The 72089-nt window shown below is 33.5% G+C and overlaps 2 long non-coding RNA genes across 2 annotated transcripts; both read left to right on the top strand.

The window, feature by feature from the left end:
* The first annotated feature begins 3472 nt into the window (after positions 1–3472).
* LOC145683261 (uncharacterized) lies at positions 3473–10867 on the top strand. The gene is made up of 3 exons (XR_014130987.1): positions 3473–3590; positions 5966–5981; positions 10624–10867. It is a non-coding gene; the product is annotated as an uncharacterized LOC145683261 (long non-coding RNA).
* A 3951-nt stretch (positions 10868–14818) lies between these two features.
* Positions 14819–44690, top strand: LOC145683260 (uncharacterized). Its single transcript, XR_014130986.1, has 5 exons — positions 14819–14889; positions 16933–16945; positions 20647–20694; positions 30126–30141; positions 44536–44690. It is a non-coding gene; the product is annotated as an uncharacterized LOC145683260 (long non-coding RNA).
* The last annotated feature ends 27399 nt before the right edge of the window (positions 44691–72089 follow it).

The raw sequence follows: 72089 nt of genomic DNA, 5'->3' as shown, positions 1-72089 counted from the left end.
ATTTGACGAAGAAACAATATCTAAAATCGCTTACATTCGGACACAGAATGAAACAAATTTATTCTAGGAATATGTCACATGTTGAACGTTTGCAGTCATGAGACCTTCAGACTGAAATTGTTTAACAGATAATCATTTGTTGACTTCTTTAGGCAGAACGTAGAAGAAAATAATTAGCTAAGTATAGGGCTATCTACTTTCATACAAATGTTTAAAAAAGTACTTAATTAATGTTATTATCTTTATTAGGCCGGTATGTCTGATACGATTGTGACATTGAAGTGCATACGTTCTTTACTTCACACAATAGCTGTTAACACGACGTCAGAACTTTTCACGTAAACCCTGACGTGGATTCCCACGGACTCCGAAGTATGATCTATATATTTGTGTACGTAAAAATTACTGTTTTTAAAATTTTACTTCCTTTGCTTATTTTGTAGTGCTTTATGTACATTATAATGTATTATTACATACTTGAGTTAAAAAACAAAGGGTACACACTACGTCAAATATTTCGTTGGTCGTATTTTTCATAGCTAAAAAAAATTGTTTAATGTTTTCAACAAAAAATTCTGTTTTTTGTTGTTAAAAAAGGATACCAAAATACACTGAAACCACCGCATCTTTAACAAACACAAGAGTTTATAAACCTCCACGGCACGAATATCACCAATGTTCCTGCACTCTACTCCTTGTCTGTTACCTCCGTAATAAAAATTCACCCGTAGCACATATAGCTTTATCAGATGAATTATCACTGTCATTTTGTGTTATCTCTGACTTGCTTTCATGGTCACTTTGACTGACAGCATTTTCATCATTCACATTCGAAAACAGTACATTAGGCAAATCGCTGCACACATTGTTCATTATTCTTTTGACGTTTCCTGCAAATTTTTGATCTAGAAGCCTTAAGTGCACGGCGGAGACATTTTCAAACTGGGTTGTGAACAAACAATTCAATTTCGACATATATCATAATGTAAATCCACATAATCCGCTGGAAACAGAAAATCAGTTATGAATCACGAATATTACATAAACCCCAACATGGATCCCATGGACTCCGCGCAAATGCTCGACCAGTACTGAAATAAATTTCCAGCAAGCCCGCAGCAGAACAGCGTTCAAACTCAACTGACTAGAAGGTACTGAGGAGGGCGTAGAGCTACACAAAAAACAAAAGGACATACATATTTTTTAGATTGCTCTCGGGGTTCATGGGACTTCACGTCGAGGGTTAAGGGTTATACGAAAGTGAGTGTGTTCAATTATTTTTTGGAATGAACAGCTAGGTTATTTATTTCAGTTTAATTTGTTAATTGAGTCAGTTTGTTAGCATCTTAACAAATCCGTCCACTTTTATATTCATCCGTTACTCCACACAATAAGGGTTGAAAGAAATCTCACCCAAAAAATCTGCTTTCTGGAATATATTGAAATTTCAATTATTTCTATAATGTTCATTAACGGAGTTACTCTTTTAATATCTGTATGAATAGCGGTGATTCTAATGTCCTGTTATTACTGCACGCTATACCTCTTGAGCGAAGTTAAGTTATTGAATAATTTTTACGCAAGAGATAGCTAAAACTAGTATCAGCACTGAGTTCTCTAATGGAGTCAATCTGTCAACATCTTACACACTGCCGTCCATACACTGAACGCCAGAAATCTTGAACTAAAGTAAATTGTAGAATTCTGTTTCCTAGAATAGGCTTCTAAAATGATTATCTGTTCAGAGTCCTTGAATGTATATATTTCGTTAACATCTTAACCAAAAACTCTAATTTCAACGTCCCGCAATTACTCCACAAGGTAAGTCTTGAACGACAGACTTCTTATATTTTATGTCTTCACAATAGATAGCTGGAACATGTATCTCTTCTGAATTTGTTTATGGATTCAGTCCGTTTTTAACTTGAAGGATAATTAGAACTTTAGCGATAGATACCTACATCCCATATTCTGTAGACGTAAATTTTACGCAATGCTTTTAATGTTCGTTCATTTCGCTATGAAATTTTGTTTAATATTTAACCGTCTTATTGATGCATATACTTTACTATTTCTATAACGGTAATAACATATAAGTATTTTCGAGTGAAAAGAAATTGTTTTGTTGAGAAAAAATATTTTTACTCATTAAATACTCAAGAAAATACTTTAATTCGAAAGCTTAGTTTTTGTGAAGAAACTCATCGTTCAAGTGAAAGTAACAAGTGTGTAGCAGTTCTCAATATTGATTGTGGTTAACGGGTGCCGATCGGAAAAGACATTACTACAGCAAAATTATATATAAGAAAATAAATAAAGTATATAAGTGGAGAGAAGGAATACCATATAAACAGGATCTAAGTGACCCTACGGCTCTACAGAATATTTGATAAGTGTTACGAGACGCACACAGGTAACACTGGATAGTATTTTATTGAGTACTCAGTTTTGCCTACTTTTTAACATTTGTTAATTTATACGAGCTTTCTCGTTTCTCTACTAATAGGTCAATGTCGGCGTGTATTAGTTAGTTACTATAGCCATAACGTATTAATCACTTGGCAATAGCACCATAAAACCTTGCCTTGATGATGCGGTTATGCATATTTTATATGCGTCATGAACACTGTTTCTCGAGTAATGAGTGGAATTTACTTTTTTCGTAAAACTATATTATTTTGATATAGTTTTCACGAGATAACGTTTAGCTCAATAGTCACAGTAATATATTTTTTCAAATCTTAGCTCCAAGCAATGCTAGGTTACTGCCATCTGAAAGTCAACTACATTTTAATTTCATTGATTCTAATTATTGTCCTGATCAATCAGCCTTAACTATTCCTGAATGAGACTTGATAATTAAAGTGTAAGCGAAAGCTTTTAATATTCTTCTAATGGTACACCTAAAGATTAACGGAGCTAAGATACGCGTATTGCATTTGGGAAGAGCGTACTTTGTTTCGCAACACTCTCATTAAATTTCATTCAGTTTCATATTTTGTTTATTAATTTTGATGAACAATTGTCTTTATCATTACCAATAACATTAAATATTATTTCACATAAAACATTAAATATGATATTATTCTTTCGTTCTATCAGCAACACATTTCTAAGTACAATGGCATTTAATATAATAGGAAATAAAATAGATTAGCTGTTTTTAAGGAATATGTTCACCATTATTTGAAACGCCTAGTAGTCACTACGCTCAAGCAGTTAAATAATATTCAAATATTTTAGTGATTAATAGCTTTGTTTGGTCTAATTACAAAACACAATATTCTGGCAATATATCATTAATATTCATGCCTATTAAAGTGATATTAATTACTATTTGATGTTCACTATAAAACGACAAAGGATTGTGCTGATATTATCAGATTTATCATGAAGATGATAATTACAAACGGGTAATTTCCAGAGGAAATATAAGTTTTTATGATCAATACTTTCTTATATAAAGGGAAAAGAAAAATCATGTCGTCTGCATTCGACTAAAGGAAATTTTCTTTCGTGTCTAGTACCAAATTCATCAAACAATCAACATGAAGTATTTCCTAATGTTCGTCCTTGTCGTTCTTAGCATGGTAAGATTTTGTCAATATTTCTCCTAAGATTACAGTTGATTGCTTAGAGTGTGAACTCAAAAGTTCATACTTATCAACACAGGCTTTTTCTTGTATATTTAGCCAGTCATTTCCTCCAAATTTGTGTTGCGTGTTACTGTTTGATGCATTTGTCGTGATAATTTCAAGTGATGATCGAGGGTGACTTCCCATCTGGTGCCGAACCATTTCTACCAAGCAAATATTTTGTAAAATGCTCAGTTTAGACTTTCACTGTGTTCGTAATAATATTTTTCATCCCCAGTGCAATAAAATTTCCTCCCGAAGAAAATATTGTGCGATTATCACTGACTACATTCGCCATAGTTAGGAAAATGTTAATCACACAAGATATAATTCCTTGCTAAAAAAATAGTTTGTTTTACATATATGTGATATAAATACTTATTGTATTCAAGTAGAATGAAAAATCAATTATTGTTGTGAACAAACGCCTTGCTATATGACGCCGTGAGAACTCAGTTTTCCTTCGATCTCTAGAAAATTATAGATGAGAGTTTACTCTCAGGGGTATAATTGAGTATCAGTCGTTCTACTAACTCACATATGTATAGTTTTTTTTAGAAGTGTATAGTTAAACAAAAATGAACGTTTTGCAGTTAGCAATTGATTTACAACATATGTATTGTTCTGATTATTGTCCACTTCTTAGTTACATGTTAGAAAGCTTGGTGAGAGATCTTCAGATTCTGTTTTATCTCAATAATGAGTGTTGTTGTCGTAACTGAACACTTTCAAATTTACAAAATTTTCATTTTCTTTCAACAAAATTACCAATTTAAAACTATAAATGACCATTTAAGTTCACCAACATAATTTTGACCAGCTCAATGAATTAGGCCTGCATCGGTGTATATCTTACATTTAGATAGTGTTCGTTAAGTTAAACAAGAAGTAGCGCGTTGTGCGTACAGAAAAATAAAGTATTCGTTCGGTCACATCTTCTGATTTTCGTTCGATTGGAAACATCTTTTGATGTTCGTCTGAAGCCTGTTTCAGATACTAGAAGATTTATATCTATGTACTGTAAACAAATCCGATAATGGAAAAAACATACACTTTACACGTACTTGAATCGTCCAACAAATTATAAGTACTTTTTCCCCACAACTTTAACAATGTATCATGACTCTTTGGACTCCTAAAGTTCCACGTTTAGGTTGATCATAGTCTTAGGCTAATTTATTGATTTCTATATGTATCTTGCGATGTGTATAGTCGTAAATTGTTATTGTCCTTCTCACTCTTGTACATTCTGTGCCACAACTTCTTATATGAAAAGTAAGAAACACTCTAGAGAAGTACTATAATGTACTGGTTTTCCATCTTTCAAATATGTAAAGTACTATTATATACAATACACAACATTGACACTATTATCTCATTCACTTTTCGTTTCTACTAAGTACTCAGATTCTTGGTAAACATATGAAATGTCTTCTTTGTGCCACTTTCTGTTTATTATATAAACTTTTCTACTATTCCATTTGTATCGCATATTTTTCTTTTCTCTTCTCTCTTTTTAATACACTTTCAATATATCTGAAAATATATCCTAAAACTTTTCAATATATCTGACCAATATATCCTAAAACTTTATTCTATAATGGTCACAAACAAGCTTACTTCGTACGATTTCGTTATGAAAATATTCTTACTGGCGAATTGTATAGTTATAGTTATAGTAAGTACCAAACAGCCCTAAAATGAATACATTTTTCCATGGATCGGTTTTAAAGTTGATCTTGTGGGCTATTGGTTCCCGTCCTGGAATAGGTCTGGAGTATAGTTCACAACAATAATAATATTCAGCCCGACAAATATAGTATTAGTTATTAACAAAATATTCTGAAACTCAATTGAACGCATCCTCCTTTTTATGTTATAAGAACTACTTGTCCGGAGATAGCTACCAAGGTATATCTACTTTCTTATAAATCTCAATTGTAAAAGTACCAAAGTACTTTTATTGTCTTTTAACATTGTTTAAAACTACCAAATAATTACTATGATACATTGCAAAAGAAAAATACAGGATTCAATGAGTAAGATTTCAAAGTGCTACTCAATAATGAGGATAGATAGATCGAATAGAACGAGATACAAAACTAGAATATAACGATTAAGAAATATTTCTTTATCGGTGCAAAATAATGAAACTCTTACCCATCAATAGGCACGCAAATTTGCTCTTTTGTTCAAACTACAATCCTTTAAAGATTTTACGCAAATTCATATTAGGTGCAAGCTTTTAACGTTTTGTTAAGATATTCATAATTGTAACCAAGCAAGTTGAAAATTTAACACTTGATCATTTGGTATATTTGTCTTTCCAGGTTGGTGCTCTAGTAGGTAAGTAAAAACAATATATTTAGTTAATTTCTTTTACTTGCTACAGTTAGTACTACCACTAATATTGTAAACAAATCTTCAGATACGTGTCATGTCTATGGGCTATAAAAAATTATTCAACATAAATTATTTATAGAAGTTGGATGAAAAGAGTAATTACTTATAAAATCATTAACACATAATTGTTTTGTTTTATAAAGAAAATTCTTAAATAAAATATTTTACTTTTACAATAAGCTAATATGGTATATTAGGTGTTACTAGATATAGTAACATATTTGAAACACAAAATGATATATGTACAATCTATAGAAGATTTCTTATAAAGAATTTAGAACAATAATGACGAAATAATTATACATCTAAGCAAACAACGTTTTTTTAAAAAAAAATACGCATATAGTAACTCAACTAATAGAATATATCCCAGTGAAAAGATTTAACATTTTGCTGCCTATGATAGAATATTCTTTGAAAGACACTGTTTGTTGTAATCCAATGTATGATATGAAAATTCCGCTTTAAAATATCCAGCATATATTACAAAAGTATATATTGTTTTAACGAAATCGTTTAGTTCTTGCGAACGTATATTAGATAAAATTACATTTAAACATTAATTTAAACACTGTTTAATCAACATAAAATTATTATATTAAAGTATACTAAGCATCTTTTTCTGTTGCTAAAGTAGGTGATAATCACCAAATTGATAGAGCAATAATAGCATCTTAAATTTGGAATTTAAAAATAAACGAACAAGGCAATTCTACGTTTTGTGTTGTGTATTCTAAAGAAGAATATGATGATCAGGAGATATGAAATAGCGAAATGAAGTAAGTTGAAAGTATGAGACAACCTCCCTAGAAATCATTTACACAGTGCTCGTTACCAGAAAAATTATTGTGCGCGAATTGGGATCATGCCATAACTTCAATCATATAACAGGTTCTGAGGCTAACTAATACATAAGTTGTGTTTGTCAAAGAGTATAGCAAATTGCCAAATAATAAAAGATGTTAATCGTCTTCGTCAAACCAATCCTTTACACTGACTGTTGAAGTAGTAGGAAATAACTATAAAATATGTATAAACATTAGTTCATTCAGTACGGAAGAGAAATGCATAAGAATGCATGAGATATGCAAATATTTGAATTTACGCATCAACAAAAATATTTCCTTACTATAAAGCTGGTCGAAAGAAATATTTAGAATACAAAACGTGTGGTTTCCTTGATCATTCATATTTCTTATGATTTCTATTTGCACATAGTCACAATATTATGTTAATGACTTTTGTGTCAGCAGTCTAAAAGGTATGCAGCGAATAGTGTATTACTCGTTCGAAATCCTATCTGGAAAGGTGCTCTAAGATTTTTGAAGTAAGCTAGGTTACCAGCTTTCCCCTACAAACTTCTAAAAAATGTAAAATTTCGAATCTGTCTCATTCCCTTTCTTACGGTGATTAACGATTGGAGATTTATATTATGTTCAAGAAATGACAAAATTCATATAAAATAATATTGGATATGCACAATTCTACTATTATTTATGTACAATCGTCTTTTATGAATAATTATCTCCGATTGGTCACAGGCTTCAGAATACATAAATTTTACTTTGTTCGTCCTATAAAATTTAAGATTAATTTGAACTATCGATCTAAAAAAAATTAATTGTTGGTTGTTAATCGTATATGCTCAGACGAAAGACAAGAGAAAGTAATAATTATCCCTGCAACACTATTAATGTATTCATACTAACTCGCACCTGATTTTAAATTACTTAAGTTTCTGTAGCTTAATGTTATCATTAAGCAAGAAAAAATGGACTAACATATTATGGAGATAGAATGTCTACTATCTTAGGTCTGTTTAACAAAAATATACTAGAAACGTTCAACGTAATGCAAAGGCATGTATGTATAGCTATATCAGAAATCAGAATAAGGTACCAATGACTTGGATTTAAAATTTTGTATACAGAAATTGCTTATGGAGACGGAAATGTAGTGTAAAATCCAGAGGAGCAGATGTTAGGAATACAGGGAAGTTCCAATGATACCAGTTATGAATGAGAGGAGAGAAATGATTGAAGAACCACGACCGCATGAGTAACAGAACCACAACCGTAGTATAATGTATACAACAACATAACATTTTGTATACAACCTATGAAGTACAAGAACGAAAATGTATTGAAACTGTACCAACTCATCATCATTAAGAAAAACGATAGAAAATGAAAGAATATTTTGTTTACAATAATAAGCAATATTAAGCTAAGTAAACACATATAATTTGTACATCTTAGAGTTTTTGGTCCCTGAATTTTTCTTTCAACACCAAAAATGTACTGCTGTTTTTGTTGTACATAATAACTCACTAAAACAAAATGTTCGTTACACTGTAGAAATTCACTCTCAATATAGTTTTACAAGTGTGTATTTATTCGAATATTTTGGCTATCAGTATCAGTTTACGATGTTTGAGTTACCGTGCAAGTTTTTGGGTAACGTTACCAATTTATTAAGTGTCAAAGTGAGAAAAATTAAACTATAGGTAGTAATAATTAAACTATTACTAGTAGCACAATTTATTAATATATTCTTTTTTCATTTCATTGCAAAATAATGTGTATTTTTTATGAAAATGATTTCTTTGCTTAAAACTCACCCAATAGGAATGAAGTATATATAAATTTGAATAAAATGTTCACGTTACATGTAACTTTTAGAACGAGTTACTGTTTTAGAGGGAAACAAAAAAGTCTCGTTTCTTGCATATTGCCCTTGATCTTTTTCATTAGCCTTTCAATGAGCATCTATATTTGTCTTCTCCGTTAAACATCGTTTTCGATTGTGACAAAGCAGATAGTCTAATCCCTTTTGTTACAACTGCAACCTCTATATAGTTATGGCCTAACAATCCATAGAGTTATGGAGTATCATAAATGAACATAAACTTATGTGCAACATGTCGTCTTAATCCAAACAATTACAATGTGTTTTTATTTTGTGTTTCCACAGATTTATATTTCATCTTTCCCTTCGACTGGTAAATCTTTAACAATAACATCTCAACACTTTAGAGTATAGATGTTCGGTTTTTCTTGAAGGTTCAAAAATTTAGCAACCGTCCATCAGCTGCTGCTAATGCAAGTTCTTTTTTCTCCACGATTAAGATTCGCCCCAAATTACTTCTTAAGACCTTCGCCAATGTCTTTCTGATGAACAGAAATACGTCCTCATCAACAGGAACATGTTTCCAACAAACCAACTGTTTACATTCACTGTTGGCTTTATCTAGAAGTTGTTTTACTTTCTGCGTCTCATGATTGAGATTCGTGTGTTTCCTTATCCACAAAGAGCAAATTATTTCTTAGTTGAAAAATGCAATTTCTTTGTATATTCATGAAAATTTGGTGAACGCCCAACATCTTGCATCAGTACATTCTACAGAGAAGATATTTAACACAACTTATTACTAGCAGTATCTCTATTTCTTCATATCATTTGTTGATGTTGTACATATTTTCCTTCCAAGTTGCACAGAGTACAAGTAAGTCTAAAAAGAAAGTTCATTTCAGAATTCATCAGTGGAATTCACATGTGAAGTAGAAGCAGAAATGAAGAAAAAATAGTTATTCGAAGTTTAAAAGCTCCAAAACACAGACGACAATGCATTATATGAATAAAAAATAATACGTTTACTTATTTAAATACACTTTTTTATAAGTGGATTTGAGCCCATACTATTTAATTGAGAATGTATGTTGATTCAATTGTTACTCACAAAGTGACAAATACTAAACTCGCATTACATTTTGCAGTAATTTCTAACATCAGTGTATTTCATCTAAATGTTTACGATAAAAATAAAATAAATACAATGATCCTAGTCTTTGTTTATGAGCTGTTTCACTCGTAGGCTGTAGGTGTTTGCTTCATTACGATTAGACACCATAAACACTTCGTGCTTTAGGGTACACATAAAATTTCTTCAGAATCGAATCACTCAAGATGTCGTTGATATGAAAAAAATACATGTTGATATTAAATATATTCTAGCATCGAAAATATCGGTTTAAAACACAAACTAATTCGAACACATTGGGACAGCATAACTTAATTGTTATTCTTTTGATATAATGTAGTCTAACTGCTTATATAGGAGACGTGAAAAACTTCAGAAAATATAAGATAGCAGCACTTCTTATCTCTTAGATAGCGAATAGGGAGGAAAAGTTTTGCGAATTGGGAGAGTGGATTACGTTGAAAAGCAAGAAAGCACCCCTATTGCCAGTACTGACCTAGTGACGATTTTCACGAGGGAGATATTTGGCGGGAGAATCTTAACGACTTTCGAAACTATAATTCTGTTAGCTTGCTAGTGTTACTTCGGTAAGTAAAAGTTGCTGTTTTCTTTTCGTGCATGGGTTTCCGTCCTACTTTCAGTGCGGGAAGGAGAATGTGACATTATATGTATCATCATTGGGCATTCTTGCCCCTACTGTCAATAAAAAGATGTATCACAGATGATTAGTTGATATTAAGGTTTACACATAACAAACTAAATGAACTAATTGTTAATGAGTCATATGGAAACTACTACTAATTAAATCTTTTACTACTATTACAGAAGGGCAGATAGCGGTTGGGTCGGCCGTCGCAGGAGTAGCTCCTCCTCCACCACCACCACCAGCAGCTGCTGCTGCTTCTGGAGCTGCTGCTGCTGGAAAGAAGTAAATGATTAAACTGAACTAAGAACAAGGACTGAATAACAGACAAAAATAAAGAATGCTCTTAATCTGGAACGTACATACTCGAAATTACTTTAAACTGTATAAATTTGTAAGATGTTTTACAAAATAAAATTGTAGCAAACATAATTAATAGTACTTTCTCATTCTTATATTCCATCGGGTCCGGGTAGGAAAATTTTTGTCCACGAGCTTCCACGTCGAAAATGGCCTGAAACAAGGAGATGCGTTGTCGCCATTATTATTTAACTTTGTGCTGGAATACGCCATAAGGAAAATCAAAGATAGCAACCAGGGCCTAGAGTTGAACGGCATTCACCAGGTTATGGCATATGCTGATGATGTAAATTTAATAGGGGATGATAGGAGAACAGTAGAAATAAATGCAGAGATCTTATTAAACGCTTGCAGGGACATGGGTTTAGAAGTAAATGCTGAGAAAACTAAATACATGGAAGTGCGTCGGGACCGTAATACGGCAAATTGTGGAGGCGTTAAAATATTAAATAATACTTTTGATAAAGTTGATACTTTCAAATATTTAGGATCAATATTAACAGACGAAAATCATATTCACGAAGAAATTAAATGTCGACTAAAAGCAGGGAATTCGTGTTACTATTCGGTTCAAAATCTCTTGTCGTCGCGAATTCTGTCGAGGAATTTGAAGCTTAAAATATATAAAACGATAATCATGCCTGTTGTTCTGTATGGTTGCGAAACATGGTCGCTTACTCTGAGGGAAGAACATAGACTGAAAGTATTTGAGAACAGGATCCTGAGAAGAATATTCGGACCCAAGAGGAACGAGAATGGGGAATGGCGGAAGCTTCATAACGAGGAACTACATAGTCTATACGGTTTACCCAACATTGTTAGGGTCGTCAAGTCTAGGAGGCTTAGGTGGGCAGGTCATGTAGCTAGAATGGAAGAAAGTAGAAACGCTTTCAAAGTCTTGACTGGTAGACCCATAGGAAAACGACCATTAGGAAGACCTAGGCGCAGATGGGAGGATAATATTAAGATGGATCTCGCAGAGATAGGAATACAAAGTAGAAACTGGATCCAATTAGCTAAGGATAGAAGTCAGTGGAGAGCTTTTGTGAACGCGGCACTGAACCTCCGGGTTCCATAGGCCATAGAGTTAGTTAGTTAGTTAGTTATATTCCATCGAATAATTTTATCAAGTTTAGATATGCGATATCCGATCATTATTCATTACAGGATGAGAAAACAATAATCGTTAATTACATAAGGAACATATTTTTTATGTCTAAAATTATAAGTACACTGAACGTAATTATCGCTTAAAGAAGATATTATTTAGGGATTCTTTTGTTACGTGTTGACAAACTAGTAATTTTACCAAAAGGAAACATCACCTAAATAATTTAATCTTGTGTATCATTATTCAACGACAGATTTGTTGTCACTGGTTGGTTGTCACTGAATGATGATATTTTATATTTAAAGAACATTAGCATTTTCAGAACATGAACTTTTAACAATTGACTCCAAGAGTAATTAGCCTTGTGTAAAAATAAGTTTCAAACCGTGTCTTCTATGTTGCAAAGTTTTCAGTACAATTCGTAAGTAACCCAAATTGTAGTATTTTCTATATTCCCTAAAATTTTAGCACTTAGGAATATTCCTGTTATACGTAATTCAAGTGAAACCACTTATCGTGTGCTGTATGATAGTAAATAAATTATTTACTTAAAACTCATATTCAAAATCCATTTCTCCTTTCTTTAAAGAGCCGTCCAAACATTTCTATCAATGATATTTACTCTATAAATTATCTAAGATGTTACAATAATATTAACAAAATGGTAATTGATGATATATAAACAGAATCATCAGGTATATTTTTCTATACCATAAATTCTGGTTTCCGCATTCATTTAAAATAACGTGGACATGTCATTAGAACAGACCGAGAAACAAAATGTTTGAAAGGTATGACCAAAGGGCGGGTATAAGGCTCTAAGTTCAACAGCTTGTCGTGATATGTTTTACTTTATTATTTCTGCACATATGCATTGTACCAGGACGAACAATTCAACATTTACGTAAATATAGGGAACACCTCTTTGGAATTCAGCTGACATTAAACGATAAACCTGTTATTTTTCAAATTTTACGGATAAAACGCATTTTTCTCTTTTTCTGTCGCCTAGATGAAGTTAGTGCTATACAAGCTCAATTACAACTATTACAATTCCAAAGACAAGAATATTCTTAAAATAGTGGAAAATGAAGAAAACAACTAAATTTCTTATTCGAATATTGGAATCCGTTCTCGCACGTGTTATCTAGCTATCCAGATATACGACACATAGAATACAACAGTCATACTACTTTAAACCGGCAGCTTCTTTCCTTTGCACTCGAATTACTAAACTTATTTATATTCAAAATGTATATACACGATATATAGACTTACTGAAATTAGGGAAAAGAAATAGACAATAGAATGAAATTAAATGTCTACGATTCTGATGTCCGTATACTTCATTTACCATTTTTATTCATGTATGCAGAATATTATCTTAACAGATTGATTGGCCATTTGAACAGTCAATAAGAGAAAAACGCTAGGATGCTAAGAGGAAATAGAGTGTATAATACTAAATGTAGAGACTTTTCTGAGAACTCCTTTATTTGAATTGCTATATTTCAAATGGAATATGAACGAAATTATTTCAGCTTTAAAACTAACACTAATCCACTGGTTCAAGTTGGTAATCATAATGCCACATTGGGAGTCTTCTTTCTAATGTAGGTACGTAGCGCGCGAAACGATATACTAACCGTAATGTACTGTGAGATTAATGCTAATTTCAGAATCCAATATGCTGATTAGATGTCTTGAGTATTCTTATACTTTTCAAATGGAAGTTGAAGAGAAAAAGTCACTTCATAAAAAAATAGAACGAAAACCAAAATGCGATGCCTCCAAACCGAAATGTAAACTTACCTTCATATTTATTTATTATCAGTTTTCTATATTTTTATAGTGGCAGATTTAAAATTTAGATTTATTCGGAGTTGTGCTAGCCTATGCTAACTACTGCTGAGATTCAACCTCTTTCTAATGGAACCAATGCAGATGTTGCTGCAGTTCGTGGGTTAAGCTTGATAGTTCAACTAACGAGTTAGTACAAATTTTGATTGTATTGACGAGTGTGAGTGGCTATAAACACAGGTTAGATACATAGTAAATTGTGACAGAAAAATAAGATTTTTTATCCTTTGAATCCTAACTTTGATAAACTTCTAAATATTTTCCAATTAAAATACTTTCTTCTTTTATATATGAGCTTCACACAGACGAAAATCACTCCACATTAATAAAATAATAATAAAAGATATTGAGTTTAGATCTGAAACTTTATTTTGGATAGCATTTGCAAAACGCCAAAGCAAATGGATAATCAAATTCAAATTCAGACGTTTTAGATTTTAAACGTCAAAAAATGCAATAAAAAGTTCCTATTGTATAACTTAACACAAACGTTTGAATTACCGAAAGAAAAGATGCAGATATAACAGAATTTGACAACTACATACATATGCAAGCTAACTACTTTGACTTATATTCAAGTACTTTAATCGAGCATAATTATATTTTTATGGACAATATCTGAGTGGCTACTAATTCGGTGCAGGAATTAAAAAATAATGTTGTATTGTAGAACAAAGAGAGTAAAATATTTCTTTCAGTGTGATATCGATATACCAGTTAGAAAATGACAGGAACAAAGGACAATATATGGATGTAACCAGCGTTATAGCCGATATTTTGCGATCGTTCTCTTCAAATGAAAGGATTCTGGCATTGCCTAGAATGCAATATCTACAAATCATAATGTAACTATATTATACTATTGTATTAGTATTTAATTAACACTAGTAATTACAATCATAAGTTAGAACATAATGTATCTCATAAAATAATTTTTGAATAGAAACTACCATATATAAAAATAAATTACATTTTCTTTAGACAATTATTGATTTATTGTAGCTAAAGGTAGAATAAATCCAATCCTAATTTATAGAACCCTCTTACTGAACCTTGAATACTACATGTAAGGAAAATGAATCTTGCTCTGGTGTGGACTGTAACTATAGTTGTAATGGTAAATATGAAAAACATTTTTACATGTTTATCCTTCAAAGTAAATTATTAAATTAAGACAATAAGACTCCTTTTTCAACAGTTTTATCTATCTTTTAATTAGAAAGTTCAAATACTATTTTACGCTTACTTAAATTTTGGTTACATATTATACTTTCTCCTGAAAGCACGAATATTCTTACAGAAGATAAGAGACACGCTAAATGAAATATATCATTATATTACACTGAAACATCTAGTTATTCTGCGAGGCAAATATGTTATTTCTCAGTTGTCTTTGTTAATCCTTCAACTTTTTTCATTTGTTTCCCTACTTCACGATATTCTTATTATATTGGGTGAATACCAGAAAGGTAGTCTCGTACGATATATTGTTCAATTCAGATTCTATATGTAAGAGTTTAATATTAAAATACATTTAATATTTTTTCTATTTTATGATCATTTCAATCAGTTATAACATATATCAATGCTTTTGTCGTATGCTATATTGGTTTATAGTTCGATTGTATTGAGACATTTATAAGATTACTGATATATGAATATATCAATATCTCAGGTACTGTAAAAATAGAGATACAAGATCATCTAAAGATGATATTAATGTTGCAAATATCAAAGTATATGTGTTGCAGCATTCACATCTAATTATTCTAATAGCTGATAGGTGAAGTTGGTAGGTATTCAAAAACGACTAAAATCTTAAATTCAGACTTAAGATATTTGGCCTTGAACGTGAATGAACTTTCCGAAAAACGGCACTACAATTTGCAATTTTATTCTACAAAATATACAACAGTTCCGCCGGTAGGTGAATAAATTTCAGCTTTCAATTTGCAATACACTTTGACATAATCAAGAGATGAAAACTGGTGCAGTAACATCCTTTCTGGAAACGTTGATTTCCAAGATATTTCCCGCAACATGCCACCGATCATGAAAAAATACGATTACATTGTGACAAATATCAAAAAAGAGATACATGTAAAGAGCAATGATATTACCAAGAACTATGGCACCTGTTGCCATGCACACACACACACACACACAAAGACAGGAAGACAAAGGAACAATGGAAAACTTATTTTAAGAAATATGACTACAAACGAAAGTTTGACATAAGGATGCCACAAAGACTGGATAATAATTTACTCGATCGAATTTCTTAGTGCAAAAATCGAAAGAAACGTAAGAGGTATAAGTAATTCTTTAAATCACTTATCACGAGGGATAAAGATAGATATGTTGTGTCAATAGTTTACAAAGAAATTGGTAGAGAAAGCAAGGAACGTTCCTTAGCCTCTGGCATATTCCACGCACATTCCCGGGAATATTACGTTGTGCGTTAAATGGAACTCGAAAGGGACATTGAGCATCAAGAGTTGATTGCAACTACAGAACGGTAGACTTCCACTTGTGCTGTCGACAATTAGTTTAAAAATACGGAACAATTTTAAAAATTGAAACAAGTAGTCAATAGAAAAGGTGCGCGTACTACGATATCAAGCCAGATCCAATACATATTTAATGATCCGTAATGATGTACTAGAGCTTGACTAAGGTTTTTAGTGCATTCATCGTAAACTTGGATCTGGGATCGTCCGACTATAATTTGTTCAATACTCTGTAGAAGTACTTGGTTGATCAAGTTAGTTTCAAATGAAGCCTATAAACACCATTACTTATTTTCTTTCCCTACTGGATACCACATATGTTTGGTACTAACGTCATCTCAATGCTGCAAGAAAAATGACAGTATATCAATTAAATTAATAGTTATGGAATTTCATAATGTTAGTTTCAAACAACAAAAATGAATTGCCATCCTATAATCCTATGGATCTATATTTACACAACCTGGTATGTGATACTTTAGATCCCAATCGTTATGTACAAGGGGTAGTAATAATATTAAGTTTAGACTTTAACCCGTACAAAAATAGTCTAACTAAATAAACATATTTAAAAATATGTCTTATTAATATATATGTTAGTACTTGAGTACAATACTTATTATTTATTTGTATTTTTATTTATTTTTCAGCTTATGATGCAACGTAAGTATAAAAATAAAATATCATCTCTTTATAAATATACTAGCTAAAACACTCACTCTTTATCCGAAAACGATGTGATTTAAGCAATATATTATAAGTGAAATAAGTAAGAAGTACAGTGCCAAAGGACATTTGCCTTTAGGATTGTCCGTGTCCATATGACTTAAATGAATAAAAAATGGAGAACAACTCCTTCGATGTTATACTTATCAATTATCGAATCAGCTAAATTTAATTTTCAATGTAATCAGAAGTATCACCAATCAGCTTTGGTACCCATAGACTACGAATTCGACAGTAACATCGGTCGGTTTGGAGATGCCATTTTACCACTAACCCCTGCTTCCAATAACAATTGAGCAATAGTTGGACACAAATGTCGTGGAAGCGCCACTATTCATGTCACCAAACCATTAAGCACTGATCAGTGACTGACAAGACAGAATCTTCACATCACTAAATACCTAATAGCTTTCGTATTAATGGTAACGTAAGTTACCAAAGAAGGAAACATTATTTTACAGTGACAAACCATCAGCAAGTGGAATTCACCATTGTTGCCGCCTGTTGATGACATTGCTTTATCATGACTGATTTTACTTCTTTATTAAAGGATTCATGCTAAAAACGAAAGTATCTACTATTACTAGCTTTCTTGTGGATATAGAATCATTTTTCTAATTATAGATTTTAGGACATTCCCATGGCGTTCAACGCTTCATGAGCGTATCATGACATTCAGGTTGTGAGTCTGTCGTAAACTATGAATTTGAGGATAATATCCGTTGTTATGGATGTTTCTCCTCTCCTTTTATGGATACATTTTGTTCCCTCATGCCGAAAATAAGATAAACGGGAAAACTAATTACTGAAATAAATAGCGACGAGCAGCGGCTTAGGCGTTCACACTGTGAATACGAACGAATGGAATAAAAACGAAAAATTTTGCATTTGCAGTTGTAATTGTCATTTCAGTAAAATAAATATTTAACAATGATAATCGCTTTGAGCATTGATTTGTCTCTTAATTCCTGAGCTAGCTGATTGGTTGACCAAACCTTGACTTGAATTTCATCAATTTCATCATTTTTTTCAGTTTAGGAGCCCCGGGAACTATGTTTTAACGTACATGTATCCATTTTCTGCACGTAGTACTCCTTTCCATCACTTGGGAAACCAAAACGTAAACTTTAAAACCATCTGCAGCTAAACTTAACCCTATCCGAATTTCCGCTACACCCTGACATTTATGTTTCTGTAATTTCTTAATTCCGATATTCTACACCTATTCGTTTAGCTTTGTTCTGTGTATACGATTCTGCTGAATATACAGTTCCGTTTGGTTGAATGTACGGTTCTGCTGTGTGTATTTTTCTTTCTTCGTGAACATTACATTCTGTTTGCGTGAAAGCAAATCGTCAAAGAAGTCCTTCTGCCTGTTTAAGATGTTATCTGTATCAGTGATAACTGTTCCTTCGGATTTCTTTAATATATAAGCACAAGATTGATAGCTTTTCTTAAATTCGTTGATGCCCTTATACATGTCCCGATTCTTTTGTTTACTATTATCTTTAATTTTCTTAATTATAGCTTTCAAAAAAGACGCGTTTCTTGGTTCTAAACGTTTTGGAAGTTTCTAACTTACAAAAGAGTGCGGCCAACAAAGCCTTAACCTATAACTCCTCATCTCATATATTTGCTCGAACCAGGGTGCAAGCGATAGAGCCGATGCATAGAACACGACTCTGAAGGAACCACAGTGGTCAGACGTACCGTTCCTGCGTTATCGCTTTCCAAGGTGTAGGATGCCACGAGATGCCGTCAGTATTGCTATCACGTTCGGCAAATTCATGGGGAGACGAATTTGGGACTAAACCTGGACGCATTATTTTTGCCTGTATTCTCTTCTCTGCTAATATGGTGCAATCGTAGTTGAAGCATGGTTTGTTCCTACGTATTTCCACATGTTCCAATTTTCTCTTCCTGAAATTGAATGTTTTCTCTGATTTGTCTCCAAATATCCTCAACACTAGATCACTCCAAACCTTGTTAAGCCGACAATCTATTCGACACTTAAATCTTGGATACCCCTCTCACCTGACGTTTTTTGGTAATTTCTTTAGATTAAATCCCCCAAATTCTACACATTAATGATTTCCTTTATTCAATGATAATCTCTCTCTTATTATCGGTGCTACGAGGAAGTCATTACTTTCCTTATACATACTTTAGTTCCTCATAATCGGTTAGAAATGATATTCTCGTCCTACTTTCTTACTGAAATACCGTCATAGAGTTTTCATATGGTATCGCGGGAGGAGATCAAGTACCCGTTCTACTTCTTCGTAAAACCTGCCCTTTATATATCGCCATTCTTATCATCTGTTGAGGTGTTTATATTTTAAACATTAATATTACACCATCGATCCTTAAGAGTAATAAAGCGAAGTCTATCATTAACAAATTCAGATCGCTTAATTGCTGATATTTGTTTGTGAACGGAAAAACATGTTTCTAATTGATTTTTATTTCCTTCGCCATAAGATAACGTAAAACTTTTGGATTTCATGGTTCATTTTTTCCCATGATCTGCAACTAGGTCTATCCTGTATTTTGTCTAACACACCCATTACAAATTTTAACGCTCCTGCTCTGTAAAGACTGTAATTATTCCATGTTCCAAGTTCCAGGTATATTTTGTTTTGCTAGGATCGTGCCAAGTTGCAGTTCTGGTCCGTGGTTTCTGTGAATGTTTATAAACAAGTGTCTTTTTTACAAGATGAGGTTTTCAGCTTCACGCCCAACTCCCAAGCTGGAGAAACACTCGCTCTCGTCTGTCCGCGACTGCTTATTCAGTATGTTTGCCGGTAACCTTTATATTTAATGTCCTTCTTCTCAATCCGCAATCTGAGGAATCATCATTCCTTCTTGTCAGGAACCCCCATAATTTTTAAGTGAACCACTATGTTATGTGATACATATATCTTTCATAATCGATGTTGTTCGCTGTGGAGATACTGTGCAAGAATAGAAGTAATAATACTAATACTTTTATACATCCTTCGAAGATAAAGTGGTGAAACCCCAGAATCAAACACTAGATCTTAAATAAGTTCTAAATTAATCCAGTATGAAATTTACTTTATTTTCATGCTATTTGGTATAAAGTGTATTTAATCAGAACTTAGTGATTCCAATCAGAACTATGAGACACCATTTTATACTTTATCCTGATGTTCTCCCAAATATCTGTTCGGTATTCATAAGAAGTACGAAATCGTAAATACTAAAATTTCAGTTAATTTCCGGGTAATCTTATCTACTTTAAATACAATTTCTGTTGCTAGTATTTTCATTCACTTATTACAATAATTATCTGTGGTCTCAATGTGTACAATTGGACACAGTACGGCTTCCAATGTAAACTCGTTTCTGCTCGCTTGGTTCCTTCTACGAACCCTGTGTGGCATAAACACATATTAATAACTAATTCATATAACTTACCGAAAACCTTAAAATCCTAATTTCTTAAGTGCCTAATGATTTATCTATACATAAAATTGTATTTACAGCTTCTCCTTTCTGAAAGCTTATGTTATAAGCAAGTATTTTGATTAATACTATGAATATGAACTATTATAATACTACCTACTAGGAACTAATGTACATAACTAAAATTACCTTTATGTATACTTCTCCAGGACCAGATAAACCACCAAAATGTGATCCAGCACCTTGTGATGATTAAGGTACGTTTACACCCTACATCTACTGCATGCGCTTACTTAAGAACGATTTAAATAACACACTGCGTAATTTGGTAAATGAAGAGACATATTTAGAAAAGGAAATGAAACTCACATTCTTACAAGCAAAACTATTTTAAACTTTTCACATTATTTCCTTGGAAATATGTATTCATCGTTATATAATTAATTGTAAAATACATTTATATTATCAATGTTATGTTCATTAAATTATTTTTAAGGTTTCTAAGTTAACGTTTACCGTCTTGTGTGCGATTGGCTTGAGTTTGTGTTTCAAATGTACTTTCTATACAAGTTGCAATATTAAACAAGTAACTGGATTGCTAATTCCGCACCGTTGAACGAAGGCTAACTGAATAATGATAGTGATATGTATTAATCAATTGATTCACATTGATAAATTTATTTTATAATTATACTCATACGTTACTGCAATCTTACCATTATAGAACTATAAAAATACACTGTATTCAAATTTGAAAATTAAACACGGCAGTTTAACCTGTCACGATTATGCTTGTTAGGCTAAGGAAGATGATAGTTAATTCAAGGAAATTATGATGGAAGATTTGGTGGAACGGACATGTGGGAGGAAACATTAATACCCCGATAATACAAACGGACACGATGTAATGCCACGAACGACAAAGATGGAAAACTAAATGATATGACACTCTATTCCAAGGCAAATGTTGTTCATTTGGTCAAATTATGAGGGAAGCAAGTGAGTTCTGAGGGAGTGAGGGAAGCATACTTTGCAAGAATATGTACCTCACCTTTGTGGTTTAAGTTCAGAATAGCTTCGCTCTAATCTAACACGCATTGACGAGTATTTAATATCCCAACGCTTCACGGATACGGTGGTTGACTTAGTTATGCAATATGTATTTAATATCTGAATAGTGCTATGTTTTATAGAATATGTTTTAGTAAGTAGATATATGAAGCAAACTATACACGATATTCTACTGATTCGCCCAATGATCTCATATTATGCTTGCTGTACAATTCTTTGCACGAGTGATTTTTTGAAGTACAGCAAATTGTTACAGATATTAAGTGACGTGGTGCGGAATGTGAGGAGTTCTCAAAACTTTCATGAAATAAAATTAACAAGCGAAACATTTCTACTAAATTTCCGAATTTCCGAGTTCGAATGTCAATAACTCAACAAATTTCAAGTTTTCCAACAGAATATACCATTTTAAATTAAAGCTTTGGAAATCTAAATGTTGTTTACATTCTCTCATGATTCGAGAGAAATATTTCTGAAATATGTATAGGAAACAAAGAGTTATTAATTTATGTTCAACAGAGGTCGAGGTTAGGTTTGTTGTTAACCCATGATTTGTTCATCAGATAAACCTTTTTAGTGGAAACAAGCATTGCAATTCACGAACGAATAGTAATTCAATTGCACGTTAATCACGACATTTCATTCTAACATTTGTATTTAGAAATACAGTAACCATAGTAATACATATGAAAATATCAATTGTTCCTGAAGTAACCTTGGTGCAATTGCTTCTATACAATACATAGTAACAATCCACACATTATGTTCAGAAAGTCGTAATGTTTAGTAAGTCATTTGTCAATGGTACAAAGAATTTTTAATGTGCATGTTACAATTTTAAGAGTTTGGTTTTCACATAACAGAAAGTAATATTTCTCTATACTTAATAATTATTACGAGATTAATAACTAAGATCCGAAAAACATGAATGTTGCCTATTCATCCTTGTTGCTGCCATCTCTATGGTGAGTTCGATATATAATCCTAATACATAGAATCTTAGCAAGAAAAATATTCTTATACTCTTTCTCTACTCTTTCAATACACGCTGGATTTAAAATAAAAGTCATAGAAATGTGTTTAGTAACTAGAATTAAATGATCTGGTCTGTAAAATATTGTATAAGTCAATATTTATTTTTAAAAATCTGTCTTGTAGGATTATTTTAACTCGCAGGAGAATGTTATCCTACACTCCACTAGTAACAACACCAGAGCCAGAGGTTGTGATACTATTTAAATGTCGTAGCTGGTTAACGTTGCACCTTTTACATTCTAGCAATAGTGATTGTAGATTTAATCAAAATTCTTCCCATAACATAGTTTAGAGCTACAGTGTGAAACATAAGTAGTGAATTACTTTAAATCAAAATCAGTTAAATAAATGTAATTGGCAATAATATATATCGTTGTTTAAAATATGCCATACGCTAAAAATATTGAGAAACAATATATTTCTAGTGTGCATGCTTTCATTTGCTACATTTGTAGTATTACTGCTTTAAAGGGTTTCAAAATATCGACTAATCTGGTGTAACGTCTTCGCTAGTTTCTAAAAGAGATCAGTAAATTTGATGTTCTAAGATTTTGTTTAGGCTAGGAATTTTAACACTAGCTAAAGAGACGTAATTTGGAAAAGATCTTGTTTATGCTTGCTTGACAACTTGGTTAATTAGATAGTAGTACAGGCTATATCGGATGCTTTACCATATATATATATATATATATATATATATATATATATATATATATATATATATATATATATATATATATATATATATATATAAAGTGTGTGTGTGTGTGTGTGTCTATTTATGAGTGCAATTTATGGTCCAAAAATTCAATATTAAAACACCGGAGGTGATTCCTTACATACAAGGAAAAAGAGAAAGTTGTAAGGAAACATAGGTCAAAAATTCCTGCATTCGGAGTTATAAGCTGCTGAGAATGACAGCAAATACACGTTGACTTACATAACTCGATCAGTGCGTTATCTTTTGTAATCAGATCAATGAATTGTACAGATATTAGTGTGATGTCTAACCAAATATCCTTGTTACGCAATCCTGCCGTGCCGATTGTAAATATTGGATAGGGTAAGTATTAATTAAAGATAAACAATAATATTCATATATATATATATATATATATATATATATATATATATATATATATATATATATATATATATTATCAATATTGTTTATTTTCTATGATGGTGGTGGCAATTTTTTTATATCGCTTTTCCTTTCAATTTAACATCAACATTATTTCAAAAGTTACGGAATTACACATAGCATACTAAATCGGTTTTGATTATAAAATGGAATCAAATATCGACAGTATAAAATGATGTAGTAACATTTTTTTTAACAACGTGTTTAGTAATCTGATCCTTTTCAGAGTAACAGCCACAAAAATACATATGATATCTTAGTATATTTCGACAATCATTTTAATATGATAATAATTGTAATCGTAATTGTTCGTAAGATTGAGCAAATTTTCAGATTGGCCGTTAGAAAATAAAACTTTTAACAAAGAAAAATCTTATCATTCAATTGTAAAGAACAGAAATGTGTTCTCTAATTTACCTATGGATAGTCTATCACTTGGGTAATTGTTGCATAATGTTTTCTAACTATGTGCGATTCGATGTCATTATAAGAAAAGAAAAACATTTAAAAAGTTAATTATTAATGTACACTTCTACAATGTGAAATATATATAACATAAGCTTGAAGAATTAAAGAACAAAACTCTGATTATTCAAATCAATGGAACTGTATTCTCGATCAATGTTTGCCCGACAGTTACCTCTTTTATTCATTTGAAGCAACATGAATATTAATTTTTAAATAATCATATATTTCTTGGTTGACTCTGTGAAAGAATATTCGGAATCCATTTGGTCGCTTTTTTTTTAAGTTTCAATTTGAATGACAGAATATTTGATATGGAACAGACTCTGATATTTTGATTGGCGGTACTCTATCTATTTAATGTTTCAATTTAATTCTGTCAATTGTACTGCGTGAAACGATACTCTGGTATCGATGTAGCTACTGCTTTTGAAATAAGATAAAATAAATTATATTTAATGTACAGTATCTATTGATTTTGATTCCATGATGTTGAAAGTTATTATTGAAATTGATTATTAGAAAATTGATATGGAAACTATATTGAAAATTGATATAACTACAATTCGATAAACAAACAAGAAGATGAAACTTTTAAAAAAAATAATAGCGTTACAAATACAAGATTTGATAAAAAAAATTGAGGATTATAATAATTGCTTTTTATGTTTTGTGCCCTGTTGTAACATCGATCTTATGTACAGCAAGAAATATTACAATGCTTTTAAATTTTTGTGTTTTGAGGGATTTCGTAGACTTTTACTCAATCAGTCATTGCGTCAAGACTGCTTATCGTATGAGCATGGTTTATACCTCGTTTTGTTCGGAACGGAGAATTATTTAGAACAGTATCAGTCAAATTTCCCTATTACGTACATAAGGCGAGAAAATCCCGAAAAAAGTGTAGAAAAGGAAATTTAAAAACTCCCCGATTATCGCGAATTTTTCCCCTCAAGCACATGACTCGAACATGAGAATGATACCCAAGAAAAGCTTTGCTTCATTGTAAAGAGAATAAGGTACGAAGAACGGTCCGAAGAAAAATAGTCTTGATGCTCTAGCCGATTTACCAATTTTCCCCGTATAATACATTTTCAGTCAATTTTAATTTAAACAGCTTCAGCATAAGGACTATTCATTGTGTAAACATGAATCGTACTTAGTTCTCTTTGGAATAAGTCAGTCTTTTGAACGGTACCACTTGTATGTCGGTACCATGTACCTCAGGAGACGAATTGTCCAAAAAATGAGAATTCTTGTGAAAGAATCCCTATTTACAAAGTCTGGGATTTTAGGAAATTTTCTCTCTTCAGGTACACGATACCAATATGCGAGTGGTACTGTTTGAAACACAAATTCATTCCAAAATTGACGAGGTACGATTCATGGTTTTAGAATAAATCGTAATAACACTTCACTAAACTAATTGACTAAAAATTTGTAAACAGAGGAAAATTTAAATAAAACGAATTTTCTTTGACACTCCCCTGTTTATTCTGGAATCATGATTAGTACCTAGTTTCGTTTGAATGAGATTAGGTTTAAAATGGTACAATTCACATGTCCCTATCGTTTACCTAAGGTGAGAAATTCCCGGAAAAGGGGAAATTTCTCTTGAAAAAATTTTTTTTTCAATTTCGACGAAATCCTCCCGGTCCTGGTACATAATGGGAAACTTCGAGTGGTAAAGTTGGAAACATTTCTTCGTTACAAACACAACGAAATACAAACCATGATCCTAAAATAAATAGGGATGTGCCAGGATGTTTTTAAAAAATGCTCTAAAATTTACTCTTTTCTTGCTTCCATGTTTGTGACGTCACTGTCCTCAGGCATCGCATGCGTGACTGTACAATGCCCATAAAACTTGTTCTCTGGTGCTTCCTTGCTTTATTGAATGCAAAATATCCGGTGTAAAAAGCTTTACTAGAGATTTATGAGGAAACTTCCGAAGGTAGACGTCAAGGTCGATATATAAACCATAAGGTATAAAAGAGTTAAAATTCAATCCGAATCCCATCCGCAACTTGGCTCAAGTGAATTTAGCGAGCACTGACTTTCAATCTAATATCAGCTCTCACAGAACAGTTCGTTTCCAAGAAGATTACCTTCTCTTCCAAAGAAATTAAACACAGGCTAATGCAACCGTACAGGCTGATTTCAAAATTGTTTCTTACAGTCGTCATTATTATTATTTTTTGCTAAAAAAAGTTATATTTGATCGTTTGTTTCTTTATTAACGTGATTTAATAGTTGATGAAAGTCTGCAATATGAATCCGAAGTAAGTAGAATGATCAGTGTATAACTAGAGCCTAAACTGCGCTCTTCTCTCTTTTCCAATATATTTCTGCAAAATTAAGTTTCATCTTCAAAAGAATATTATCTAAGAGATAAATATTGACGCTACATTAACCTCGAAATATATGAAGCAAATGAAATCCTTACGTTTCACGTTCAACGTTTATGCAGGCTAGGCTAAAGGAGACGATGATGATGAGAAATGAATGAAATGGGAGTGAAGGAAGTGATAGGGAACGGGAGAACTCTTAGAAAACCCACACACATGGTGTTTGTTCACCACGAAGTTCACTTGGCCCGAGCTGGGATAGAACAACGGACCTCATGCACCAGAGATGAACGCTCTACTTTTGAGCCACCGTGGCCCCAACCCAGAATTGGGTCGCGAAAATAATGTCTCCTGATGGAGAAAACTAAAGGTTGTCTAGGAAGAAAAGCTGTGACTCGACGCTCCTCTCGTCTTCCAAATAAGGCACTATACAAAATATATTTTTGAAGCAAATTTCCGGACACTGGATACTTTTTTGTTTCATATCATTGCTGTTAGGATAAGTAATCAAAAACATATTAAAATATTGAAACATGTTCATTTTAAAGTGATTTGATTGCAATAATCAGTATCACATAACTCTTAAGGTTCATTATTGTATATGTCACAATTAAGAAGTGTGCAAATAACTGATAATCGCTTTGAAGGTGGTAGACTGGGAATAAAGAAATCACTGCTAAAAAACTACTGCAACCATACTTTTCAAGTTATAGAAACGTAATACGCTCAAGAATTTTTAATAATGATCAAAGGGACATGACATTAAATAATTATATAAACACAAAACTATTTTTTTTAACATTTTGCTAGTATATATTCCTAAACATGTTACATAATTACACTGTACAATATAGATTTTTGACAAGCAAACTACAATTGTAATACACCTTTCAACACGAAAAAAATCTTCATCATACGTTAATATACATACTTTTTCAGGAACTTTTAAAGAAACAGTAAATCATTTTGTCCAGGTTTTTGGTACAAATCCTGGACAAATTTCCTCTGTGCATCTTTTAGTAGTAACACATGCAAATTTTAACAGCGATAGAAAAACAGCAAAACAGTAAGAAAAACAGCAAAAAAATAAGGAACCACACATGAACAATTTTACGCACAGAACCCACTTTGCATTAAGTCCGCTGGCAAAACTACAAAAGATTACATTCCTTTAACAGTGGACAATTTACATTTTACAGAATATCAAAATAAAATTATCCACTAATACACGTTATTGTGATAAGCCTCGTAACAGCATCCTCAAACCTTCGCCGAGATTACAGACAAAAGATCTCCTCCAGTTCCTTACCAGAGGGTAGCGTTCCCAGAACTGATGCAACGTTCCCTCTTTGTACTGCTATACTGATGCGTTGCAGTAGAAAAGAGATTGCTCTAGCGTCTCCTGACGATAAATAAATGCGGTGTCCAACTTCTTTTATAAAGTTAAGGCCTTCAGGACCCCATGAACCACCCGATTCGACTAATTATATTTTCTTACCAAACAAATTGCAATATACTCTGAGAGCTCACAAACTAGATTTCTCTTTATAATATTTCGCAAAGAGTGTTTAGCAATAATTTGTGTGTCAAATACTACATCAGTTCCTAATTTTATATGAATTGCAGTTGTTAAAAGTAGATTTCTTTAATAATACAAATATTAACTTTTTGAGCTATAACTTGCTCTTCCATTCACTTGTAGATAATCTAAAGTACCACGTACTGCTAAAACTTATCTCCGTCCAATTGCTCTTGTTAGAATGAATATATATATATATATATATATATATATATATATATATATATATATATATATATATATGTGTGTGTGTGGGTGTGTGTGGGTGGGTGTGTGGGTGGGTGTGGGTGTGGGTGTGTGTGTAAAAGAAACTACAGCCACTTCAGTATACTGTATAAGATATCGTTAATTACATTATTCTACATTACATTAAATTTGCTACTTAGGTGTTACAACTGAAAACAAGTGCATCGTCATAATATATTAATAAATATAAAATGACAATCCGCTGCAATTGTATATCTACTGCTACCGTGGCACGTAGCCGCAGTATAAAACATCACATTTTAAATAATATGAAAGTAACGAATAATAAAACTTGTGCAAAACCATACTGCCCATGAGATTAACCAAACAACGAAATGTAAATACTTAAATAAGAGAATCCTGATTATGTATCTCGGTAGTACATATATGTAAGCATATATGCGTCTATGAGATATAGTCTGTTTATAAGATTACATATTAACTTGACAAAACATTCCATGAATTTACTAACTATTATTTAGGACATGCTTATCTGTATTCGTAAATGAATTGTCAGAATTTTTTTTTCACTACTTATGATATCAAAATCGTATTTATTAAGTACTAGCTTCAGGAATTCACAGAAATCCCTTACATTTACTTTAATTAAACAATCTTCAAACAATTTAATTAATAGTATACTTTCTGTTGTTCTCATTCTCCAATCGTTCGATAAGCGTTTCGAAGATTCCGCGATAAAAATCTCCTGTCTGTGGCTCAAAGAAATTATCCAAACAAGTCTTCAACAATTGTTCAAACAACAACATTAATGAAAGCTACAAAAGTCAAACACGTTCGAAGGCAATTCAAGAGAACCGAAATTTAACGGTATGAAGTCCGAAAGGTAGGAGGATGCAATTTCCGTTTGGTCCTTGATACGCGGTTTTGGTCATATTAGACATACTTGGTCATATTAGACATACTGGATCGAGTGTTCTCGAGTTGCGTCAGAACGCCATTTCGTCTTTTCTAATCCGTATCTCATTTTCCATTTCTTTTCTGATCTGCTGAATTGTTTCTTTTAGTCTATGATGATGCTGAATGAAGACTCCGCACATAATGTTAGGTTACTCTCAAGTAATTCATCATGAATTACGTCTTAGTTGTACTATGCAATTTTTATCGTGTTGGGGGAATATATGCTAGTACTACTCGCGTAGTTGGTTGCTTGTCTGGGCTGAACCATTCTATTTCTCGCTTCGTAAGGACGAGATGCTGGACAACAATCACTTAGCAAGAAAGATTCGCCATACTATTTTTAAATGAAGAAAATCCGCTGTGGTAATTCTCTCGTCGTTTAACGTGAAATTTTGTGAAGAAATTGATTCAAACGTCCTTTAATTAACTGAATTGGTCGACAAGTGTGCGATTGAAAGAAATTAAACGACAAATGATACTTCTTAGCACTTTTTCTTCTCCATATTCAGCACAAATATCATTGAAAGCTTAGGAGGCTTTAAAATACCGACTAAAAAAAGAATTTGCGAAAATGGTCCGTTTCTCCACTTGAATACTCGACATTTTAATGATCAGAAAAGATAAACAAAAATCAGTATAATTAAAAATTTGAGATCATGCAAACCTGTAAACCAAATCATCCCTTGTACAATAGCATATAACATTTTGCATTTGATAATGTGCTTTATTTCCGGGCATTTCTAAATTTAAAAAAGTGGTAAAGAATTATTTCTCAACTTCTTTCGAAAAAGTACCGACAAACAGAAATAAACTACTATTTTCTAGAAAATGAATGCTGTATTGACATATTTTAGTTTTACTTATTTCTGTTTTATTTTCCAGATAAGTGCTGTAACTGGTGAGTATAAAATTCTTAATGGCAGTAGTTGCATATATTGGCCTCTAGACTAGTAAGTTCCAACTGGTTATATTTGACTTAGAAATGAAACGAAGAGAAACACAGATTGATGAAAGTAGAGTCGGAACTAACATTGATATTATAATGGCATATTACTTACACTCTTTGATGTATAACAAGCATATCTACAAAATCATTGACTATGCTATTTATTTTCTTGTTTCCTTGTAACACTTCTGTTTTATTGACGTCAGGCTATCTAGTACTTCAATTTCTCACTGACTACCAATTAAGTAAACTATGACTTCAGAATGTGTCAATTTACAAATATATGCTCCAATATAGCAAAAAAAATTGTAAATTGTAAATTAACTATGAAACATCAATGTAAATATATCCTGACAATTACAGTGAACAAAAACTGTGGTTTGGTAGTTTTGTTTGTGCCTGTACTCTTCGAGTAATTAGTTAAATAATATAACATTAATAGTAATAGAATATTATGGTCGGTACCATATCTGTATGGGTTATTGCATACAACTCCTGAGAAAATTTTCAAGTTAAAATTTTGATTAATATGTTCCAAACTTTGAACATCAGTGCTAACTTGATCAGTTCAAACTTTGAAGCTAGTGTTTCGTTTAACACTAATTTATCGATTCCAAATACTGACATGCACATCAACATTAGAGACAAGTTTATTACACTCCATAAAAATCCCATTGATAAAATATAAGATGAAATATTATGCAGAGAAACTAGAAATATCTGACAATAAAATAGGAAGTAGCTTATTATGTTTTTACTTGTTATACAAACTACTTTGGTCACTGAAAATATTTTAAATTATAAGCAACTTAAATTTAAAAGTGACTAGTGTGACATAACTTCTCAAATACAGTAAATAATCATAAAACAATTTAATCTTAAACTACGCATGTGTACCTATATTATACAATTAAAACTTAGGTAAAAATCATCTTTACATGCAAGCATGAAATCAGAAAAATAATAAGAATAAGAATGGTCTCTGAATCTAATCCATCTTCTTATTCTTTCTAAATTTTCAATAAAGTTCATAGAACTCTCCACGAATATATAATATAGTAACCTGATTTAGAACTCATCCCTTACACTAGTATCCACCCACTTAGTAACATCCTACTTTTGGCAAAATACACTTCAATCACAATAACTAACATAGCTGGATACTGTAATTGAACTGACATATTTTTTAACTAAATCAATACAAATTAGACGTTACCAGTCTTGATTAACAATTTTCAACTGAAACTAGAAATACAAAATCAATCATTCCAAATTTAATCTTATGTATTGGCACAACAAGAAGAGGAAGCGATGTGTTATACATTAAAATCCAAAGAAACAGAATGCTCTAAAAATTTATTGCAGATTGAGACAAACGTAAGTATACACCTGTATACAATACAGGTATACAGGCCCGCAACCAGCCACAAAGGTTTGGGGGGCCATGAGTATGTTAGGAGGACCAAGTCATTAAAAATTCTCTTACACATAGCTAAGTTGTGTGTTTTGTATTAATAATAGCATTTTGTGTTAAGGTCTAGGGGGGACAGGCCCCCCTAGCCCCGGGCCTGCAGGTATGTTGATTCGGTTAATAAATTCTGGTGTTTGTTAAAATAGATAGCAATAATATCAAATGATTGAAAGCTCTTCAGATATGTACCAAAGAATATTGTGTAAGAATGATTACAATTTCAATGTTAAGACAAGTAAAGCTCACTCAAGACAGTTATTTATTAAATGATTTGGGTGATAGAAAGCCACTTATAGGGATAAGCTAACACAACAAACTTGGACAATCAAACACTGAGACATCGACGTCAAATTCACAATATATGATTTTTTTATTTTTTTTAATTTTTTTTTTTTTTTTTTTTTTTTTGGTGGAGGAATAAGATCGAACGACACTAGCGATGCTTCTCATAAATTGACATTGCATTGCGTAGAATAGAAGCCTGCAGTCTTGTAAAGTGATTTTGGAAGTAATATACCTAAAAAGAGAATGCACAACTACTAGCATTAATTCAGACTGATTTGCAGTAACAAGTTTAGTCGTAACAAATGAACGTTAGGATAACCGGATCTTCATTTCCGTCGAACCATAAAGATATCACAATGGAATTGCAGCTTTTTGACGCTGACGTCGTAAAGGACAGACAATGGTGTTTATACATAATTTCTGCAGCAACGCAACGGTCCACACACTGGTGGATGAATAAACGTTAGTGGAAATCAAAGTGAGGAGTCCTTCGTCCCTAAATGATTAGCGAACGAGTATGCAACGTGGGAGATTCTAAAGTATTTCCCTGTGAAAGTTCACATCATTTGGGTATGCTAAAACTCATATAACCTGGTTATTTAAGGGAATGTAAGACTCTAAACTATCCAAGCAAGCTAGTGGAATAATGTGACTAGAATTACGAAAACTATCGTTATATGACAGGGACTGTATGATAGTACAAAAGTTCAGAGTAATATAATGATCATTCTGACTTTTATTGTAAATCAGGTTAGATTCTTTCAGTCAAAGTTGAGGAATTTTAAATACTTAACCTCGAGATTGTACGCAAAGCGTAGAATATTTCATAACTAAGTATGTAGCGTTTCAGACTCGAAATCATTATATACTAAATTAATGTCTTGAAATTCAGGACTGTTTTATATTTACGGCTATCAAACATTACAAACATATTATTATTATTATTATTATTATTATTATTATTATTATTATTATTATTATTATTATTATTATTATTATTATTATTACTGTAGTAGAAATAAATTAATTAACTGTGTTTTGGTTACAACATCGTTGATTTGTGTTATCGTGCTTCCATTAGTGGAAGGAATTCTGGAGACCTTTTTTTCTTTTTTTTTTGTGTTTTTACAACATTTGAACACATGTGGTTCGGTAATATTGTAATACCATTTTTCATGATTCTATTATCTTCAAGTTTAAGAATTTATTTAAGATTAATCTCATAGACCTGGAACTTGAGCAAAACCCATATAACAAATTCCAGTGGGGAAGAGATTACATAATGCGTGCGGGGAGTTGGCATCGACATTGAATTCTTCATTTAACGCATTTGGAAAATATTCCGCATAGTCTGGTTAACTATGTGGCAAGTCGCACGGTCTTGCTATAAACATGTTCATGTTACGATTTTACTATTGAGGCCTCATAGATTTCATTATCATATTCCGCTGTTACTCGCCCGTTTAGTATAGTTCGATCATCACGTTCTTCCTTAATAATATTATTATTAATAGTATAAAGATGAAGAACAAAATAAGCAGAGCTAGCCAATACGCTCAAATGACAGTCCCAAGTCAGTTTACAAGGATAGAATTTTGCCTTGTTAACTGCCTGACGATTTAAATATGCCAAATTCATAATTACGAGGGTAATTCCTCAGTACTTTAAACATTTGAGACACTTAAAAATTTTAATTAGGATTTAGGATTTAGATTTCTGGGCATTCAGCATCTAAAGCCATGGAGCTCGTCACGCTTTGAGGGATGACGTTCCTCGGGGAGCACACTATCCGGGGAAAGGGAAGGAAGAAAGGATTGGGGAAGGAAGGAAGCGGCCTGGGACCTAAGTAAGGTACCACCCCAGTATTTGTCTGCTATGAAAGAGGAAAACCCAGGAAAACCTCATTCAGGGTGGCTGGCCTGAAAAAAGCGTTTTACACTTTCTCGACTCAGTAACCTCACCGGGAATCGCACCAGGGACCGCTCGCACCGAAGGCGAAAGCGTTAGTGACTAGGCTACGCGGAGCCACTTGACAATTTTGAGATGCATATGAGGAGAGTGTTCTTGATTCTTTTCTCCTGGACGGGGTATATGGTTACCTACAAAACGCATTGCAAGTAATTGTATTTAAAACAAGATTTGGTATTTGAATGAAAAACAAGACATTAATATATTATGACCATCCCCTTTCCCTCGAGTTAATTTTCAAGTACAAGAGTATCCTGTACGGCAATCTTTGAGTTGGCAAAAATATTTATTCTTTATATATACTGTTTAAGTTGCTTGTTTATTTTTTTCCTTACAGTCTTAAATAACTTTTTTATATTTAAGCTTTAGTTATAGTTTTTTTTTTTTTTTGTTACCAACAAACGATGTCAAAGCCGTCCCTTTATTTATTGTTCAATTAAACGCTACTAGTTGGTGCTGATAGCAGTCGAAAGCACATCATGTATGTCAGCAAAGATGGCAGCGTATAAGATATACTTGTGTGAAAAAAGTGGCTCCTTTCAAATAAGTAGAAACTTATGTTGGAAGTTTCATGCGTGATTTTATTGCTGTCAAGTCCGATTTAAGTGTTTTCACAGCAAAATTTAGTACTCTTGTACAGGTTTCTCCATGATATCGCTCTTTGTAGCGGTAGCTATTGGCGTAGTGAAAACGATGTTTCAACTAAAATATATACAACAGTCTTATGCTAAAATGGACCGTTCTCATGAAGACCATCCACTTTTCGGACAACCTATGATGGGGACAGTCCTGACCAGAGATGATCATCCTCCCTTCCTTTTCGCCCTCATGAGGGCCACCCTCACCCTCACCTCACCCTCATTTTAGTAGTTGAGGGTAAGGGCGTTGGAGGGTGAGGGCGATAAAGTAATTGAGGGTGAGTGTGAGGGCGTCAATCGAGGGTGTGTGAGGGAGGGTGAGTGTGAGGGATGCGAGGGTGAGGGCGAGGGTAAGGGTTCATAAAATTAATTATCTTGCAATTCTTCATTTCTGGAAAATATGTTAGAAAATGTAATTATTTTTTTTTTTAAGAATTAATCGTCATCACAGAAAATCGTCATATCAATATTACATCAGTTTCATACGCTTTTCATGCACGAAGACAAGATGTTTTTCATAGCTTTATTACTTTTCTATATTTATATATTTATATATTTTCACTTTATAGAAATAATAATTACGAAATATATAAAAAAAATATCTACTGCAAGTTTTTGGCTACCGAAAATTTCAAAGTTTAACGAAAGTAACCCATTAAAAATACTAGAGGTTCTCAGGAAATAATATTGTTTTTCATATATTCGTTCAGAAGAGAAACTAATAAATATTCATATATTCATTCATTCTGAAATTGTAACTAAGGAAAAGTTTTATTTCTTCTTCTAAGTAAGAGAAAAATATATATAAGAAAAGTACAAAGCTGCAAGCCGCAATAAATAACTTGATATTTAATTATCAAATAATTATCATCCTCCTTCATTTTGCCATCATGAGGGCCGCCCTCAACCTCACCTCACCCTCATTTTAGTAATTGAGGGTGAGGGCGTTGGAGGGTGAGGGCGATAAAGTAATGGAGGGTGAGTGTGAGGGAGGGTGAGGGGAGGGCGTCAATGGAGGATGAGTGTGAGGGCGTCAATGGAGGGTAAGTGTGAGGGAGGGTGAGGGGAGGGCGTCAATGGAGGGTGAGTGTGAGGGAGGGTGAGGGGAGGGCGTCAATGGAGGATGAGTGTGAGGGCGTCAATGGAGGGTAAGTGTAAGGGAGGGTGAGGGGAGGGCGTCAATGGAGGGTGAGGGGCGTCAATTGAGGATGTGGGTGAGGGAGGGTTAGAAAAAATGACCATCTCTGGTCCTGACTACTAGCGGACGGCCTTGCCTTTGGTTTAAAGTTTGGATGAGAGAAATATAAAGCACCGATACGAAAAGGGCATTAAGATGAAAACACTTGTAACAATGTTCATGTACTCCCAATTTAGGCAATAGATACATTTCGCACTACTTGCTTCCAATTATTAGGATGGTGTTCGGGGTTCCAGTTTTGATTCCCAGTGGGAGAGTATTTGAATGATTACGGAAGTTTGGACTACGGAAGTCCACGTCTCATATAGCCTCGCTACTGAAAAGGACACGAAAGTCTAATCCCGCCAAAATTTATGACCAATTGCGAAGATTCAAAGCCAGATAAAAAGTGATGTGGATAATCATATAGTTATATGATTCCATCTATTAGATCGGCATTCTACTCTTTAAACAAGAACTGAATTTCATACAGTAAAATGATGTAACAAACGGTTCAGATTAATTTTTGCATTAAACAACATAATTAGTTAGTTATTTTCTTTATCTCTCTGGAAATGGCTAACTTTTGAATGTACTCCTGACTTTTGATTGCAAAGTACACGATAATTTGAAATATTCCTTGATACCGAGACGGTTAATTTTCACTATTTTACATTATTCAAATTGAAGAAAAATCTTACATTCGTTGGTTATTAGATTGTTCGACTACCAAGTGTAAATTGTAACAACTGTCTGATAAATAAAAGAGAAAGAATGCATAAAGAAAAGAACGCAATGAGACATCAGACTAAATCCAGCAGAACTTGTCGCTAAAAGAGCATATGAAAGAAAACGAACTGCATGTAGAAGGGAAACCAGTAAATTGAAAAAGACAAATGATATGACAGAACTAGAAGCGAGAACACAAAGACAGAAATGACGTGAGTCTTGAAAGAGTTGTAGTGAAAGGCAGAAACAAAGTTTGAAAACTGAGATTTCGGCTGTGGGGAATACTCCTCCTGATTCACCAATCGACCACAGGATGTTCCCTCACATGAGTTATCAGACCATCTTTCGAACACTGACAATCGGGTTTCTGCAGCAAGGTCATCATGCAAATCTACTGATGTGCCATTAGCATCAAGTACTCCAATCAGAAAAGCACAAGCTTGCATAAACAATAAGAACATGATAAAAGAGAAAGAAACAGTAAATAAGAAGAGATAAGTCTATGACATTCAGGAAATTCAAGGAATCACAGAAAGCAGATTCAAAAATTTGAAGAAAGTAGTATGAAAGGTGTATTTCAAGATTATATAAAGGTAATTAAGAATGTTTTGTCGCTTTTTCATCCACCACCTTCGAATTCCTAAAACGTTCCTGAAGATTAATCCCCATTAGCATAGAAGACCTGCCAATGTTCTGAAAGGCCATTTATTCCATGTCGGTAGAACTTGGTGGGAGGTGGAGCGGAGAAGGTATCAAGTGCATTTTGCACCTCTACTCGGGATTTGAACTGGCGTCCTCTAAGGTGATTGTCCAAGGAAAGAAACAGGCGATAGTCGGACTGTTCAATGTCCGAGGAGTGCAGCGGATCATACAGTGTTTTCCATTCAAGGCGTAGAATGGTTTTCCGTGTCATCCTAGCCACGTAGGGCTTAGAATTGTCCTCCAACTGGAGGATGCTTTTGCGATTCGGAAATACTGGTTCTAGAGTTTTGAGGTTTTTTTTTTTTTTTTTTTTTTGAACAGGTTTAACTACTGACTACTACACAGTTACATTGATGCTCTGAGCAGCTAGTAGCAGTTTGCGATGCATGATGCTGCGAGCAGTCTACCAAACACACAGGAGGACTTCTTCTGATGCAGTGCTCGTTTTGGCTGTCTGGAACATATTCATGTGATGCTGACCAATGATGACTCGCTGTGGAGCTTCGTACAGGGCTCGCTTCTCATCACATCTCAATATGCTGTCCATAAATGGCTCTTCCTCAGACGAGATAGCAAAAGAAAAAAAACACAAGTGTCTGCACGCGTCGCCTTCTGGTCCGGAGACAAATGATATGGGACCCATCGACCTGACTTGTAGTAATTCATGGAGGTGCTGCCGAATGGTTTCTCCACTTACACTAATTTGTAGTCCCAGTTCCTCGCCGTCTGGTTACTGTTCGCTTCAATTGGTGCCTAAAGACCTTCATTTTGTACATTTGTTGGTCTTCCGGCGCGTGGTGCGTTTTCGACTGTTTCGTCAGCTTCCTTAAACTTGATAAACCACCACTGCACTGTCCGTGTATTCACGACAGCCTCATCAAGGGCCTAGAATATCTTTCGCCCTGTTGCAGCGGCGTTTGACCCGAGTTTGAATTCGTAAAGCATACAAGCCCTTATGACGCTCTGTGGAAGTCTCATTTTCACTCTGTGCATACGCAAGTGCACGGTGTAACTGAACTGTCTGAACCAGGTGTTATGTTGGATATACCCACACCAGGAACTGACATTCGTCTTATCCCCATTCCCGTTCATCTCATGGTGTGGGAGCCAATGAAACACAGACCTCCAGAAAAAGCGACAAAACTTTCTTGGTTACCATTATACCTTAGATGATTAAACTGACAGCACTGTGTTAACTGTAGTATACAGGAAAAAATAAACTTCAATAATATTGCATGGAATCTATATTTTATTTGATAGTTACTATACCCATGTGTTGTGTTCGTCAAAATTATCTTCCTATGTTACGACCTATTTATAAGTAGTCTCGACTGTCCCTTGAAAGCCAAGACCTTCCCTCTTGAACAAATAAATCATAATTTTGTAAAATATGTAAAATCGAGGACATGATATGCTTCAATCATAGTGTTGTCAGTGTTTACCTATATAATATTGACGATATTAAAATCTTTTGAAATTATTTTCTACCACAGAAAAAAAAAATAAACTTTTCAAAGAGTTCTTTTGAGGGAAATGAAGGAATTCATGAGTTAATAAAGCACTTCATTAATTTTATCGTTTCTCGCTACAACTTAAATTCAAAGTTTGGACCTCTCTAACATATTTACATTCGTAATAGTTCAGATCATATACCTAGGTATATATTCATTTTATAAAAATGAAAAAAGACGAGGCACAGTCCTGACATTTTTCTACTATTGTAGTAACTCGAAACCATATCAACTTTGTGGTGGACAAACACCGTGTGCGTGGGTTTTCTCGGGGTTCTCCCGTTTCCTCCCACTTTCTTCATTCCACCGTTTCATTCATTACTCATCATCACCGTCTCCTTTAGCCTAACCGGCATAACCGTGGGACGTAAAACTCAAAGATTTCATTTCATTTTTTTTCGAGACCATATCAGTGTTAACAGTAAGACAGTTTCGTTGCTACTTCACAAAAAAATTGAGGACATATGGTCCTATCTTAAAAACATACTCGCCTTATATCCACATAAAGTTCAAAAAACGAGTTTTAATGAAGCTAAAATTTAACAATAGGTCAAAAGAGAGGAATTACCCAAGATATTATGCACATTGATTTTATTCATCAAACATACCTTCTAATGCCCGTAATGCTTATTGAGCTCAAGAATAATTTTGGTTATGCATCCAAGTAGTTCATATAATTTCTAAATTATATTTAAGCCATGCTCATTTGTCAGATTCTACTCTTTATAGCTGTGACAGCTGAATATCGTTAATACAGGTAATACGTCTACAATAGATTTGAATTTATACTTAGTAAATCTTTATATTTGAGCATTTGTTTCCTCTGATTCCCAACATAAATGCGTGAATATAACTTTTAAATGTAGTAAGGGGAGTAGCACTCAACAAAGAGTAATTTAAAAATAACATTTTTAATATTTTTTCTCGCCATGTAGTTTGTTTATCTTGAAAGGACTTCAAGGACAAGGAAAGGAATTCAATGATAGGTCTAAAACAGCTGACAGAAAACCGACCATATTAATCTTAAGCGACAGTCAGGGAAAAAACTGTGCATCTACACTCCAAAACCTCAGTAACAATATATCGGTAAGTTCCATTGTAAAGCCAAATGCCAAACTTGAACAAGTGTGTGAAGATATAAACAAACTATCTGCAAATTTAACCGATGATGATTTCGTCGTTCTCCTTGCTGGTACAAATAATTTTCCACAATCCCCCACAAATAATCTCCCACAAACAGAAACACTATGTGCCCTCGAATCTACTTTAGCATGTCTGAATAAGAAAAAAATAAACTCGGTTGTGGTCACCGTTCCCTATAGATACGATTTTCCGCATCGTCCAAATGGAACCTTGAATAGGCAAATTTTTGAATTCAATAAAAATGCTGAATGCATAGGTAAAAATTTCAAAAATGTGGAATTTATAAACACCAGTCGTATTCCAAGGTATCATTTTACACACCATGGATTACATTTAAATAACGCAGGTAAAAATGTACTTTGTCGCATGATACTACATACTGTACAATCAAAGAGGCTTCAAAAAAACTGAATGGTATCGAAATTGAAATTCAGGAATGCAATATTTTTACTCTAGCTGGCGGCAAAAATAAAAGTCATTATTTCAATACGAAATTGGCCTCTACAATTGATACTATGATTGCGGACAAGGGTATTAATAACCTCACCGGCACTCAAGAAAGGTCAAAAAATCCAAAAACTATTATTCGCGTTGCTAATCCTGAATTCCAATTTCCTAAACAAAAGAATAATAATACTGTCACTCCTTCATATGAGACTCATGTTTCCTCTATAGCACATTATAATGATTCCGATCATTCTTTTATGGCGAAACAAAAGTCCAATAGTGTCTTAACCTCTACTCAACATAGTCAACTAGAGATTTTTCATCAAAATGTACAAGGGCTTAGCTCAACAAAGAAAATTATGCTGGAAATTTTATTTAAAAATATGCAGGAACCTAGTCTAATTTGCTTAACAGAACATTGGAGAAAACAAAATGAACTTGGTATTATTAATATTCCTAATTATAACCTATCTGCAAGTTACTGTAGAACAAATATGAAACAGGGAGGATCTTGTATATTTTCACGATCAGATGTATTAATTAAAAAGGTAACGAAATTTGAAAACCTAAACATAGATAAACATTTTGAGGCATCCATTGTTGAATTATTATCTTATAAGGTAGTAGTTATATGTATATATAGAACCCCAGAGAGTGATGTAAATATTTTTATCAGAAATTTAGAAAATATTCTTTCATATTATGAAACAAAGACGAAGGATGTAGTTGTAGTGGGTGATATAAATATTGATTTTTTAGACCAAAATTCTATTGATGGTCAATTGAAAATATTACTACTTAGCCATAATCTAGAAGCAATAGTTAATGAACCAACGCGAATAACGGAAAATTCACAAACTGCCATCGATCAGGTGATTATAAACAAAAGGAAATTCTATTGCTTCGTTAATGTTTTCAATAGCGGGTTTTCTGATCATCGGGCACAAATAGCCACTGTGAACTCTTACAATGCAAATGTGTTAGTTAATCCACAAAACAAAAAAACTGGCTGTTCAAAAATAATAAAAATGAGAAAAAGAAATTTCAGTGAAGACAATATTTTACAATTTAATAAGTATCTTGAATCCGAGGACTGGTCAAGTGTAATGTCAAAATCATCTTATTCGGTGAACGATAAGTTTAGTATATTTTTCAGTAAATTTAAGCTGATATTTGATCAGTGTTTCCCATACGCAACGTTTACAATCAAGAACAATAAACAAAAGAAATGGGTGACGCAAGGTATAATAGTGAGTAGTAAAAAGATGAAGTCACTAAATCATCTTAGCAAAACTACTAAGGATAATAGTATTAAGATTTACTGTAAAAATTATAAAAACATATATAAAAAGGTAATAAAACAAGCCAAAAAGTCCTATTATAATAATATAATTTCTAATGCAGAAAACAAGACCAAAATGGCCTGGAAAATAATTAAAGAAGAAACAAATCATAAACCACAACATGTTCAAAATACTGAAATAAAACTCGCGAACGGCAAAAAGTGTAAAGACCCTCATGTTATTGTTGAGCTTTTCAACTCTTACTTCAGCAACATAGCTACTAACCTACTTAAATCGCAAACACCATCGAATGATATTAAGAATAACCCTAATCGAATTAATCAAATAAGTAGTTCTTTATTTATAATTCCAACAAATCCTTCGGAAATAATATCAGTAGTAAGGAATTTTAAATACGGATCATCAAGGGGTCCAGATGACATCCCGGAATTTATAATCAAAAGATGTATCCACGCAATTGCACAGCCTCTGTCTCACATAATTAATGACTCATTCTCACAAGGTATATTCCCAGACAGCCTGAAATGGGCCCTTATAAAACCATTACACAAAAAGGGCGACAAAAAGAAATGCGAAAATTACAGACCAATAGCTCTCTCCTCTAAATTTTCGAAAATTATAGAATCCATAATGAAAAATAGATTAATTACGCATTTGGAACGTAACAATGTTTTATCTGACTCGCAACATGGTTTTCTTAAAAATAGATCCACATCTACAGCTGCCCTTCATTTCTTGCAAGAAGTAGTAGACTCAATAGAAAGTAAATCATACCCACTATCTATATTTTGTGACTTAAGTAAAGCTTTCGACTGTGTCAACCATTCGTTACTCTTAAGTAAATTAAATGCATATGGAATAAGGGGTGTTGCTAACCAATGGTTTCAAACTTACCTTACAAATAGACAACAATTTGTAGAGATAAATTTCATTAATGAAGACAACTTGTATATCGAAACTCACAGATCAACACCTTCTATGGTTAACATAGGAGTTCCTCAAGGATCAGTCTTAGGACCAATATTATTTCTTTTATATGTTAATGATCTACCACTTTATATCACTCATGGGAAGTTATTTCTGTATGCAGATGACACAAATATACTTGTAAAAGGAAGTAATTTAACTGAGCTGCAAAATAATGTAAATATAACAGCAAGAGAGCTCGAAACTTGGTTACACCACAACAACTTAATTATTAACACCGAAAAAACCAAATGTTTATATTTTTTCCCAACTAATTCATCACCAATTAAACCTTCGTTTACAATTAATAATAATAATGTGGAATGTGCTTCAAATACTAAATTCTTAGGATTAAACCTAGACGACAAACTTAAATGGAAACATCATATAAACAATTTATGCCAAAATTTATCTTCTATTGTTTATATGGCTTATACACTTTCCTCTGTTCTTAACCTAGACACTTTAATTTCATTATATTATGCGTCATTTTATTCCCGAGTACAGTATGGTATTGCCTTCTGGGGTGTCACTAATGATTTGTTTACAATATTTAGATTACAAAAGAAAATAATCCGTATCATTACACATTCCCATTTTCGTAGTAGTTGTAGAAGTAAATTTCGTGAACTCAGATTGCTTACGATACCGAGTTTGTATATATATGAGGTATTAAAATTAGTGAGAAAAAACATAGATAACTACTTAACGCATGCCGACGTACATGAATATAAAACTAGAAACTGTGATAAATTTGTAATACCGTCACACAGAACAAGTATGTTTGAAAAAACTACATTTTATAGAGGTGCGGTGCTATATAATAAATTACCAAGAGAATTGAAATACATAAAAGATGATATAAAGTTTTTGAGAGAGGTTAAAAATATGCTAATTTGTAAATCTTATTATTCTGTAGATGAGTATATAGGTGAATAATTCTTTATTATTTCTGAAGGCAATAAAACTTAGTACGTAGATATATTTTAACCATTAGATTAAATAACAAATATTTATTTTTTCCTTCTTTTATTGTAAAAAATTTAGTTTTATATCGTATGCTTATAGTTTATTTGTATGTGTTTATTAACTCTGTATTTAACCAATGTATTATTGTGAAATGACATGTTCTATACCATATGTACAAATTTGTGTACTCTGTATGGTCAAATGAACGCAAATAAATCAAATCAAAATCAAATCAAATCAAATCAAAAATACATATCCTGAAAATTTCCGTGAAACATATGAACTTGGAACATTATGTTACAAATCTGCATGTAACTGTTAATATATTGCCAGGGAAAAGGAGTTTTAAAGTATTTGAGACATAAGGTAGGTATATATCGTATTTAATAAGATCAAGGAACAAAGTTTTGTTTCAAATATATTTGTTTCTCGTCAGTTTCAGTTGACTTACAAATACGAGAAGACAAGTTATTGGAGACAGAAATTTTTCTAAAGATGCCTTGCTTAAAATTAAAAGTGAACATTTGTCTCCCTCAGGGACCCCTATACATTTATATAATTCTAAGAAAACTTTACATAAATCTTTAAAACGAAAATAACTTCAATGTGTAACAGATAGATCAACCAATGAATGATTAAAATTATTAGCGTTTTATTCCACAATTTTGTTCGTTTTATTATTTACGTTTTTATGCTACATGTCACCTAGCAGGTGCCACGCATAGATAATACGAGATAATGTCATGCTATCTTTAACAAAGGGACTACCGATTTATTTATATACTCTTTCCTTTTTAATGTAATAAACTATAAATTAGAAATTAAACCTGATATATATAATTACAACGTTATAGTCCATTTAAACGCAAAGTTCTTAACCTATTATAGTTTTATCAACTCCCACCTCCTTTTACACCCAAATCTCTCCAATTTCCCTTTTCCCCTGTAGCTTGTTAACTTATATCTACTCATTATAATAGAGTAATTATCTAATCTTCATATGACTACAGTTACTGGTATTATGAATTTATTTCAGATGCTCAGGCAGTTGGATTGGGCATGGGTGTGGCAGCTGGACGTAAAAAATAAAGAAAGTGATGATCCTCTGAATCCAACTACTAGCACATTTAAGAAGCACATATTTCCAATGTTACATTTATTATCATGCATGCAGAAATAAATTAGATACTACCTGAGAAAAATAAATTATTTTATTTCTCGATTTATAAAGTAATTTTTATTTAATGTTTAACACGTTTTATCACTCTGTGTACGATAATACAAGTTTTGTGTAATAATGATCACTATCCGGAATAACACGGTACTTATTTATGTTATGGGTTAGGTAGATAAATAATATACATAGTTATAGTTTTCGAAGTGATCTAGAGCGAAACATGTTTGTAAAAATTATTGAGAGGAAACACTGTTTTGAACCATTATTCCAAGAGTCCATTGGCGTCTCATTGTCGGCAGACGTTAACAAATGTAAGAATTCATTGGATTTGTAAAATCATTTCTTACCATTTTCTGTATCAGGGAGTTCTCTTGTGTTGACCGGATATAAAGACACATGTAACTAACTCTATTCTTCTGTATTCCGAGAATACGTGCATGTATTCTCTTCTTCAAAGAGAACAACACCTAGCTTGTTTATACTCAGAAAAGTATAAATTTTCCATTATATCAAAATCAAGTAATACCATGATTACAGGATGGTTGGTTCTTTGCTGAGAAAAGTATGTAGAATCGACACCGCCGCGTGGAAACAATATTACTGTTATTTTAATTTGTTTGCTGCTAATTTAATAAAAGTTGTGTGCGATGCGTAAAAAATAATTAAAGGCTCAGTGACACGTCTAACTTTCCTTATGTCATGTCTATAATATTGTTCAAAAATGGGAAAGAAGTTACGTAGGACAAAGGACTGCATCTATTTATTAAAATAGTATTTTTCTAGTTATAATGAATTGATATTGTATGGACGACATTCACGATTACAGTAATCTGCTCTATGGCATGTCGGGTACATTGATTTATCATATTAGCGGATGATATGGCAAATTTAAAACGTCTGTTTATACCATAATTTAAGGTACCGTTAGTCATTTTGAGAATTATGATGCTCAACGGAATCTAATTGAATAACGGTTCACCGATTTTGCGTTGTGAAGTATATTGGGATAAATTAACGTTCGTAATAGTCGCTAGTAGTAAGTCATTTGACCTAGACTCATCTCATGATTGTTGGCATCCAAAATAAAGAAAGCTCGCATTCAAAATCAAATCAAGACTCTCAAACTACCACTGGAAATTTAACTCAGAGTCTCCCCTTGTAATAATAACTTGGAAATGTTTACTATGTTAATATATATACTACACCGTTGATATGTACGAATATTATTTGATAATAACCTGGGAATAATATAAGGTCCTATAGGAACTTGTTGAAACATATCAAAACCATACGAAAGACAAGCATTTTACTCATAAAAGGGAACAAGAAAAAACTAACGAACATTTAGGGATAGATATTATAGTCCTATAATATCTTGATAAATTTTGTTTTCGGATGATTCCAAAATTTATAGTGTTCGCCCTTCCGAACTTATAGAAGGCGATCCATTGTATCCTTGTCTTATGAGGATCACACTGGTGCTCATTCACAGTGTAACAAAGATTCATAAAAGGTGATACAATATGTAAAATACTTTCAAAAATTGTTTTTAAGCATTTTACCACGTAAATAAGGAACAAGATAATGTATAAACTATAAAAGAGTTGCTCCCTGATACCATAAACCGTGGCCATGAACCTTTAACCATAGGTCCTGATTCAAAAATTATACAGCCATGGCTCTACTATGTGATATTTAACTGCGAAATTCCTGCGGGGCATTGCCTAAGACCACGTGAACTCTAAGAAGGAATCAGAATCGTAACGCGATTCAAAAAGACCAATCAGTGACGAATCTATCCCTACTACTTTTATACATATACATCATAGATTTCATTCATATATCACACTTACAGACTTTTCTATTCCAGATATGAACTGTCTGAAGACAGGCCTTCATGTTTTGTGTAAAATTAATATACTTGGACACAGTGATGGAAAAACTTTTATACAGTGATGAAATGTTATTCCTGTAGTAATCAATCTTACACGTGGAATCTAACATGTTATGTTGCTGAAGCTGTACGCGTCTCTATGTGGCTATGGAAAGTATTGAACCCTACATTTGTGCACTCAGTTCACTTTGATTAAGGAATGTGTGGTACATTTGATTGTATGCCTGATCTATGCATGGCTTTTGTATAATCATACTACTTTGGTATTAGCAACAATAGAACAAGTATGTTAGAACATAAATCCGGAAATAGTAATGTTTTATAGACAATCTTATATCCGGAATCGCTTCTTCTATTTGCAAGCCAGCAAAGTCAGCTTAAAGATAGAACAACCAAGCAATTTCTAGGTACTCGTTGCGCTGCTGGAGAATGTTGTATATGAATTTTTAAATATTTTCTAATTTCATAGTCTATTTTGATAATATTGTCCTAACCCAATCGCTTTGTTACAGCATCGGTTTGTCCTGTTAGTATGTTATTTGTTCAATGTTTATCTTTTCATATATTATTACCAATTTGTTCTCTGAAATTTGTACTGGTGTTTTTATATATTTGTATGCATGTGCTAATAATATAGTAATTCTTTTCAAAAGTTATAAAAAGAGATATTATGAAAAATATATTATGAAATCTAAATATGAACTTTATATATCATTTCTAAATTATTTTGTTTATTGATTGATTGGCGAGCATTATACCTAGGTATACATATTCGCGATGCATAACAATAACTAGGAATCATTAAACTACAACGTTAAAATGGTCGAACTCTTTTGCCTTGTCTTCGACACTCAAAATTCTGTTCGGTTGTAATTTCTTTCAAAGAAATTGTGATGAATGCATGTTGTCTCATTACCAGAGTTACTGTACTCATAAAGCACGTAAAGCAAATATAACATAAAATATTAAATGTATACATGTTCTTCCGATGTCAATTTCTTGCTTCGGTTGTCAAAGCATTACGGATACTCATGAATCCTGGATAATTAATACAAAATATGGTGACGTTTAATTCTTTCTCTAACCGAAATAATAATGAGCAGGAATTTCACGATTTTGAATAAAGTTGAAAACTAACATTAAGGACTTGGAAAAAAGGTTTGCAAATTTATCAGATTTATTTATTTATTTTCTGAGTTCATTAACCATTCATTGTAGATATTCAGAATGTCATCTTCACTGTTGTTTCAGTTTAGGAAGATTGCGTTACGGGAATAACATGATATATTTTGGTTGCCACTTCCGAAGATACCTAAAGTTGGACTTAAAAAAATTTAACTGTAAGGACCCATAATCAATGCCCTGTTTCTTTTTAGCATAGGGTATATATAGACTGAGTACGAGTCATGGACGCCAGTAGCGATTTTTGAGCGGGTCTGATGGCTACTCTAAAAAAACATCGTTCGCTAGAGCTGTTTAAGCTTACAAATTTACCAACGTTTCCAAACTTCAGCGCAAGGGATTGTAGAAAAGTCATACGTCAATCAAAACCTATGCATGGAAAGTCTCTCCATCTATAAGATCTGTATTTGGATTTTAATTTTCCTTCCAGAAATTAAATTAATAATGTTTCTTATACTTGCTTATAACGTCCATGTTATCTTCTCCTACAATATGAGGTGTGGAATGTGTTTTGTACATTCACTCAAATGGTACACTTACTTTTCCTTGTACCGCAGTAACGACAGCCTCAAATACATCATGAATGATTACAAATACGTTCCCAATATCATAACGTTTATTTTGATTCAATATAACACAATATGTGTAGAGAATTTAATTAGAGCACTACTTGGCGAAAGTCATTTTGCCAATTTAACCGATCGGTCGACAAAATACCTTTTAACCAAGAAATAAAAAATAATAGCTTAAAGTATCATTCTTCCCTTAAAGGAACCAAGTACGTAGCTGAAAATATTTTTGCCAATTTTGTCGGTAACTATTATCAAAAAAAAATAAAAATAAAAATAAAAATAAAATAAACTACAGAATCAAAGTATGGTTAATCGATTCCTGCTCGGTTATTAGTACCCCGCAATATTTCTTCGAAAGGGTTGCCCTAACCGAGATGTAGCTGCATTAACATACTTTCGGAAAGTCAAATATGTTAGTGTTAATTTCTGTTTCTATAGCTATGTTCATTTTTTCATTCTTTCTGACCGTGTCCCTCATTTTATGAGGGCAACTAACTAGTTAGACTTCGCCAGTAGTCAAAGATTAGTACAGTTGATATGGGCTCTGGTCTAATTACCTGAAGCTCTTCAGTTAAAATCCACTTTACTGCAAAATAATATTGTTAAATTTAATTTGATGTTGCATGAAGCATATGATAAATTCTCTTTCCTCAAAGTTTTCCATATATGTGCATATATTAACCAAGAGGAAAACGGAGAGAAAATATATCTGATTGAACTGTTATCAGGAGCAGTAATTCATATTCATATTTGATTATGCTTTTATTTTTGTTGATTGTTCTTTACAGTACTCTTTCACTTAGAACATGAAAAAATGTAGTGAATATGTTACCGCATTCTGCAAGTGAGAACGAGTATAAACTTTTTTCTAACTAAGATACGCTTGTATCATTTAATGAGTATTAAATTACACAAACTCATGTTATGTGCTCACAAAATATCAAAGGTAGATTTTTACTACTTGTCGTATTTGAAACATATGACATGTTTTCTATTGATGCAGTGGACTTTACAAATTCAACTGTCACACACTTCATATACTGTTTTTATGTTTTAGATTATCTTTCTGTTCCTTTTATTATATTTTGAGAACGCACTGAAAACCTATAATATAACACCATAAATTATTCTTGTTAGCTTTAATGTGTGAATGACACAATAATAATAATAGTATTTTTTTCTAAATATAATATGATTCTTTCGCGGTAAAATCTCTTTTCGCAAAACTAAGATGAGAGTCGAATCAGCCGGCACAATGTCATTTTTCATAAAGTCTCAGCGGAGAGATTAAAATTGAGAACTTACAAAAGTGAAGATAACAAATAACGTAAGACATCCAGAAATTTTACAAAATATTGTATCATATGAAATAAAAATGATAGTTTCAAAGCATTGATTTTCCTTGCTAAGACTTAAAGAAATAAAATCACTTTTTAGATTTGTCATATCAATAGCTTTGTAGATAGTAAAGGATCTGTTCTTTCCTATTTTCATTCCTTGCAGAGGCTTGAATTTTATTCTACATTTTTTCAGTTTGCTGACATCTTTTGAACAAAATGAACTACTTAAGAAACGCCTTATTAGGCCTCAATCTAACAGTCCTCACCACAAAGTTGGTTGTAAAAAGATGAATGATCTGAAAATTAGAAGTATAAGTGCATTTTTTTTCGCGTTTATACGCTTCTCATATACCTTTGTCTGTCTCCAAGATAAAAATAGAACAAATATGTGAGAGCAGAGCAAGACAATAACCCGACGTAACTCTCACCGTAACCTTAAAATACTGACCATTGTGACAACGTGATGGATTGCTTACGTTGTGAGCGGAAGTTGGCGACAGAAATTTCTTGCTTCTGAATATTAGGTAAAACTATATACTTTATGTTACACGTGTATGCCTTTTTACTGGTGGTGATGCGGACAGTGCTTAATCTGATGCTCACTAATTTATATGTGTTAAAGTTAGATAGGCCCGAGTCATCGTGCATTGTAGTGAAAACTATGACGTAATAAGTTAAAGATTTTACTTAATTTAAAGAAATAATATAACATCATGTGTCCTTGTATAATGCGAACAGCACTTCGTTGAAACCATTGTCCCGTCTCTCATCGCATTTTTATCAACAAATAAATCACTGAATTAATAATTCCTAATAAACACTCCGAATATCTTCACTTAAATTGATACCACTGGCCCAAGATAACGCGTTATTCTCTGCGCCTCGACAATTCGTTGACAGTAATGAAATCGCACTTAAAAAGTAAGTGAAAAGAAAAAAAACAGGGCCTTGTTAACTCCAACTTTCGGAATAAAGTTGCGGGATTGTGCTTGATCAATTTGAATAAGCCGTATTTTGTGACCTTTGATGAGAAAAATATCATGAAACAGTATCAATATCAATGTTCAATACCAAATGAAAGTGAGATTCTAGGCAGGTGCGTATCGTAATGGTTAATTGGGTATGTTGGTCAGCTATGCAAAATGAAGTTCGAAATCCAGATTAGATAGATGGTTGAGCAGGATGTGCAAGTGGAGACGGTTTACAAAAAATGCGGTCTTGGGTTTTGTTGAGAAAAAGTAGTAAGACTAATAAGTCGGTAAGATTCAACAAGCGTAGAATTCTTGTTAAGGTTAAGAAATACTACTATTTTAGCGAGCATTCAAAACGTTGGAAAGAAAGTCTGTAGTTAAAATAGTCGTGTAGAGCATTAGGATAACAAGGATAGTTGTTGGTCCCTGCGGAAGTTGATTGTAAGTAGTTGTATCTACGAGCCGTATTACAGCTTTTTCTGAGAAAGTGGACAATAGGATCAATGGTAGTATTAGCTGTGGTTGGTAGTTGAAACTGATTCCAACTCTTTTTCATTTTCAAGACTTGTAGCTGAAATTTCTCCATAATTCCCTTCGGTGTGTTCGTATTTAACATTAATTTCTCGCAACACAAGTTTTAAGTTACCCTGACATTCTTCTTGTTCAATTTCTTTCTCGTTTTTCATTGATTTGCTTTTCTAAATCGTTAATATTAGTTTCAATTAATACCTGCATCTCTTTATTAGTTCTTTAATATCAGTTTGTATGTACTTCTTCTTTATTAAAGTCCATTGCTTCGAACAAGATTTTGATACTAGTACGGTGCACTTTATTAAGTACAGTATACCATATTTAGACACACAAAATTATACGTATGAATGCACTATATCACAAAATGATTGAGTGACTCAGTGATACGTTTCAAAGCCACTTGCCCCTGTGAGGTTAGGCGATAATAAAAGTGAGGTTGAAAGGCTTCTGACCTAATAATAAGTCGGAGTTCGATTCGCTCTTTGAAAGAATTAAATTATTGCGTTCGTATAAGGATTATTTTCAATTTTGCATCATAAAATCATGTATAGTATTCATTTCGATTATCGCTATCGTCACAATGTCTCGTTCAATTATCTTACTAACACATACGAAACAATATATAATTAACCAGGACCGATTACCGCAGAAACGTGTCACATCCAATCTTGCGTAAATTAACCTAGGGGTAAAAGTGGATCTGAAAAGCTAGGGGGACGCATGGTGTCAAAGATCCCGAGCCTATCTTTTCCCATTGTTTCTTTTCTTTATTTTTCTTTTTTTAAGAAAGTTCCGATATTTTCTGGAAGTGGGTGGACGGCATCTTCCCGCATTCACCCTCACTTTTACCCCAGAATTAACTATATATTCAAACGCAAACGGGATTCGAACACACTCAGAATACGTTCAGAGACGAGAGACCTTCGCACAGTAAGCATCTGTGATGATTCTAACCGCATGTAGTTTCAAATTCACTTCTGTGCCGGTGGGCCGATGTAACATAAGACAAAAATATGAAACGAGTGTATGTTAAGATACACATTGAAAATAGACATAGTAATTTTTAATGATTTTATCAAAATTTGAAAGAAAAAAGTCACTTCTAGTTATTTTGATTTATTCTGTGATATCTTTGGTTTCTTCTGTTTCATTTATATTGGCCACACATTTACTTGTAAAGAAAACACGTTGAAACAAAATCTTTCACTTGCATGATAGAACATAATATTGTTAATACATTCAAAAATAACTTTCACATGGCCATTTTTGTACTTGAACAAACATTTCCACTGTCATTACACTGTCGAACGGTTTATACGCACGAACGAACAACGCGATTCTCAACGACAAATATGTTACGAAGTTACATTTTACACTTTTCATCACTTACTAAATTGTTTAGGTTTCATATTTCTGGATTTCGGCATCGATAGCAAAGTTAGCCCGCCATGTTTGAGGGATCACGTCCCTCGGGATGCACACTATCCGGGAAAGGAAAGGAAGGGAGCAGACTAGGACTCATATATTAGGTACCACCCCGGCATTTGCCTGGTGTGAATGCAGGTAATCAAGGTAAATCCTTATTCAGGACGGCTGGCCGGTAAAAGCTTTTTAGCATTTTTTCAACCGTGTGCCCCCACCGGAAATCGAACCCGGGAGCGTTCGCATCGAGGATGAGAGCGTTAGTGACTACGCTACACGAGGCCACTCAGTACTTATTAAACATATTTAAATTATGATATTCTACGTTTCATTATTTAAAAAAAGTACTTCATTTCTTGTAGAATCAGATTTGCTGTGGCTGCATATCCTACTTGGGTGCACATAGATAGTTTTTTCTTCGTATTAATTCTTCCGAATCAAAAGGGAACACATACATCTGATGTAACAAAATTCAGCAGACTCATAGTGGTGGCAGTTAAAACAAAACTTTCACAAAAGGAAATGTTCATTGGCTGAACTTACTAGAATTTAATAATAACGAACACTGTAAAATCAGTTTTGAATGCTTTTCCCTCTTATTTCGCTATGAAGAACTAACTTTAAACACGATATAACGTCATTGAGGGTTTGTTCATGAGAGGGAAGAGAAAATGTTTGATCATTTAAATTTCGGTACGTTGCTCTAAGAACGAAAATCAATACTTACGCTTGGATGGGCACCTGCAGAGAAAATTGCTGTTACAAGTAGGGTCTACTAAGATTACATTTTCAGCGAAAACAAAAATTATGTAAAGCATCTCAAGATTGGCCATGAGCTTACAATCTCAACAATCGTCAGAAACTATTCAACTGTCAAAATAGTCCTTCAGCTACATGGATAAAAGATAATTATGTGCAAGGAAAAGTTCTGCATCAATTTAAAGGAATATTTGCTATTTAACATAAATTAAAAAAAAAAAAACGTTTATCAGCGAATAACAGAAAGCCGTCTTCAGGTGACTATTTAGTAGATACATTCTGAATAAACGGTGTAAAGGAAACAGAGCAGTACTTCTCGCATTCAGTTTGATCAAACCAAGGGCTGTACTGTTCCGTTTTTTTTTTCTTTTCTTATCTTTCTTGTGGAATCCAATGTGACATCTTTTGAATCATTCCCATGGCTTTCAAGCGTTTGGAGACTGTTGTTTGATCAACGCCTAATGCTGCTGCAAGTTGTTCCTGCGTTTGACACGAATCCTGCTCGAGCAATGCTGTCAATTCTTCGTCTTGAATTTTTTTTGGCTGTCCAGCTCGCTCTTGGTCTGCCAAGCCGAAATCATCACTTCTAAACCGTGCAAATCACTTGTGACACGTTCGCTCAGCTAGAGCATGGTCACCATACACTTCCACCAAAATACGATGACTTTCAGTCGCACTTTTCTGCATGTTAAAGTAATGCAGCAGGACACCCCGCAAAACACTTTATCAGGCACAAATTGCGCTATGTTCACTTAACTACAAACTGGTGTTGTAGACGCTTTAATCCACTGCCCTATACTACGAACGATACGCGATGACATGGGTTTGCAACACATGTGTGGATACACGGAACTGTGGGACGCTCCGTTCGTTGCGCCATCTCTCGTCCACCCGCACGAATTAATTCCTAGACCAAAATACAAATTGATCCATTTATAAACAGTTCAATTCTCTGTAACCCTTTGTAATTTTAACCTTAATATGTTCTATTCTTACACAGTCAAATGCATATGCTACAGTGGGCTCAGTGTTCATTTACAGAATTAAATAATTGTTTATCTTTCTCTAAAAACAATTCTACTATTTTGTTGATGTAATAATCACACTCTCTAATGTATTCATACACCAGATTAAATTTTTTCTCCAAAGTATAAGTGTTCTTAATATTGCAACCTTTAAAATGCTTCTTTAAATAAAGTTTATAGATTTTCTCTCTCATTTAACGTTTAATTAAGATCGTCCACACCTTTTGTAATAATTCGTAATCATACTGCAGCAAACAGTTTTGATCTTTTTGATTTTCATTATGTTCAGAACATGCTTCACATAATAATACTGAATTTTGTGTATACTCATTAAATAATTGTATAACACATGTATCACTAATACTTTCACTAGTACACCCACACTCATTAGCTTCCACTTCAAAACAGTTAATATTTGAAACACTGTCATCATCACTTTCCGGGAGTTTTTCATCATTATATCTATTATAGCGTCTAAAATAATACACTTCTTCTATTTCTTGTGTCGGATATATGATTCTCACTTTATCACTTAATTCATCTGGCAAATCGGGGTCAGACGGGTGAATTAACAGTATAGGTTTTTCGTTTTCACGCTGAATTTCTTTTTCTCTAGGTGAAACATAAACAATCTACATGCTAGTCATTTTTTCTGCTCTTCAGCAAAACCAAATCAAATAAATAATTTTATATATATACAATACAAGTATTCTATGCATTTTCCGTCTTAAATAATATGTTTCAAGCAATACAAAGAAACAATTCTTTAATATAACATCATGATGTATGTTCTATTATTTTCCAAATATACTCCATAAACTTATATTCCATTATAATAAAATACATAAATGCAAAAATATATATTTGTCTTTTTGACTTAGACGAGGAAGGAAAGTCTAAAAAAATTGAATCGTTGACCAATAGGCAGTACCTTCCAACCCTCACTATACTAGCAATACAAATGTTAGGTAACGCATTCGCAACGTTGCTTAAATATCTGCATGGAACTTTGAAAACTTTTCTTTCCCTTGATGAGCTGATTCTTCTGCTGTGATCAAAAATGACCATGTATGCTGTTTCTTCTTTTTTTCTTTAGTACGCAAATTGCTTTGCAGTCTGTTCTACACAATTATGACGCAACTCTGGTTTGTTAAATCTCACGCTCAAATATTTTATGAGCCTTACTTAGTGACGGGAGAAGCAATTTAAATTGTTCTCTGGATGACACAAACAAACGTATAAAATCCTGAGCTTTTCTTCTGATTGTTACGAAAATGAAATAGACCACTTAACTTTATAATAGTAATACAAAATGGTATAAAAATACCGAGCTTGTTATAATGGACCTTCGTGGTTGCTATAAAACTAAAAGGGGCTTTTTCTGCTTGCTATAAAAGTGAATAGGTCACACAAATTTATTCCTTCGTTTGTTTAAATAGTACAACATGGTCAAGAAATCGGGTAGACTAAAAACACAAAAAGCTGTAACATGCTGAGCTATTTAAAATGGTATTTCCTTGCTTTTTTCGGTTTGATACAAATTTTACAAAAAGGCATAAAATTCTAAGCCAGTTAATATGGTTCTCGTTGGTACAAAAGGAAATAGGACACCCCAATAAATGCCACAAAAAGTATAGAATCCTGATCCTTCTTCTCCTTTCCTGGTTAGTACAAAGTGTTAATTCTTTCCTTTTTTCTGCTTGGCTAGTTAAAATGACCATTCTTTGATTTTCTTCTGATTGGTACAAAAATAAAATTTCGTTTATTGGAGTAGTACAAAATGGTATAAAGATCTGAGTTAGTTAAAATGGTCCTTCTTCACTTTTTTCTTGTTCATACAAAGTTAAATACTCCATCCAAATATGAGTAAAATGGTTCATGTTCGCTTTCTCAAATTTAGCCCTTCGTTTTGTTTAAATAATACAACATGCACTAGAAATTCTAAGCTAGATAAAAATGGCATTTCCCCTTGGTACAAAATGGAATAGATCACTTAAATTTATCCCTTCGCTTATTTAAATAGTTAATATGGCATATCTTTGCTTTCTTTCTTGTTACTCCATCCAAATTAATTTTTGCGTTACAGAAATTCTGCGCTAGTTAAAAAGGTCTTTTTTCGCTTTTTCTGGTTAGTACAATTTTATTCTTTCGTTTATTTGAGTAGTACAAAATGGTTCTTCTTTGTTTGGTATAAAAAAGTAGAACACACAAATTTGTTCTTTCGTTCATTGGGCTCGTATAAAGGTATATAAATTCTGAGTTACCTAAATTGGACCTTCTTCGATTTTTCAGGTTAGTACAAAAAAACAGGTGTCTCAAATTTATCCCATCGTTTGTTTAAATAGTACAAAAAGGTACAGAAATTCTCAGTTAGTTAAAATGGGTCTTCTTCGCTTTTTCTGATTAGTACAATTTTGTGAAAATACTTAGCAAGTTAAAATGATTTTTTGGTTGCTGCAAAATTAAATAGCTCACTCATATTTATGCCTTCGTTTATTAGACTAGATTAAAATGATATAAAATGATCCTTTTTGCTTATTCCTTTCTTTGTTGAAATAATACAAAATGGTATAAAATACTCAACTTCGGTTTTTCAAATTAAATAGCTCACTCAAATGCATTACTTCGTTTAATTGATTTTAGAGTTGACACAAATTATCCTTTGTTTATTTGAATACTCCAAAATGGTGCAATTTCTTTTATTTTCTCGGTGGTACAAAACTAAATACTCCATTGTTTATTTCAGTAGTAAAATTATATAAAATAGTCCTTCTTCGCCTTTTTCTGAGCCAGTTAAAATGCCATTTCTCATTGGTACAAAATTGAATAGGTCACTTAAATTTATTATTTCGTATATTCAGCTAGTTCATTTTTTTCTCGTTGGTATAAAAAGTAGAACATCGAAATTATTCTTTCGTTACAGGAATTATGAACTTGTTAAAATGATCCTGCTTCAGGTTTTTCGGATTGATACAAAAATAGAACATTTCAGTAAGTTCAAAAGTTACATAATGGTCAACTTTAGTTTGTTTAAACAGTACATAATGAGGTAGTTAAAGTAGCTCTTCTTCTCTTTTCCAGCTGGTAAAAAGAAAATAATCCACCTGAATTTCATTCATTCTTTAATTCTATTTTTTCTGGTATTCCTTCGTTTATTGGAGTAGTACAAAATGGTATATGAGTTAGTTAAAATAATCCTTCTTCGGTTTTCTTTTGTTTATTTGAGTAGTACAAAAATTATATAAAATTTTGAGCTAGATAAAATGGCATTTCTCGTTGGTACAAAATTGAATATGTCATTCAAATTTATCCTTTCTTTTGTTTAAATAGTTAAAATGGCATATCTTTGCTTTCTTTCTCGAAGTAAACCAATCATATTTATTCATTCTTCACTTCTCTCTGCTTGGTACAAAACTGAATAGATCACACAGGCTTTGTTTAAAGTTATTAAAGCTTAAATATTTGACCTTTGACCTCGATAGTCAGTACATTTGGAACATATAATAGTTCATGACGTATTACTAGATTTAGAAACAGCACCTCAATACGTTACTCTGTTTAAGAGTTATTTGCGTTTAAATATTTTGACCTTTGACCTCGATGATCATTATTTTGGAACTTGCACTGGTTGATGACCAATTACTAAATGTGGAAACACCATCTCAATATGTGGCTCCGTTTTCGAGTTATTATTTTTTAAGTATTTTGACCTTTGACCTCGATGGTCATTATTTTGGAACTTGTACTAGTTCATGATCTATTACTAAATTTGGAAACACTATTTCAATATGTGGCTCCGTTTTCGAGTTATTAGGCTTTAAGAATATTGGCCTTTGACCTCGATGGTCATTATTTTGGAACTTGTACTAGTTGATGATCTATTACTGAATTTGGAAACACCATCTCAATATGTGGCTCTGTTTTCGAGTTATTAGGTTTTAAGTATTTTAACCTTTGACCTCATTAGGTTTTAAGTATATTGACCTCTGACCTCGATGGTCATTATTTTCGAACTTGTAGTAGTTGGTAACCCATTACTAAATTTGAAATCACCATCTCAATATGTGGCTCCATTTTCGAGTTATTAGGTTTTAAGTATTTTGACCTTTGACCTCGATGGTCACTACTTTGAAACTTGTACTAGTTGATGATCTATTACTAAATTTGAAAACACCATCTCAATATGTGGCTCCGTTTTCGAGTTATTAGGTTTTAAGTATTTTGACCTTTGACCTCGATAGTCATTATTTAGGAACTTGTCGTAGTTGATGATCTATTACTAGATTTCGAAACAGCACGTCAATACCTTGCTCCGTTTTCGAGTTGTTAGGTTTTAAGTATATTGACCTTTGACCTCGATGGTCATTATTTTCGAACTTATAGTTGTTGATGATCAATTACTAAATGTGGAAACACCATATCAATATGTGGCTCCGTTTCCGAGTTATTAGGTTTTAAGTATATTGACCTTTGACCTCGATGGTCATTATTTTGGAACTTGCAGTGTTGATGACCAATTACTAAATGTGGAAAGAGCATCTGAATATTTGGATGCGTTTGGGAACTATTAGGTTTCAGGTATTTTAACCTTTGACCTCGATGACCACTAATCTTGGGACATGTAGTACCTGATGACGTATTGCTAAATGTGCAAACACCACCTTAATGTGTTGCTTCGTTTACGAGTTTTGATCTTTGACCTCGATGGTCAGTAGTTGATGACCAATTGCTAAATGTGGAAACACCACCTCGATATGTTGTTTCGTTTTTGAGTTTGACCTTTGTTCACGATGGTCAGTAGTTTGGGGACATGCTTGTGTCATTTCTGCTATGTTAAATTAAGGGTTGTTAACGAAATCAGTGCTACGTTAAAATAGGGGTGGAGAATGTGTTCATAAATTTGTGCTATGTTAAAATGTTCAAATAGGGGTTGAAAAAGTAATCATAAAAGGGATTGAATACACCCCTAAAAGTGCTCATAACAGGAAACGAATCTTATGTATTACCTGCTCTGCTATGAAATTTCAATTACGGGTGGAAAAAAATGGTCATCAAAGAGAATGAATGAATACAACCTCTAAAATGACTATCTTTGCTCATTGTCTGCTATTTCTGTTATGTTAAAATAAGGGTTGGAATGAGTATACCCCTGCTATGTTACATAGTCTTATGTGTTTCTGCTATGTTACGTATTCTTATGTCATTTCTGTTATGTTAAAATAGGGGTTGAAAAATATGCTCATAAAAGGGAACGAGTTCACCCCTAAAAAGTGCTCATAAAAGAGAACGAGTACACCCTTGCTATGTTACGTAGTCTTATACTCTTATATTTGTTCGTAGGGAAATGAATATTATGTATTCTCTGCTATGTTAAAATAGGGGTTGGAAAATAAGCCATACTCTTGTATTAGCTCTGCTATGTTTAAATAAGGGTTGAAAAAGGGATCATAAAAGAGAATGAATACACCCTTGTGTTATCTGCACTTCTATGTGTTCGTAGTTTCTGCTATGTTAAAGGTTGGAAAATATGCTTATAAAAGGAAACGAGTATACCCTTAAAATGGAGGTCGTAAAAGGAAACGAGTACACCCTTGCTATGTTACGTAGTCTTATGTGCTCTTCTATTTGTTCGTAATCTTTTGTGTTATCTCCTATGTTAAAATAGCGGTTGAAAAATATGCTCATAAAAGAGAACGAGTACACCCTTCTTATGTTACGTACTCTTATGTGTTATCTGCTCTGCTGTATGTTACGTAGGGGTTGGAAAATATGCTCGTAAAAGGGAACGAATTCACCCCTAAAAATATGCTCATAAAAGAGAACTAGTACACCCCTTAAAAAGTGCACATAAAAGAGAACGAGTTCACCCTGCTATGTTATGTAGTCTTCTGCTCTTATATGTGTTCGTAATCTTATGTATTATCTGCTATATTCAGAATAGGGGTTGGAAAATATGCTCATAAAAGGGAACGAGTTCACCCCTTAAAAAGTGGTCATAAAAGAGAACGAGTACACCCCCTAAAAAGTGCTCATAAAAGGGAACAAATTCACCCCTAAAATGGAGGTCGTAAAAGACCGTGGGTTCACGGTGTAAGGTGCTCAATTTCCCACGGGCTCCTGAGTTGTTCTATGTTGGCCTATGTTGGCCTCATATGAGCCAGGTCGATCCATTTTCTACTACTGTTTACCTACTTGACCGTGAACAGTTTCAAGATTACAATAGTGAATTTCTTAAAAGGAAACTAGAAAACCTTCTTAAATTGTATCCGAATTTCAACGGTAATCAGCCGCGAAATGAACTGGCAATCATATTTTACGACGAAAATCAGCATTTTAGTCATCTTATCAAACGACCTGCAAGAAGTGTACCCAGAAAGTTTTCGCTTGTTACCTATGTGTTTAAATATTCTAGTTACTACCTCACAATGTGAAACAAGCGTATGAGTGCCCTGAAGAAAATTAAAACATTCCGGAAGAATATAATAAATAACGACATATTTAGTGTGTTAGGTTCAATCTCTACAGAAATGAACTCTGAATGTTATTAGCGAACGATACAACTTTCAAGAAAAAGTAATGAATATATTTGATGAGAAGAAAAATAACACTTGAAATTACTTTACAAAATGATGTAAGTAATGTAAGCAGGGCCGGATCAAGGGAGGATGCACCGGAGCACGTGTAACTCCTCTTCGTTATGAATATACACTAGGCCCTATCTAAAATAAGAAGCTAGCAGTGAAAATAGCAATATTTTCCGACAATTTCATTTCATGCTTCCGTTCCGGCTTAAAAGAAAGCGGAGTTTTTCAAAGGCCAAAATTTAAGTCAATTTTCTGAAAGTTGAAGGAAAATGATTCACCAATAAAAGACATTTAGCATTTCCAGGGAATTCCTCATTCACACCACATGTGAATAATGGCATTAAAAATAAATTTAATACAGATGTACTGGTTGTTATTCGGGTACCTCCCGTCAGAAATCTTCGATCTGGGCCTGAATGCATTATTATTATTATTATTATTATTATTATTATTATTATTATTATTATTATTATTATTATTATTATTATTATTATTATTATTATTATGTAACATTGGGCCTACCCTCTTGAAATTATTACCCTTCGCCACTGTTTACGGCAGTGGTATATTATTATGAAACAACTGACAATTTTTCTTTAATAACCGATGACAAAACACGCGATTCGGCTCATGTACTCATAGTCATAGACAAGATTCTAAAAATACTCGATGAAAAAACACAAATGTCTACAATTTTCCAAATCATGTCAGTGATTTCTGATGGTGCTGCATAACACTTTAAAAATTTCTTTCAGGTACCTGACATGCAGACAGGTCCGATAAAGAATTGAGACCGGCCATGATAATTGTCCCTGCAATGTTATTGGGAGTAACTGTAAACAATGTTGCAACACGGCATAAACTTACGCAAAAACAGACACAGTACAAAAGTGCATAAAAAAATTCATGAGTATAGTGAAACTACAAAACTGCGGGTACTACTTATCCCCATGCTGTAAGCATCGGTGGAGCACGGATCGGCAACTAGCGATATTTCGCCAAAAATTAGCTGCCCCGCACCGAGGATCTGCAGTGGCATCTCTTCCGTCTCCTCCATCCTCTTTCGGCCTAAGCATATCAACAACACAAGTAACTAGACTTAATCCACCTAATAGAGGGAGTGTCATAGACAATATTGTTACTAACAGTAGTAGTAGTATAAGTTGTTATGTGGTAAAAGAAACTTGGATTTCAGACCATTGGCCAGTAATAGGTAGCTTAGACTTAATTGTTATGAAAAATAACAGGAACAAGAAATCTAGTTCTAATTCTCAGGTGCATACTAAGCAACGGGTACGCAACATCACTGATGATAGTAAAGTTAATTCTAGACATCTTTTAAGTAACGCTGATTGGACCAGTATGATTTAGAGCCTTCAATTGATTTTAAAATTATGTTTTTGTTGAATTCGTTGATTTACGCAGCTGAAACTGCGTTTCCCTTAAAACCATTAAAATTCAAATCGACGATGCCTAAAACGAAGAAAGTTAATAGCATAGAACTAGATCGAGTTAAAGATCTGTATAACATGTATTATGATTTCTACATAAGCACTGGCAATAAGTCATTTAAAGAACTTCCTGTAAAACATAAAAAAGTAATTTAGGTAGTTACTGAAAGAGACCGGGATATAAAACAATGACTCACTGATAAATAATGCTGGTAACAAAAGTAAGGCCATGTGGAATATTGTAAGAAGGGGGTGCAATTTAACTAGGAAAAATGAAAATGAACCATCTTCAATTACTGCTTCAGATTTAAATGAATTTTTCGTTAATAAAATAAATGAAATAGTAAAGGAGATTAAGTCAATAACTCCTAGTAGAAATTTTTATAATTATCTGAATTCTATTCCTCAGCCATATTGTATTTTTTGCTTCAAATTAGTAACTGTTAAGGACGTTGAAGAAACAATTTTGAAGATGAAAAACAGTAGTACCTGTGATGTATATGGCCGTAAATCTATTATACTTAAAAGTGACATACTGAACCTATAACGCACATTGTCAACAGTTGCATATTAGAGTCGATATTTCCTGATATGCTAAAATATGTTAAAGTAATTCCAGTACGCAAAAAGGGCAATAATTCAGAATTTGACAACTATAGATCTATATCTATAATCCGTGTAGTAACCAAATTGTTGAAATATTGCTCAATGATCGAATAGTTAAATATTTTGAGAGTAACTCATTGTTTAGTAGCCCCCAATTTGCATATAGAAAAGGATTAGGTTCAACTAAAGCAACAACTTCTTTAGTTAAAGATCTTTCGGACAGCTTAGAAAATAAATATTTTACTAAAGTTAGATTTTATGACTTGTCAAATACGTTCGATACGTTATCTCATAAAATTATTTTAATTAAATTAAAATACTATGGTTTTAAACATGATGCGTTAAACCTTATTAAATCATATTTATCAAACATATATCAGAAAGTAGAATTCCATATTTCGAACTCCAAATACTTGCGTGCAGCTTCTGGGGTACGACAGGGATCTGTTTTGGGTCCCATTTTATTCCTTATTTATGTCAATGACCTTCCCAAAATAGCTAGTAGTCCCGCTCAAAGCTATCTTTTCGCTGATGACTTTGGAGTCTATGTAAGTTCTAAATCAGTTTCGAAAGAGAACAATTAACTCAAGATATAACAACTGTAGTTGGGGATTGGTGCAATGCAAACCTATTGTTTTTAAACTGAGTAAAATGCAAGATCTTAATGTTACATATAACAATCTAGATTACACAGAAAAAGATTCTAAAGTTATTTTTTTGGAATTTGAACTTAATTCAAAATTAAACTGGTATAATCACATTAAAAAATCACGGCAGCTCGGGCACGAAAGGGTATATACATGTTGAGAAAATTAAGAAGTTGCGTTAGTTTGAAAATCTTAACCCGGGAACACATAGGGGGGTGCTCACGCACCCCACTCGGTGTTTAAACAGTGTGGAAATAAGGAATATGCCACTGACGGTGCTACCCTCTTGTGTATTCCTAGTATATCATCTAACTGCAGCAGAGAGGGGTGCGCCGTTCCATTGCACAGAGAAAATTTAGTCAGAAGTCGGAAAAAGTGTGTTATTTTGCTGTTTGGGGTGTTGTGGCACCCCGCCTATGTGTTCACGTATATATATTTTTTGATACGTCACCTTCATTAGAGATAAGACATTGAGTGTAGGTTGGCTTTACAATCATGTGGACTTGCAAGGCTTCATCCTCGAAGGGTCCAGACGACGCACAGATTCGAAAGTGGCTTGAAGAAGAGGAGGTAGGTGATCAAGATACTGCAAAAAAAGTGAGTGATTTTGAGGACGATCTTCTAGTTGAGTCGGACTATGCTGATGAAGTTTCTGAAACTGCTGTTAGTGATGCGGAACTGAACTGTGACAGTGACAGTGAAGATGATGAACCGACTCGTGGTGCAATAATCAAAGGAAGAAATGGTTACCGGTGGAAAAGTGTACCCACAATTAGAGGTAGAACACCGGCACGTAATATAGTCTTGCGTATTCCCGGCAACAAAGGAGCTGCAAAGGACGTTCAAAGTCCCCTTGATGGTTGGAAATTATTGTTTACCGACAATATCATAAGCATTGTTGTACAACACACAAACGAAGAAATTGCGCGACAAAGAATAAACTACTCTGTAGGCACGTATTATGTAGGTGATACAAATACCAACGAAATCTCTGCTCTAATTGGACTACTTTACATAGCTGGCACCCTGAAATGTGGACATTTGAACGTGAAAGACATGTGGTCAACCACATTTGGAAATCCAATATTCCGCTGCATAATGCCTGAAGCCCGATTTTGTTTCCTCATAAACTGTCTACGGTTTGATAATAAAATGACGAGAGATACAGCAGATAAATTTGCGCCTATCAAAGTGTTATGGGAAGAATTTATAGTGAATTGCAAAACATACTATACACCACATGAATACTGCACCATTGACGAGCAACTTCTTGGTTTTCGAGGAAAGCGTCCCTTCCGCGTTTATATACCTTCTAAACCTGACAAGTATGGTATAAAAATCAATTGTCTCTGTGACTCGCGAACATTTTATATGGTGAATGCATTGCCGTACACTGGAAAGGTTGAAAACAGCGCACGTGAACCTGTACCTCTGAAATTAGTAAAAGAACTGTCAGAACCAATTCGTGGAACTAACAGAAATCTAACCATGGATAATTGGTTCATGTCGGTGGAATTAGCTGATACGATGTTGAAAGACTACCAGTTGACAGTTGTTGGGACTTTGCGCCATAATAAAAAGGAGATTCCTCAAGCTTTTCTTCCTGACAGAAAGAGAAAGGTAGATACTACAGAGTTTGCGTTTGATGGGCCTAAAACACTGGTTTCCTATTGCCCACGAAAGGGGAAAAGTGTTATTCTCCTCTCCATTATGCATAGCGACAAATCTGTGAATGTAGAAACAAAGAAGCCTGAAATAATTCATTTCTATAGTGAGACAAAGAGCGGAGTGGACGTTTTGGATGAGCTAATGCATAACTATACAGTGAATCGTAAAACAAGGCGGTGGCCGCTTCGGTTTTTCTACGGAATGTTGGATCAAGCAGGTGTGAATAGCATGGTACTTTTTAGAAATGCTACGCAGAATAGGGGAATGTCCTTCACACGACAACATCTATTGCGTGAGTTGGGAATGCAGCTAGTGACTCCCCATATGTAAAACAGGCTCAGGACCCCCCTTTCAACTCCTCTTTCAACCATGATCAAAGAAGTACTTGGTGTAGAAGATGACGTAGGACAGGCTCATGTACATACACCAAAGCAAGGCAGGTGTTACTTGTGCCCGAGATCTGCAGATAGGAAGACAAAATCATTCTGTACCGGGTGCAGCAAGCCAATTTGCGCTGAACACAAGAAGTTTGTTTGTGGCAACTGTGTGTAATCAAAACTGAGGTGTACTTCAAGAAATTATTCATTAAATGCTTCTTAAGAAAGGTGAAAATGTGTTTCTTTCAAAAATTAAAAAAATCTACAAGATATCCACATATACTTATGGGGTGCTAGAGCACCCCACTATGTAAGCACGTGTGTAAAATTTCCCTATGTGTTCCCGGGTTAAGAATTGTTTAATTTACCCAAATCCACAGCTTCCTATCATATGGTACTATCCTTTTTTGGTGGATCTAGTAACACTTATAAGCTTTTAAAGCTGCAAGAAAGCCGTCAGATTGTTATGCAGTCTTCCTTCTCGCAGTCAGTGCAAACCTAGCTTTAAGCTACTCAAAATAATGATTCTTCCTGCTATTTTTGTTTTTCAGTGTTTAATGTATGTAAAAGAGAATAGAGATAACTTCCCTGAACATTCTAGGTATCATTCATATAACACAAGATACAAAAATAATATAATAGCAGTGTATTACAATTATACAAAAGAACAAACGAGTTTTGTTGGCACGTCCGCCAAATTATTCAACTCTCTTCCGAAAGCACTGAGAGATGCCGAAGTGGGTACTTTTACAAGTAAACTCAAATTACTCTTATTAGATAATCCAATATATGATATAGAATAGTTTAACGAAATTACCAAGCAGTTAAAGTGAAAAATAACATAGCATTGAAGAACTATGAGAAAAATGAATATACATGTATAGTACGATTAGTTATCTATTGTATTATGTCGTAATCGTTATTATTTGTATTGTATTGGAATTACAATCGAGAATTTATATATATATATATATATATATATATATATATATATATATATATATATATATATATAATGTATTACAGTTACATATACATATATTTTTTCTTTCTTTCTTCTCTGTATCCATATCTAAATATTCTATATGCATTTTAATCTGTAACTTTAAGAGCTAACGACTCTAATGCTTTGGATGTCCTCTGAAGTTTCTGCAATAAAGACGATATGAATATGAATATGAATATGAAAATTATACCACCAGCGGCAGAGACGCGGCAAAGTGCCAACGAACCACAAAATTACTTGCCAAAAATGTGTTAAATGCCTATATGTGTGATTTGTTTACATTAAGGCGAGTCTAAAAATACTTAAAAAATACCCCGAAAAGGACTCGAACCAGCAACCTTATGATTGCTAGGCGGGTGTTCTTCCGACTTCGCCACGGAGGAGATGAAGGAAACGTCGTTCGTACAAGAATAAATCGTCGAGATCTTTTATATTTGGTCAATCAGAGTGCTCCTTTATGTATATTAGGCGATAACTGTTAGGGATAAGACAAAATGCGTTCGCCAAGTAATTTTATAACAAAATGACGCGTGTCTATTTACTTTATTACATAGTTCTCCCATACTCACTTTCTAATGATCGACGATAGTTGCCATCTAAATTCATACAATTACTTTACTTATCTCAAGATTTTTCTCTTCATGATGTTGTGGCAGGGGCTATTCTTGACCGCTGGGCTCATATTAGGAACAATTCGTCAGGAAAAAAAATAATATATAATAATAACCGCATGCATATGACTGGCGATAGTTCGTGTTGGTCCCTTCGCGATTCTCCGCGACGAATCGAACGAGCGCGGACCAAAACCAAATCCTCGCTGCTACGCAGTGGTAACTTCAAAACCCCGACTCAAAATATCCGTTTCGATTCGACGAAACCCTGCTGCCACTGGGACACTAGCGGTAATCCTTCGACGCGTCGCTATATCAACGATCGGCATTTACCCGCAAGTAGGCCAATAGGTGTTGGCGACGTTTACGACATGCGGACGTTTTGTTGCCAAAAACTGTAATATATCCGCAACAAAAAGCAAGAATGGATATGTCTGTGAACGGTCACGTATTCAAGGAACTGACCTTTGGGTTTGGAAAATGGCAAAATTTTTATGATAGTACCAGGTCACCATCCCTCAAAATCGAACTTTTGCATTTCAAAGTGTGTATTTAAGGACTTTGCAAAAAGGAACTTCCGTTACGTTCATATATCGACGACGTTAAGGTGAAACGTCGTAACCCTCACTTCCAACTTTTCTCAGGAGGGCAGAAAACGACCTCTAACTTCCATTTACATCCTTGTAAAGCACAAGTATAAAAAGTAGTTTATTTTTCTTAATAATACACACAAGTTTACAATATTTTTCTAACATATGGCCTGACTTATAGTAAGCTAAATAAGATAATAATCCATATTTCCAATCTTTTGAGGGTTACGACCTTTAACCTTAACACTGTCGAATGAAAACCAGTGGTGGTTAGCAGATATATTATAAATAAATAATAAATTACATGAATTTTATATTTCTGTTTATGCTTCCACATAGACCTTCAACAGGGTAGAGGTTTCCAAAGGAGCATAAGAGATGTGAAAATATGTGTTCTTTGACTATCGAAAATGTGCTTTGAGTTGAGTAGACAAACACCTATCGGAGCACCTGCACGGTTACATGCTATGAGCGAAGAAGACAGTAAGCAAGCAAATGATTGCTTGAGTGCTAATGGAAAACAGTGAAAGTTTGTTTCCGAAGACCATTTTAAGTAAGAAAACTTAAAATTTGTGAGTACCGTGTGCGTGTGCTTCTTCCGGATTCTCCTATTACCTGCCATTTTCTTCATTCCACCATTTCATTCATTTCTCATCATCACCGTGTCCTTTAGCCTAGCCGTCATAATCGTGGGACGAAATGCTCAAAGATTTCATTTCATTTTGATTTTAAAAATGTTTCTGTCGTAATCCTAAGTTCTACCTCAAATTGCTTCCATTTAGGCAAACGGAGGAAGAGTAGGGGAGGCACATTTTTTTTATTTCAGAGAACCTTTTTGATCAAAATAATAAAAAGTAGACAGGAAAATATTTGCGCTTTATTTAGTGAATGTCACCCACGAACATGTCAAACGCGATATCAAAATTAACAAAACTTCGCTAATTTTAAAAGGCTGTAATTTATTCATGATGCATTGGTCGAGAATCCTTTTGATGTAAAGTTTACTTTTAATGTAAAGTTGAAACATCAGAATTTTAAGATGTGGTATTTTCGAGAAAATGGCGTCCAGTCAATTTCTTGAATATATTTTTCGATGAAATGGTGGCACACAGAATCGATATATTTTTTTTTCGTGTAGCTCTTTTGGTTCTTACCAACCATGAACATAATTTTAAAATTCGAACAACACTAAGTGCTAGAAACAAATTAGTGAACTTCGACCTTTCTGATAATCTGGCGTTCATTTGCTAATTTATATACAAAATGATACGCTTGCGCAAACCAAACTATAATAAAATACAGTTGATTTGTATTCTCATTTACATAACACAACAACAATTATAACTTTTCCTGTCTCGATAGCTTCATGGTAAGGCTTGTAATTTCATCATTTTCCATGTTTCCCAAAATTTATAAATTGTACTCTCCATCTTTAATGGCATATTACTTGGCCGCAATTTCTTTCCGGCAAAACAAAAAATTCGAGGCCCTTAAAAACATCACTACTTCTATTAAAATTTTTCAACAATATCTGAGATGATAATGGTAACTTTTTACATACACACACACACACACACACACACACATATATATATATATATATATATATATATATTTAAAAACGCTTACAATTGTTGCAGCCATTATATTCTGGAGGATTGAGGCAACCACTAGAAAACGTGGAACTTCCAAGTTCTAATGTCGTCAACTTCATATATTATTAGATTAAAAATTGGTTTTGATTTCCCAAATTTCCAGTAAAAGTCGTATATCATTATGAAACCATTCAATACCCAGGGGTACCAAACTTTCAATCTTTACAGCGGTACCAATTGCATGTAGTCGTAGGCAATTCAAAACGTGATATGGGCATTTTTATAATTTTTCAGGAGAAACAAAAAAAGTATCCTGTTTACACTTTTCGCTTTATAAAAGTGATGTTATAATTAATATCTGATGCTGCACGCTTGATATCTTCTCAAGTCATTATAAATTAGGTTTGAAAAGAAAGCCTCTCTCTCTCTCTCTCTCTCTCTCTCTCTCTCTATATATATATATATATATATATATATATATATATATATATATATATAATTTGTTGGCGGTTAGCGTACGCGCCTTTGGCGCGGGAGACCCGGGTTCGATTCCCGGCGGGAGCTCAAGTGGTTCGGATTCCACGTTAATCAGTAGGTCCACGTCTGACATAGCCTCGCTGCTGAAAGGGACGCTAAACTAAAATTCAACTCAACTCATTATTTCTTAATGCACACAACAGGTTTTGACAGTATTAATTTGCACATGACAACTTTTCTCTTCTACCGTATTACTGATATTAATCTGGAATATAGATATTTTTCAGATCCCTTCAAAGCTTCAAAGTGAAATAAAAAGCGCTAGTTTGTATAGTGAAACTTTTCATGTGTAAACATAAAACTCAAAAGAATAACTGACATGACGGGAAAACGTTATGTTAATTTTTAAGGCATTTTTATGAAAACATTTTGTCTTCATCTTCAATAAAAGAACACAGGACAATCAGATCATCATATTTAAATTTGGTAATCGGTATAGGTTCATGGTGGAGCACTTAAGATATAGTAGAAGCACAACTGGTACTGGATCGTCTCTGGGGTAGATTTTTCCAATTATCGGGATGGCGAAGCATGAACTGAGTTTCTCCGGAAAGGAGATATAACAGGCTTCCGATGTCATTAACTGTAGGATCTCCGGCTTTACGACCGGGTCTGAGGGAACTCTGGCAGGATTTCTCTTCATAATTGTTGAAAAGCCAAACGACAATACTTTTATGTTGAGCTTTCTACTTTCTGCGGGAGCCACATGCATTCTTGCAATGTTATACGATGGGGAGTAAATCAGTGATTTAAAAACTCTCCCTAACGAAGAATGCACACTGTCAAATTTCAAATATGTGTGGCCTCTTTCTAGTATTAACTGTTCTATGATAATGTTCTTCCTTACAACCAGATTTGAAAGCATACTCGCCAAGAATTTGTTTCTGTTTTGGTAACTACAACCGTCTGAAATGATTATGATATACTTAAAATTCTCTGGAATTCCTGATATATAATTGTCAATGCATAAAGTGAATTCATTGCTCGTTATTCCGCCATTTGCTTCATGCCACACATAGAGAATGACCTCCTTGTTGTTGAGCGAATATACTGTGAAGTTATGAAATTGCAGCTTTTGTTTGTAATAATGAGAACTAACTTCCAGCTTCGGGCTGAGTAGAGTTCTCTGGAAGTCAATTTCAATCACAAGCTTTTCCTCACTCGCAGAAGCTTTGGCGCTGTTTTTAGCATCTTGAGCTTCTTGTTTTCGTACTCTTCATGTTCATCGTACTCTTCCTTGCTTAAATTTCCACCAGTGTAGGCTGCACACTTATCACATTAATCTTTCCGCGTCTTAAAGATGGAGATGAAATGAAATGAAATCTTTGAGTTTTACGTCCCACGGTTATGCCGGTTAGACTAAAGGAGATGGTGATTATTAGAAATGAATGAAATGGTGGAATGAAGAAAGTGGGAGGAAACGGGAGAACCCCAAGAAATCCCACGCACACGGTGTTTGTCCACCACAAAGTTCACTTGGCGGGGACTGGGATCGAACCCGGGACCCCAAGCACAGAGGTGAACGCTCTACCACTGAGCCACCGCGGCCCTAAAAATGGTGATATTTCTCTTTTTAAAGTGACACTGAAATGAACAAATCGTCAAATGCAAACGTGAATTCTCTTTGCACCAATTGAGAAATACACGATACATTTGTGCCTCACTGAAGAACGTATTTTCGACATAAACTCTGCTTGAGGATGCACGACAATAATGGCTAGGAACTTTGTGCAGTAATCCTAACCAGTCATCTATAAAAATCTTTGCCTTTACAGCAGCATTTTTATGTGTCTCTGACCGTTCGCTAACAACTTTCAGCTGCGTTGCAGCCTTGATCCCTGAAGATTCTTCACTTCTGATCGCTTCTTCTTCACAGTCATTTTCCATCAACTCATTTTCGTACAAATCATATGAGTGTAATTTCTCATTTCGTACCCATCGCATAAAAAATTCCCTCTTAATCCCGATCGTAGAAAGAAAAAACTGGCGACAAACAAGAACTTTTGAACCGGCTGCATTCTTTTGATAACAGTCATGAACTTCAT

This window comes from Thermobia domestica, chromosome 4 (genome assembly GCF_964235325.1).
Source record: "Thermobia domestica chromosome 4, izTheDome1.hap1.1, whole genome shotgun sequence".
NCBI lineage: Eukaryota > Metazoa > Arthropoda > Insecta > Zygentoma > Lepismatidae > Thermobia > Thermobia domestica.
This window is presented reverse-complemented; position numbering and strand designations above follow the sequence as displayed.